This window comes from Malaya genurostris, chromosome 1, assembly GCF_030247185.1.
Source record: "Malaya genurostris strain Urasoe2022 chromosome 1, Malgen_1.1, whole genome shotgun sequence".
Lineage (NCBI taxonomy): Eukaryota > Metazoa > Arthropoda > Insecta > Diptera > Culicidae > Malaya > Malaya genurostris.
Genome location: NC_080570.1, coordinates 92676941 through 92742487, shown reverse-complemented (window position 1 = coordinate 92742487; position 65547 = coordinate 92676941). Strand labels below are relative to the sequence as shown.

Here is a 65547-nt window from a genome sequence, read left to right as displayed (position 1 = left end):
TAGCATCATTTTCTGAGCAGCACTTATAGAGGCCCTTACACGAGTCATTAAAACTGTCATTACTAAAAAATAATATCATTTTAATGAACATGTAATGGTGCACTAATGGCGAGATTTCTAACAAATTTGAAATACATCATTACTAAGTCATCATTTAAAATGACATTTTTAATGCTCGTTTTAGGGCCGCTTATCGAAACGAGGCATACGGGAGAGCAACATCGAAGACCTCACGTTTTTAGTTCTCAGTTCCAAATGCACCTACTGATTCCGTTCATGTGTAACATTCGTCGCGTACGGTCGAGTTTTGTTTTCTCTCCGCTGTGTTCATACGTTGTGTTCTGCTTGGGTTGTGCCCAGGGATGTCAGGTTCACAGATTTTGAGTTTTGTGCACAGATTTTAAAACTGACACAGATTTTCACAGATTCTTGAATAAATCACAGATTTTCACAGATTTTGGAAATCGAGTACAGTTTAGCACCAAAAAGTACAGAGCGTGTTGGTAGTGAGACCTTTTTTTTTTGCTTACTAAATTGAATTCGATCACCTGAAATGGTACGGAAAACGGGTGGTGAGACCTTTTTTTTTTGCTCACTAAATTTGATTTTGAACTGCTATTGGAGTACGGAAAACGATCACAGATTTTCACAGACAGGTTTTGGGTTCGATCACCGATTTTCGAAAAAATGACCTGGCATCTCAGGTTGTGCCAACTGTACGAATGTTTGCGTTGGGTTTTCGCCACCACCGGATTCTTTAAAGTTCAAGTGTTGTGTCGTGGAGAACTCTCGTAGCGGGCGATTGCTTTTCTCTTTGCTCTTTCATTGTTTTCGCCATCCGGACTACAGCTTGTACTCGGTCCTTACTTTCAAAGTACTAGAGATTTTCAGTAAGATAGCACTTTCGATCAGTTGAACGAAGCGGATAGCGATTGGAAAGGCACATAACTTCGCTGATAGCAGAATGACTAGAATTCTTTTACGTTTGTGTGTATTTTTTTCGTAAATACAGGAAGGTTTTCCACCTACCAAACTAGAAAAGATACTCGCGAGTATAAAATCCTTTTCGAGCGTAGTGCGCCATCTAGTGGGTAGTATCTATTGCCGTTTAATTTTTCGGTAACATGAGTTTGGTTGTACTGATGACAGAACGCGTTTTAAAATCGAGGTGTGAACAAGGTATTACATTAAATATATTGTTGTTGTTGCATTATATTATGAGTTATTAGAGTATTTTACATCATGTTATATTATATTATATTGCTTTCCAACATATTATATTTATTATACTATATTACATTATATTCCGCACTATATACAATACATGATAATCGCATCAGGGTATCATTGAAGTTACTACTGAACAATGAAGTAGAGTGCCAATCGGAGTCAAGGAGGAAAAGTGTTAGTCTTTCGATACTGATGCATTTCTCTCCAACAGTTGTAAAATATTTGACGCGCCCTTCTTCAACAAACCAAGAACAAGACCGCCCACCCCCTTTTGGCTCCATCACACAGTGGTATGTTGAATGTAGATTGGTAACGAATTTTGAAGTTACTGTCGAGTGGAACCGCATGCAGAGCAAGACTCCAGCTAGGATTATGGCTACCTACATACATACATACATGCAAGATATATCATACTTTTCTTATCACAGGCCTATTGTATCATTGATCAACCCAGCGAATTCTTGTTTTCTGCATTGGAAGATTATAATCGGTTGTGAACGATATGCCTACGCCAACCATATCAGTATCTCATCCACGGACAACAGGTCAATTTGGAAATAGATGACGGAAATCAGTGGCATGCATCGAAATTTCAACTCGTCACTCTCCAACACGAACGTCCTTTTCAGAACCACCATTAATTTAATTCGTAATTCATGTAGGCACCTACATCGTTTCAAATTTTACTATTCGAGAAGGAGAATGCTTGCACAATTCACATAATCGATCAACTATTATTATTTTTATTGTAAGTTTATTTTACCTCGTCTTTAACCATATTAGACAGCGCGGTGGTTGGCACTTTTAAAGTGGTGTGCATGGGTGATTCTGGTGTGGGTTGATCTCCAGGTTCGGACGAAGTTAAGTGTAGCTTTAGTGCGGTCTTCGGGTGGGACTGTTTTGGTACTATAGTGGTTGCTGGATCTGCATAAAGTGGCTTGCTGGTCGACTTCCTTGTTGCCTCGGATACCGGAGTGCCAGGGTATCCAACAGAGGATAGTGAATTCGTATGATAACCTGAAATTGACGATAATTGCTGAGAAATGCACTCATGTTGCCGGTGATTCCTTCTTTAAATGGAGTACGCAGTATGCCTTTGCGTCGCGGAAGTCAAAAAAATCAAAAAGTTAAAAGTAATTTACAATGAAAATCAGAGTGGTAAATTGGAGATTCTCTCAAAATCCTGCATGTTCGAGGTTTTCGAACAAAGGTAAACATTTTTGGGCTGACTGCTTTGCTCAAATTAAATTTAAACAATTCTGATTTTTAAACAAGTACTTTTGATATATTTTGTTATTGATATAGCAGTAGTAATATGTTAAGATACCTATATTAATTCTATAACACGACAATCAATAAGTCCCCGGTCTGACAGACAGATGGCGTCACGAATTAAAAATCTCTCTAACGTTCAATAGAGCCATCCTTCAGGCGCTGGTCTCATAAGCCAATTGTCGTATGTTTGAGCACCTACCTGGAAAGATTCTTAGTGTCAGTAGGATTGAAGCACCTGCACCTGGTTCTGTACGCTATGTATCGGCTGCAAAGTCTGTTGAAACAGAAGGTCAAGTTTTACCAAGGAAATGTAATACCAAGGCTTCGCTTTCAGATGTCATCTGTGAAAATTATCTGACATTCGGTTCATTAGTGCGATAGGCATTGTACTTTCCTTGGCGCTACTTTTAGAAAGTTAGATAATGAAACAATTGAGAAAAACCTGTAGGTGTGATGAAACATTGCTGATGTTCATAGCAAATACTAGATTAATACATGTGCCTACAAGCGTAGTTGTTTAAAAACATCTCTTTAGCAAAAACCAAACAAAAACATAACCGGTTCATTCAAAACAAATATTTTTATCCGGGTTCCCGTGTCAAGAAATACTTATTGAACCAAGTGAATTAAATAAAATCGACATTTCACATATTTGTTTATTTGTTTATTTTTTAGTTCATCTGACAATGTATGTCTTAATGAATAACAAATTTTAATGTAAAAGTAAAACTTAAAGTACATTATTACGGTAGACAACACGAAAACGGTCAAGTAATCTAAGATAAAAAACATTAGACGACACGTTGAAATTAAAATATTCGGCAAATTCATTGAATCGTAGGCAAACGGATCTGAATGGTTCATTTTGACCATATAGTGTGTTACGAGTTTCCAATAGCAGAAAAGGTCGTTGTCGAAGAGGCCTCTCAGGAGTATACAAATTCAGACGCTCGAGTAAAGCAGGGCAGTCTACACTACCCAAAAGCAGTTTCGCAGCAAATGATGCTTGAGCATATGCTCTTCTCAATTCCAGAGGTTCAAGATTTAGTAAACGGCAACGGTCCTCGTATGACGGTAGCTGCGTTGGATCAGACCAAGGTAAAAACCGCAATGCGTATCTCACGAATTTTCGTTGAATTGCCTCAATCCTGGTAATCCAATAAGAGTGGAACGGGCACCATACAATCGCATTAGATTCGAGCAATGACCGAACCAGCGAGCAATATAGGGATCTCAAACATAACGGATCACGGAACTCGGACGAAATCTTAAAGATGAAGCCCAGTTGTCGGTTTGCTTTACGAATGATGTTGTCATAGTGTAACTTGAAAGTAACTTCACGATCCAGAATCACGCCAAGAGCTTTAATGTGCTCTGTTCGGGCGAGGGAGCATCCTGAGATTTTGTAATCGAAAGCAACTGGAGCTTTTTTACGGTGGAAGGAAATAATCCTGCATTTTTCGACGCTTAAGTCCAAAAGGTTTCTAGAGCACCAATTTTGGAAAACATCCAGCATTTTTTGTAATTCGATGCAGTCCGAAAGGCACTTGATGATTTGAAAAATTTTAGTATCGTCTGCGTAAAATAATCGACAATCCAGTGGCAAAAGCAGAGACACATCGTTTATGTAGATCGAGAACAGCAGCGGGCCGAGTATGCTACCTTGTGGAACTCCAGAAAGGTTCGAAAACTCATCCGACATAGCTGAGCCAATTAAAACTCGCACACAGCGTTGCGATAAATAGGATCTGAACCAACAAACTGCACGAGTAGAAACGCCAAGTAACTCCAATTTCTTTAGAAGGATTCCATGATCTACCCGATCGAATGCCGCCTTAAGATCGATGTAAGCCGCATCAATTTGCAACCCGCAGTTCAAATTCCGTAAACAGTTTGAAGTGAACTGCATGAGATTTGTCGAAACCGACCGTTTTGGAAAGAAGCCATGTTGTTGAGAATCTATATAATTTTTGCAACACGAAAACAAAATGTCGTTCACGATGATTTCAAACAGCTTGGAGCAAGCACACAATGACGTTATTCCTCGATAGTTAGCAACATTACGCTTGTCGTCTTTTTTGTGGACCGGAAACATATGGGATGACTTCCAACGCAAGGGAAACTCACTTCGTTGAACCGAGAGATTAAATAGTATTGCTAACGGACGGATTAGGGCTTCAGAACAACGTTTTAGCACACAAGATGGGATTCCATCCGGACCGACAGCAAACGATAACTTTAGTCGAAGTAAGGCAGCTGTAACCATGTCATCTGTGATGTGAGGTATGTCGAAATTAAACACGTCACGTGGCATACCAACTGTGGATTCTTCTATCTGTCTCGATGTGGCGCAATGATCGTGGAAAACATGTTTGAAGTGTTGCGCAAACAAAATGCATTTCTCATTATCATTGCTGGCTGTTTCCTGTTCTAAGAACATAGAGCGCGGTAAGCCGGTTTCGTTTCGTTTCGAGTTAACAAACGACCAAAAACGTTTTGGATTTCGGCGAAGGTTCTCCTCGGTTCGTCTTACATATCGAGTATAGAGAAAGCGATTGTAGTGGCGGTATCTATTACTGTGAAAATTTAGCTGGCATTTAAAGTAAGCAGAACGGGAGTTGCAGTATTTTCGAAGAGCAGCAGATCGAGCACGCTTGAATGCACGTAACCGACTATTAGACCAAGGTGGCTTCTGTGTAGGTCGTTTAGGGGGAACAGCACAGGAAATAGCGAACTCAACTGCTTCGCTGAAATACTCTACAGCATCGTTAACATCGGAAATTGCATCAAGAGCGCGCCAATTTGTGTGAGAGAGTAACTCGTTCAAAACGTTGTAATCTGCTCGTCGAAAATCTGGGTAATGCAGTACAGCAGACTCTTCAAAGACGACTGGTGTCAGTATTCTGAGAGAAACTTCAATGGCGGGATGATCAGCGTCGAGGTCCGTAAGAGGTTCAATCGGCGATGAAACGGTGGTGATTGGTGTGGCAATATCATTGGCGAGAACAAGATCCAACAGGCGAGCATTTCGATTCAGCAGATCGTTGATTTGGTTGAACCCGTTTAGATTAAACCCGTCAAAAAGAGCGCTGCTGGCGGTTGACATATGCGAATGCAATAGATCAATGTACGGTAAGCCTTTCTCTGAGAAATGCCACTGAATACCGGATTGGTTGTAGTCGCCAAAAAGAAGTGCAGGAGTGTGAGGATCGAAACGTGATGAAATCGAGCTCAATGAGTCTACATGTGCACATATGCTCATAAAATCATTTTTCCGATCTGGTGGCAGGTAAATCACACCAATACTGACAGCAACTTGTGGCAGCTTAACGACAATCCAAAGCTGTTCAATGGTGTCAGAGATCGGTGAGGGATCGATGTAACAATTCAATTTTTTAGACACAGCTATCAAGACACCACCTCCGCGAGTTTTATGACTGTTAGCCGGGGACCGATCGGTACGAAAAACGGTATACTGATGTCCGAAAAGTTGAGTGGAGAAAATTTGATCGTCGAGCCAGGTCTCTGTCAGAACGATGACGTCATGTACTGCTTCCATTACAGACAAAAAGAATCCATCTATTTTTGTCCGTAATATACTATTAATAACCATTCCGAAAACACCCTTTCCACGTTAGACACATCCGACTCCCTGTCGATTATTCAAGGTCAACTTTTATTTTGTCGGGATTTTCTGAAACATTCTTTTGCAGTGTTTCGGGTAAAAGCGGGATTCGTTTTAAGCCTGAAACTTTACGTAGATCTTGAATAATATATCTACTTTGCATGTTATGGATCCAATCCATTGATACCTGTTATTATTGGCTTTGAAGTAAGTAATGTCCATTAGGGTGCCAATAAAAAGGGGTCATCTCTAATTTCGTAAAGCGGTAGTGCTTAAAATACCCCAAATAAGTCCCTATTCAAAATTTGGAGACTGAAATCACCCATGTGTATACTTACGAAGAACAAATGGAATAAATGGTGTTGCGGAGTTTGCGAGATAATGTTCAGGATGTAAGTATTCTAAAGAGATTATTTCTTTAATCCTTAATGATAGAACGTACACACTTTGATTCCTTTGTTCAGTAGCTTTCTTGATAAAAATTTTCAGTAATCAATAGGAACAACCGAGATTTCGGTACATGTTTACTTGTTTTAAGCAAGTTTTCATTACAGAATTTTGAAAATAAATATACAATTCATTGGTAAATTTGAATAGTCGCCGAGTACGATAAAAATCATACTGTCCGCATGATAAAATTATCTTTCAATAACCGAACTTCTGTATATACTGATTGTCGTGAAAACTAACTGTCAAACAGCTATTAAAATTTTCAGTAAGTGTGTTTTTATTAACCAAACGAAAAAAAACTTGAATGGTACGTCGAATAGATTGAGGTACAGGTGAATAAGTTTTTTAAACATTAGAACTAGCTTTTTTTACTTATAGGCAAGGAAAAATTTCGTATCACTTTCTGCCAACACGTATCGTTCGAGAGCAATTTCTGGTGCACTCGACGCATTTTGCAATGTTCTGGAAGCGCTTATAATTCCGGTCAACAATAAAACTATAGCAACGTCCGGTTCGAATTTCTTCATTTGTTTCTGTGAAAAAAATTCAAATCCGAAAAACCTTAGGATTAAGTTGAAAATGTTGTGTTGTTTTTTGAAATCCGAAAACCCATTCAAATCTAGCATTTTAACCAAAAGAAAACAAATACAAAAAAATACCGAACCATTCGCTAGATCCATTTGGTTTACAGTTTAAAGACTGTCCCAGAAAGTATGGACGCAACCAAAAACCGCTGCCATTTCGCGATGGTTCAGAATCTGTCAATTTTTATGGCTGCGTCCTGTTGTTTACACTCTTCTCTAACCACTTGTGCAGTTGTTTATTCGTTTTCATTAGTTTGTTTCGAAATGCGTGGACTTTCAGCAGAACAACGACGAAAAATTGTGTAAAAATGGTGCACAGAACGCGGACTGTCACTGAGAAAGATAGCAAAAATGGAAGGAGTAAATGAAAAAGCTTTGCGAAATGCAATCGGGAAGTTCGGTGAGGATAAAACCTTTGAGGATAAACCGAAAACGGGTCGAAAAAAGGTTCGAACCTATAAGAAGCAGAAACATTCAAAACGTAGTCCGAAACAAGAAGCATCGATCAGGCCGAGGGTTCGAAAGCTGTACAATACGATTCTTGCTGGAAATTTGAACTGCATAATCATGGACGAAACCTACTTGAAACTCGATTACAAATACTTGCAGGGACCACAATATTATACGGTGCGAGAAGGGCAGTTGTTAAACCAGTCCGAGACATCGATTGAAGTCGAAAAATTTGGTTAAAAGGCTATGGTCTGGCAAGCAATTTGTTGCTGCGGTAAGATTTCGAAACCCTTCATCACCACTGCTTCAATGAACAGCGAAATATACATCAAGGAATGTTTACGACTTCTACCCATGATTCGAAGCCACAAGGATCCTGTTGTCTTCTGGTCAGATCTTGCTTCTTGCCACTACTCGAAATCAACGGTAGAATGGTATACTACCAAAAATGTCACTTTCGTCCCAACAGACATGAATCACCAAATTGCCCACAACTTCGACCAATTGAGGAAATTTGGGCATTAACGAAGGCACATCTTGGGAAACATGTCTCGGCAGCCGAAATCATTCAACAGTTCGAAAAGATTGGAATAAAGTGTCAAAACTTGTCGCCAAGAAGTCTGTACGGAATTTAATGAGGAACGTTCGCAAGACGGTGAGCCAGCTAGTCTGGAATGGCTAAGTAGCAAATGTTGAGGATAATATTCTGTTGTTGTAGTCTAATATTATCAGTATATCGAATAATATTTGAATATCTAACACTTGTGAATTATTAACAGCGAAATCAAAGTGCGTCCATACTTTCTGGGACAGCCTTTACGGTAGTTGTTTGACAATTCAACAATAACGGAACGATCGGTAATCAATTGAATTATTAACTGCTGAAAAATCAGTATAACAAGTAAGAGCGTATCCATGGCAGCTTGCGATCGATAAGTAAAAGCAACTTAATTTTTTTCCTCGGTAGATATAAAATTGATTTCATTACACACAGTCTCACAGGTAAAATGAACTATGCAGTGGCGGCTAAATATATTAAAAATTCGGTATCGTTTGTCAAGAAGTTAGATTAACGATTTAAGGAGTCGATGACCTTCCAAATCATGATTCGATAGGCAAACGTGACAACGAATCGTGACTTTGTTTTCGTGCAATCCTGGCTCGTCCTTTCGCCAAGGACAAGCGAAATTGAAGCAAAAAGGTCTCGAGTTATTTCACGTCGCCATTCAGGAACATCTGCGCGTAAACTTTATACGACCTGATTGTCAACCCTCAACTTGAAGAACGAACAAAAACGTTGAAAAAAATCAACACTCTTATTCATGAAGACCGTCACCGAAATTATGATCAACTATGCAAGATGTCTGGATTGTCATAGAGTTCAATTCATATGATTTTATCCTAATCTTTTGCATCTACCCACACAGTGCTGTCCGTGAAGCGGTTTTTAATCAGCCTTAACGATTGTTCACTCCTCCTATTCATCGGACCATATTCCGTGACTCTTTTTGCCTTTCTCATATAGAAAGGCTATAAAATCACAGTAAAAATCATCTTTTGAACTGAGAAAATGTGTGTGCATGAGTGTGTGTATGTGTGTGAGACAAATATTGTCACTCAGTTTTCTCGGAGATGGCTGAACCGATTTTCACAAACTAAGATTCAAATGAAAGGTCTCATCGTCACATAGAAAGTTCCTGAATTTCATTTTGATCCGACTTCCGGTTCCGGAATTACAGGGTGATATGCGCCAAAATTATGAAAATAATGTCATTCACTTTTCTAGTAGATGGCTGAACCGACTTTTACGAACTTATATCTAATAAAAGGTCTTATGATCCCATACAAAGTTCCGGAATTTCATTTGGATCCGACTTCCGGTTTCGGAATTGCAGGGTGCTAGGCACCAAAATTGTGAAAATAAAGTCACTCACTTTTCTCGGAGATGGCTGAGCCGACTTTCACAAACTTATATTCGAATGAATAGTCTCATATAAAGTTCCGAAATTTCTCTTCCGGTTTCGGAATTGCAGGGTGCCATGCATAAAAAAGATGAAAATAATATCACTCACTCTTCTCGGAGATTTACACAAACTTAAATTTATAGCAAAGATATTTTGGTCTAATCAAAATTTGTAGTAAATTAATTCATGAATAAAACAGTTACAACACCATTCCCGTTACTGTTAGGTTTCCCCTCGTAACATTGAACATTAATATTGAGACAATAGAGTTTATGTAAAAAAGTGGAATACTTCAGTTGATGTGACGCCAACAATCATAATGAATGTTGTACTAATTTTTATCTATTGGGCAACTCCCTCTTACGCTCTCTTGCATGCATACGAATAAAAATTTGTATTTGTACAATCGATTCATATGTATTTGTACAATCGATTCATATGTAAACAACACTTCAATTTAATGTGCTTTTTCATTTCAATACATAACCAAAGCGATGTGTTTTATGATTTCATGTGCAAATTCACTAAGATGCAAGATGAGATTATTTTTCACTTAGCTTTGATGTGTTTTTCTTTTGGGTTTGATGTGTTTTGCTATTGAATCGAACTACATGTGTTAAACACTTCATTTTCAAGTGGAAAATAGTACAGCACAAATGTATGTGCAAACCACTTGATTCGGTCAACTGCGTTTCAATTTCATGCCGAAACGATCAACTGCAACAAACTTACTCTGCTACACTTCTTTTATAGTTCGATCTCTACAAGCACGCCTACAGTTTTATGCAATCTACACTGATTTCTCTGCAGCCTTTGACAAAATAAACCACCAAATAGCAGTAGCAAAACTCAATAGACTTGGTTTCAGTGGATCGTTGCTAAATTGGCTCAAGTCGTATTTAATTGTTCGCGAAATGTCTGTGAAGATCGGAGACTTCATTACAGTGCCTTTCGCTGTCAACTCTGGAGTCCCTCAAGGCAGTCACTTAGGTCCATTCTTATTTTTACTCTACCTCAATGATCTCAACTTCATATTGTAATGCCACAAACTATCCTTCGCAGACGACTTCAAGCTATTTTATTTAGTTAAATGTCAAGAAGACACTATATATTTGCAGTCACAGTTAGACTTATTCACAAACTGGTGTCAGGATAATAGAAAACTTCAAAAGTCACATCGATTTCGAATCTCGAAGGCCTTCAAGCTCTTGGGTTTCGTCTTTCGTGTTATCAAGAGCTTTACTAATGTATACTGTAAGGCATTATATTGTGCTCTTATCCGTTCGACGCTAGAATATGCAGCTGTTGTCTGGACACCTCACTATCAAATCGACATTGCACGCATCGAAACTATCCAGCGTAAATTTGTTAGATTCGCTCTGCGCAATTTACCTTGGAGGGATCCCACTAATCTTCCTAGCTACAAAGATCGTTGTAAGCTTACTGACCTGGATCTGCTATCTGTTCGTAGGAATGTCTCCAAAGCCGTTTTTATTGCTGATTTATTACAATCACGTATCGATTGTCCCGAACTTCTGCAATTGATTAATCTGGACATTTATCGACGTAATCTACGCTCTCATCGTTTCTTGAGTTTATCCATTGCACGAACAAATTATGGTTACAATGAACCATTTTCCAGTATGTGCAGGACATTCAATAGCTGCTCCAATGTTTTCGACTTTCATCTATCCCGAAATATGATCAAACGATTGTTTCATTGTCACTTGTCAGATTAACTTTGGATCAGGATTTGTCTGTAACCGTTTGTATTTTTTTTTCAACCTAGTGATGGTTCAATTTCTCCCATCACCGTTGGAAACTACTCAGATTCGCTCGATGATACTAACCCTATCGCTTTCCTTCTCATTTTCTTCGTCTTCTTTGTTTCTATTGGAAACTAATCAGATTCGCTTGCAAATACTAACCCGCTCGCACTTTCTTCTTTCCTCCGTCTTCCACCATCTTTTCGATCACTAATTTGATCTACATGCCGATTCTAACCCCGTTGTTCGACCACGCTTACCCCCTCCACCTACCTTCATCATCCAGTTATCTATCCCTTTTTCTCCGCCAGTTGAAGCAAGAACTCTATTGCTGCCCTGTAGTGCTTGGTGTCATCAACTACCCAAGTAGCAAACATTGTTCTAACATTGTTTTTCTTCACTCTTCTCGCAACGATTGTGCGATTGAAAAAGCGCAGTTTGCTTGTATGACGTGCAACAAGTTTCTTGTTTGATATGTTTCATATCAGTCATATTTGTTAAGCAAAAACCGAAAATGAAACTGCTCAAATAAACTTGTTATAGAATCAGTTAAATAAACCGATGTGGAACTTAATTCGTTTAGATTTTTGACTTGGTTTCACAAGCAGTAATATGAATGATTTTTACATTTGTTACTAAAACATGTAAAATCATTTGTCAAACATATCTGACATGAATAACCGTTCTGTAGCAATTGTGAAACATGCCAATTTTAACAAGTTTTAATTGCTACTTGGGTAGATATAGGGTTATAGGTTTAGATTTAATTATTAGTTTTTATTGTTAGTGTTAAGCCTTATTGTATCTGTTGGATCATTGTAATCTGTTGATACGAAAGATGAGGAGGTTTTATGCCTACTGGAGAGAGAGATTGCCAAATTTCATCTCCATTGGGCTTTTCCCTGCTCCCAAAAAATAAACAAAAATAAAATAAACAAAATTGAAATCTATGTGGAAAACAATGTGACGTTCATATGAAATTCATATAGAATTTAGAGGTAACGATATATCTTATCATTTTTATGTTCATTTCAGATAAATGTAACATGTTTCCAACTAAATATCAACAGGTTTTACACTCATTTTATGAGTTAAGTGTATGTTTTCACGAATTTCACGTGTTCTACAAGTAGTGATAGTTCAAATGCTTTTCACTTGATGCTAGCGTGCAAATTATTTTCAGTGCAGTTGCACAAAATCAAAAAAAATCACCTAGTGGTGTAATGATGAACTTCTCATACCCTCATAGATATTACTGTAGAATTATTTTAAAAATAGCTGTTCATTCAATAGACACAGGAAAGTATATTCGAAAGTAAACTATTAAGATCTACAAATCAAAACACCGTGTTGTTTCAAAACTTGAAGTAGTTTCTATAACAAATTCAGAAATTCCGTATAAAACCAAAAGTCTTTTCATTTGAAGTTTGCGAAAATCGATTTAGCCATTTTTGAGAAAAGTGAGTGAAATACTTTTTGTAGTTCTTGATTTCTAACCGAAGTTGGTTTGTATGGCTAACAAAATAAATAACGATCAAATTGGAACAGTTTTGAACCAAATTAAAAAGAATTTTTTCTTCTTATACTTCGTCGCCTTAAGTGACGCTATAAAAACGTTCACACTTTTTACTCTACACTACTAATGAGCAAGAGATAAAAGTTGAAAATGCATCAAACAGGAACTCTTTACTCGGTAATTCCGGAACCGAAAGTTGGGACCGGATGATATTCAGATTTTTTTGTGGGACCAAAGAACCTTTCATTTGAAACTAAGTTTGTAAAATTCGATTAAACCATCTATGAGCAAAGTAAGTAAGTTCCGTTTTGGGGTATATATACCATGTCTGAGATTTCTGCAGTCGTAAATCGGGAACCAGAATGGCCGGTGTACAATTTTTGACACTCTTCACCCTGTGATTACGAAACCGGAAGTCAAATCACGATGAATATCTTGTATGGGACCATAACACCTTTCATTTGAATGTAAGTTTGTGAAAATCGGAAAGCGAGTAAGTAATTAGAAATTGAAATTTTTACGCGGATTTTTCTATGGCTCAGGATTTTTCTATGTCTAATTTTGTATGGGACAGCAAGATCTTTCATTTTAATCTAAGTTTGTCAAAATCGGTTCTTTCATCTCCGAGCAGAGTGAGCCCAAAAATGTCACTTACACACATACACATAGACATTTTACGTACAAGACGAAGTGAGTCGAATGGTATATGACACTGAAACGTCGGTTTTCACAGTGATAGCTTAACCTTTCATCATGAAAAAGGCAAAAATGTATTCATATGGTCCAAACGATTCTATATATTTTGTAAGATTACATATTTTATTTCAAAAAAATCTACTACTATCTCCGATAATGCTGAACGAACGTTTTAAAAACTGTTTTGAAAAACGTTTGATAATCTTGATTATGCTGAAGATTAATAATATCTCCAATAAGATAATGCGTATTTCATTGAGGTAGGAATGCTATAACAATATAAATGGAAATTTTTTATTAATCTTCTCAGCTTTCACTTTAGTGTCAGATCACAAAAAATAGGATTGTGGACGGATATTGGTAAACAGAACTAGCTTTAATAAAAATTATGTTTATTATAATTTTGTTCTTCAGTGTATTTATGATATTTTGATTATACTTTTGAACGAAAGGTTCAAATTCAATTGCAAAAATGGTACTGAAAAAAAAACAAATGAAAATCAAAGCCAATCACACATAACTCGAATGCTGCATTGCAAGGAATGACTAAAAATACTTGTTGGAAACAGTGTCAGATGTTGAAGTACAATTTCATATTAAGTTTAGTTGAGATCACATGATCGCACGGACACAATAAAGTTCAGTTTACAATTTCAATAAAATTGTCAAAAGTATTCTATAGCGTGCCAAAGAGATAATTGTTCAAATGATCGTGATGTAACTTTCAATTTCGCCAAAGTTGGAGCGTACTACAGTACCGATTTTATTGATCACGTCGAACGCTTTGAATAAGCTCGATTTCAATTAATTCCTGACGCACAGTATGTAGCAATGACTAGTACTAACCGCGTGTTCGCATGTGAATGGTAAAACTCTTCGAGGAAGGATATTATTCAATCTAATTATTCAAATTGGTTCTACTGTGTCACGACTTACTTGCACTCAGACCGGACACCCAACTACATTATCTAACCCCTTCTCGAATCGATGATTTTTCTAGTTTCATTATAGAACATTGCAAAAAAGTCCAACATCTCCTCAAACCTGGTTCCGAAGCTGTGAACTTAAAGGCACACATATGATTAGCCTTGGTCAGTTTGTACTACTAAGGTGTAGCCAATGGCACCAAGCTATAAGCTTGTAGTGCAATAAACTTTTTAGCCTCTGTGGTATCTGGAAAACTCGCTTTTCTCCTTTCAAAGTTATTTAGACACATATGTCGCGCCGATTTGCTGTACTGTGTAAGTTTGCCTCACCATGGCCGTCCATTTATGGGTTAGTCCAATAGAAATTTAAAATCTGATTAGTCTATGAGTACAGTCCAGTAGTACTTGGATCTAAATTCATTTCATAGATCTTCGTGTTAGTGCACTAGAATTAAGTATGTAAGCGTGTATCGCTGTATAAAAAAGTAAAAATACTCGTGTAAAGCCATGAGTAAAATTCTTTTTATTTATGATGTAGCGGTCAACCAACTAATAACAATTAATAGAATTCACGATTAGAAAGTAAGATTCAAGAAGATAAAAAAAACCTTAACGTATAAAATCTTACAAATTCTTTCAATGTGGGAAAGATTTTTTTCTAATAGACGCATTTCGCGCAAACTTAAACAAATGTTACCTACACCCTCTCAGAATGTAGTTAAACTTTTCAGACATGAAGACATTTTAAACAAAAAGCCACCTTGCATACATTATTTTTCGAAAATTGATAGTATTCGACTCAACTTGACGGGATAGGAAAATGTCTGTGTGTTTAGGCGAGATCGTCCAGACCGCTAAATTTTCTCGGAGATAGCTACACCAATTTGAACAAGCTTAGGCCCGTTTGAAAGCCGCATTTACACCATTGATTAAATTCGAAGATAAAATGGAAGTCACTTCTGGTTTCGGAAATATAATGATATAAGTGACGTAACCGACAAAACGCGTCGTTTTCATACCTTTAAATTCAAATATGACTGAGCTGATTTCAACAAGACTAGGCTCGTTTGAAAGCTACTAATAAATTGTGGATCATGTTCGAAGATCAAATGGTTGGCATTTTCGGTAAGTATCATTACCGTCAAAACGCGTTGTTTTTGTCAATATTCTCGGAGATTGCTGGATCGATTTACACTAGCTTAGGTTCGTTCGAAAGCTACTATTGAAATGTGAATCAAATTCAAAGATCAAAAGGCTGTCACTCCTGGTTCCGAAGATACAATGGTATAAGGGACGTAGCCCACAAAACGCTTTGTTTTCTCACCGCTCAACTTTCTAACATGGTAGAGCCAATTTCTACAAGTCTAAGGTCGTTTGAAAGCTACTATTGAATTTCTAATGAAACTCGGAAATCAAATGGTTTTCACTCCCAGCTCTGAAGAAATAATAGTGTTTTTTAATGCAACAAAATCTCTCGGAAATAAAAGAATCGATTACCAAAGACTTAGACTCGTTTTAAAGCTTCTAGAAGGTTTTTCGATAAGCTCACAATACTAATGACCGACGACACAATCTTACAAATGTTTAGATGGAACTATTTAAATGACAAAAGCATGGTATTATTACACCACTAGGTGGATTAATAAGGGTCTTTTAAATGGCTGCAGTCGAAAAATGACAAATCCTACGAAAAATTGTTGTACTCTATTTTAACAAAATCAGTAAAATTTTTGTATATATGCACACATTGAAAACATTTCTAATCGCTCATACACGTGGAAACAACCGATTTTGAAAGTTTAACGTTTACAAGTTTAATGTTCACAAAAAATATTTATCGATATTTATCAATATTGGGACAGCATATATATACATTATATAAATTGTTTCAAAACAAACTTCTGCAGCGAAAAAAGACGAATCTGTTATACAATATAATGTAATATATCAAAATGATTATATACGAAACGAATAATCAACACACTTTTAATATTTAATCTAATAATTAATATATGTGGAAAAGATTTAAATGTCATTTTCAAATCTATTCCATGCATTTATTTTTTTCTATTCCATGTATTCAAATTGCGGTAATTGCATAGCAACCTTTATCACTACTTTCTGGCGTACCAGATACTCGAGTGATTCGCATTGATCAGATGCCTAAGCTCGACTCCTCTGATAGAAGGTAAAAGTTAAATTACTAGAAGATTTCTGCTTACTTAAATGACTTTCTGTCACGTTAGCTGAATGTCGTTAAAAAGAGAAAAAAATATACGTATTATTTTTACAATGTACACTTTTTTTACTTTAATAATTATCTAACTACAAAACAAACATGAGGACACAACATACGTGTTTCCGAGGAATTCAATTCACAATGTTTTCGTGTAGTAAGCGCACTTATACGTGATAAATGACGAAACACGTTTAATTCAGGTAACCAACAAACCAAATATTGGCGAAAAAAGGGTATAGGTTTTCTTATTCATTAATTAAAAATACCTCTGTTTTCCTCTAATATCTAAAAAAATAGTTAAACGTATTTTCTAAAATATCCATTCATCAAATATCTTAGGGTGAAAAACAAACTATTTTAAAAATAGATAATTTTTTGTATAATTGAAGCATGGTAGAATTTGCCACTGCACACTTATCTTTTATTCACTAAATCTCCGGACTAATTGCTGAGATTTACACCACTGAGTACTCGATAACCAATCGGCAAAATATAAAATTGCTGGGATCTCGTTAATCTCAAAATTGACAAACGTCAGTTCGTACAGAAATTGTCAGCAAAAAGTTTACTGCGGAAAAAGTAACATAAGATCCTAGTACGCTAAATTTTGTCTCATTTAAACTAGGCATGCACATTGAATTTAAAGAGAAGGCAATGGCATCTTCGACATGGCCCGTTGGCATCGTTTTCCGTGAATTCGAAGACAAATCCAATACCAGGAAGGTTTTTTGGAAACCAGAGATGTCAGCTACCGCCGGTCCTCCGATGACCATCAGTTAGACACTCAATCGCCCTGTACTTTTACGGCTCACGTTATCGCTCCTCAGTCATTAATCAATGTAAAGCATTGTGCGGTCAATCGGCCGCATACTCTTTCCTCGTATACTAATTGTCAAAATGTTACCCACCCTCCCGAGTACCTGACCGTTTACTATCAAAATGTTCGTGGGATGAGAACAAAGACGCAACACTTTTTGTTATCTCTCTCCTCCTGTGACTACGATGTTATTGTTTTGACCGAAACGTGGCTGCGAGAAGATATACTGAACTCTGAACTCTCGACCAATTATACAATATACCGATGCGATCGTAACTCGTCTTCTAGTCAACTGCTTCGTGGAGGAGGGGTACTCATCGCAATCAAGAATAACTTGACTGGGATCGCAATAAAAATGCACGGATTTGAACACCTAGAACAAACTACCGTACGTGTCTCGCTACCAAATCTATCGCTATACATCTGTTGTATATATTTAAGGCCTAATAGTGACCCAGATCTTTACAGTTCTCACGCCTCTGCAGTTCAGCAAGTTCTTGACATTGCGAATAGTATGGACCGTGTACTCGTTGTAGGTGATTATAATCTTCCTCATCTGCGATGGACTTTTGATCATGATCTAAAATCTTATCTACCTGAAAACGCTACATCTGAACAAGAAATATCGATTATGGAAACGATGGTAGCTGGAGGTCTTTATCAAATCTGCTCACTTTCGAATATGAATGGACGAACCCTGGATTTAGCATTTGTTAATAACACGGATTTTGTAGAATTATTTGAGGCTCCGACATCCATACTTAAAGTCGACCCCCACCATAAACCTTTTGTTTTAAGGTATGAAAAGCATCTGAATGAGAATATGGTTTTCTCTGAAACTTACGACGATCTCGACTTTGATTTTAATCGTTGCGATATGGATGATATATCAGCAGATATCGAAGCTGTCAATTGGCAAGCTATGCTTGGTGGTAACGATTTGGACCATACGGTTCCATTGTTTTATGGTACAATATATAGAATTTTACATAGCAGAGTTCCTAAAAAACGAGTTAGAAACAAAGTGGATTACAAGTTTCCATGGTGGAATGCAAGGCTTGGCCGTATGCGCAACGTGCTACGAAAACAACGCAAACACTATTACCGTTACAAGACTGAAGACAACAAAATTGTTCTTCGACAATTTGAACTGCAATATGAAACCGCTAGAAATAATGCCTTCCGTGATTATCTTAACCGTATCGAGAATAGTCTTCGAAATAATCCCTCAACTTTCTGGACATATGTAAAGAGCAGGAAACGTTCTGTTGGCATTCCCGTGAATGTTTTTCACAAAGATGTAAGCGCTAACTCTGCATCTGAGGCCGTTAATTTATTTGCCGATTATTTCCGTGGTGTATTCAACAGTTCCCCTGTCAATCCGTCGCAGGAATATATTGATAGTTTGCAATCGTACAGTGTTAACCTACCTCTCTTGAATATAAGTGAAACTGAAGTCATGGAAGCACTATCCAGTTTAGATTCAACGAAAGGTCCAGGACCGGATCGTCTACCGCCAGTGTTTTTAAAACGTTGTGCCCGATCATTAGCTGTACCAGTTAATATGATCTTCAACCGATCAATAATCGAACATACTTTTCCTAGTGCTTGGAAAGTCGCTGCTATAGTTCCAATACATAAGAATGGATACATTCATAATATTGAAAATTACAGAGGGATCTCGATTTTGAACTGTCTAGCTAAAGTACTGGAAAAATTTGTTTACGACGCGATGTACTCTAAAGCGTCTCAAATCATTGCTGATTGTCAACACGGGTTTGTGAAAAAACGATCAACAACGTCGAATTTGTTATCATACACAAACAGCTTGATTCCCACCATCGAGAAACACCAACAAATTGATGCGATATATTTCGACTTTTCTAAAGCATTCGATAAAGTACCACATAATGTTGTCATCCTAAAGTTGCAACGACTTGGATTCCCCCCATGGTTAACTAGATGGCTGGATTCATATCTTTCTGGTCGATCCGCTTTCGTCAAGATTGATACCATACTTTCAAATAAGCTCGAAATACCTACTGGTGTTCCTCAAGGAAGTCACCTGGGACCGCTAATATTTATTTTATTCATAAACGATCTTTGTAATCGCATAAAGTCTGGAAAACTGTTCTATGCTGATGATCTGAAGATTTTTCGCCCAATCGCCTCGAATCTCGACTGCGTAGTACTTCAAGAAGACATAGCAAATATCGAAAAATGGTGTTTGTTGAATGGTATGCTGCTTAACACTAGTAAATGTAAGATGATAAGCTTCAGACGTTCGCTAGTTTTGCGCTGCTTCGAATATACTCTTCGAGGGCATATCATCGAAAGAGTAGACTCTATTCGTGATTTAGGCGTAATATTCGGCAGCAAATGTTGGGTTTATTTACACTTGTTTGATGCGGAGTGCTTAACAGTGCTCTAAAATTGATATGTTGTGATGGATTTGCACCAAATGAATCATTTTACTCATGACTGGCGATACATATTTCAATAGAAAAATATCTCTTATAGCTTTGTTTGGGAAAATTTGGTGGCCAATTATCTGAACTTTTTCCTTTGTTGTTCACTTTTCGGTGAATTTTACTCGTATGCAAACGACTAGCAACTGAATGATTGTGTAATCGCCCTGAAGCGAAACTCGCACTGCAGTAAACTACAAAATTCCTAATACAATCAAAACCGCCATCAGTGTAAATTCACTTTTCTCATTCGTCCGGCAGAAAAACTGCTCACAATGCGAATTGATTCAAACCTGAAGCAATTTTGAGAAGGGCTTCCTTTTAAAGTGATTTCGTTTGCAGCTTTTCTGCAAAAGGTCGGTCCTAACAGCTGCAAAATAGTAACATACTAAATTCTGATAAAATAATTTCCGAATTGCATATTTCAACGAAACAAACTATCATAATGCTATATGGGATTTATTTCAGGCGTCCAGAAGGGTCGGATTGAGGATTTCTCAACGATATTCAACACTGTCCGGTGCATTTTTCTGTAGGGAAAAGCCGTTTATTGTTTGGTTGTTTGTTTGGTGCGAAGCTCACGCTACGTACGGTGCACTAATATGATGATTTTCACTGCCGATCCGTAAATTTTAACAGTTATTAATTCTCATAGTCATTTTGTAAACATTTATAGCTCTTAGAAGGTCTGATTGTGCAAATTTCACCATTTTGCGGTATATTTCGCTTCAATTCAAACGACTAGCAGCTGGATGATGTAATCGCTTTTGTTCGAACCAGCCACAGAAGAACCAGACTTATATTCGCCATTGACTGAAGCACCAGTTGAATAACGCCGGCTGTAGTTCCACTGTCTTAACGTGGATGGCGGTCTGCACACTTGATGTGTCTCCGTTCATGGATTATCATAGACCAAAGGTAGCAAACGTTCTCGCAAAGCCTGGTATTTCATTCTTTTTTGTGGAATTTTACCTTCAGTTTCAACAGACTTCACAGTCGATTCATAGAGTACAGAATTATTACATGACTAGTGCTACGACTCTACTGACACTACGAATCCTTCCTGGTCGGGCCTTAAGCATACGCCTTATGCATTGAACCGCCAACCCCAAAACGTTCAACAGGGTCGATTTATAGACTTGGTTGATTTTTAGTTTTTGTGTTTGGACGTGTTTTTTCTCTATTTAAACAACAAATTTGTTAATTACCTGAAATTAGTAAGTTATTTTCACTAAGACTAAAAAATCTTACAATTGCTAATTAAAATTTGTTGTTGTTTGTCTTCAACATGCTAAGACATTGGTTAATTTTTTAAAGCTTCAAATTAAATTCTGCAAATGGAGGAGAGTCGGCATCCTGGGGCCTTATTTTTTATTATTATAAATGAAAGGTAATCAAAAATTCTGCACTTCTGAATTTTAACATACCTCCTAAACTTCATTGTCATTTTTTGTAAACAGAATATCTTGTAATTTTGTAATCTTACGCCACAACTATCATCAATTATCATAATTGAATTTTTAATTGTTTCAATCGATCAAACTTTGAATAATACTGTGCCAAGTGAAGAAAAAAAATTATTAAGGTAGTGTTTGCTCACAAATTCACATTTTTACTAGAAGTAATGTAGTACATTATTATGTATAATATCATGCAAGAAAACGACACTTGACGTAATACATGAACTTAGCGTTTTTTACTGATTTTCTAGGTGTTTAGGGCTTCTTACGTTATGTATAATTTGAATTGTAATAAAATCTATAAACTCGTATTCTCTTATACTCAATTTTTTTATATGAATTTGATGAATTTATTTGAAACCAAAAATTCACATTGTCGGCGCAAAAATAAGGTTTTTTGCCTTTCTCATATAAAAAAGGTTATGCATTCACTGTGAAAGAAGAGTTTTTGAACCAAGGCCCGGAGGGCCGTGTTTCATATACCATTCGACTCAGTTCGTCGAGTACGTAAAATGTCTGTATGTGTGTATGTGTATGTATGTATGTATGTATGTATGTTTTTTTTTTACAAGGTGAAATACCTACTTATGTACTTTCCCAGTTCACGCGCTCAGTAGTTGTCAAGCTACCGCTATTGTGAACCAGCGAGTGGGACTGGCTGAACCTTACCCACTAAAACACCTCGGACATCTTGCCTTGATCCCCTCGGAACTAAGCTAAGCTCAATACTTCGGGGGAGGCTGTACTCTTGCACTTCTTCGTTTGGGAGAAAATGAGCTCCTGCTCTCTATATACATCTCGGCTGTGCTCATGCACTTCTTCGTTCTTTCGGGAGAAAATGAGCTCCTGAGTTTCTATCTTTATCCCTCTCGATCCACCTTTGGCGCCTCGACAACCCAATGCCGCTACGTCGCGCCGCACTACTCAACTGATCCCCGACGATGGATCTAGCCTACACCGACTGAGAGTTTCCCCTTTTACGCCACGCGGGACACCCGAAGGAGTGCCGAGGTCTGCTCTGCGATTCCGGTTGGAGCATGGCGTCCGGTTCGCTGATGCCCCGACGACTCGAATCGGTGTTGTGGCGTCTGCTCGACTAGTCCCCGGTGATGGATCTAGCCTACACCGACAGAGAGTTCCCCGACGATGGAAGTTCTCCCGAAACCGACGTTTTCGATACCCGTCTACGGCCCGACCGTAAGGATGCCTGGGTCGATCCAATGATGCCGGTTGGAGGATGGCTTCCGGTTCACTGGTGCCCCGACTATCTTAACGGTGCTACGCCACGATCTACTCGTCTAATCCCCGATGAAAGATCTAGACTACACCGACGGAGAGTTCCCCGGCGAAAGAGGCTCTCCCGACACCGAGTCCCCTGTTGCACCGCTCGGGACACACGAGAGAGTGCCGAGGTCGGTCCGGCGATTCCAGTTGGAGCATAGCTTCTGGTTGGCTGGCGCCCCGACGACACAAGTCGGTGTTGTGGTGGCTACTCGACTAGTCCCCGCCGAAGGATCTAGCCTACCGCGACAGAGAGTTCCCCGACGCTGGGAGTTCTCTCGAAACCGACGTTTTCGATACTTGTATCCTTACGATGCTATGACGTGGTCTACTCATCTTGTCCCCGACGACGGATCAAGACTACACCGACGAAGGAAGTTCTCTCGATCCGACGCTTACTCGCTGATCCCTTCTCCATATTCGCTGCAACTCCGAGAGTATCTGTGTTACCACTTTGTTTACTGCATTCCAAGTGCCTTCTTCACGACACATTTCCTCAGATATATTATCCACCCTTAGAGCAGGCATTTCTCTACGTACTTCCGCAAACCGGGGACAATCGAATATCACATGTTCTGGCGTTTCTTCAACATACTCACACTCCGGACAAAATGGAGACGCGGCGTGACCACACCGATGCAGATACTTCCGGAAACAACCATGGCCAGATAGAAACTGCGTTAGGTAGAAGTTTACCTCTCCGTGTTGTCTATTCATCCACGGCGACAGATGTGGAATGAGCCGGTGAGTCCATCTACCTTTCTCCGTACTGTCCCACTCCTGCTGCCACTTCGCCATCGAATCGATTCGAACCATCGTTCGCACGTTTCTGGTGGTTCTACGCTGATAACACTCGATATGTATGTATGTATGTATGTATGTATGTATGTATGTATGTATGTATGTATGTATGTATGTATGTATGTAACATGTTTTTGCACTCACTTTTCTCGGAGATGGCAAAATCGATTTTCATGAACTTCGATTCAAGTAAAAGCTCCAACTTCCGGCACCAGAATTACAGGGTGATTAGTGTAAAAATTCCTCTTCAAATTATTTTCCCAATTTTCTCAGAGATGGCGTGACTGATTTCAAAATTTTAATTTTTAAAACTTAAAAATTTAAAGGTCTCATGGTCCCATACAAAACTTCCAAATTTCATCCGGACCCGACTTCCGGTTCCGGATGTATAAGATAAAGTGTGTTAAAAATTTTATACAGTCACTTAAAGCGACGAAAAAAAACGTAAATAAATTTCTTAGTTGGCTTCGAAACTAATCCAATCGGTAGCCATTATCAGTAGACAACTAAACAAACCGATTCCGGCTATCCAGGTTTCCGATTTCTGATTTCGGATGCACCGGAAATAGCTGTCATATATTCCAAAATGAATGTTAGTCACTTGACTTGACCGATTATCTCAAACTTTAGTTCAAATGGAAGATCTATTTTGAATTCCTGAATTTCATCCAGATCCGACATCCGGTTCTGGAATTACAGGGTGAGGAATTTTAAAAATAATGTTTATTATATATCATTCATTTATATCCGACTTTAACCAACTAACGGTCCTTCGTCGGGTAAAATAATTTCTAAACTTGACTCAAAACTATTCCAATCGGTAGTCATTGGTAGTACACGACCAAAAAATTAATTTCAGCTTTCCTGATTTCCGGTTTTCGATTAACGACCTGAGATTGTAGCCATACACTCAAAAATGGATCCCTTTTCTAGAACCAACTTGGATTATACCGTTTCCCGAATTCCGGTTTTGTATGTACCTGCAATAGTGTATACTCACTTTGTTTTCCCAGAGATGGCCCAACCGACCTGAGTACTGTTTCACTCTGTAGTCTATACTAGTTTATAGACAAACCTTTTTGTTTTTCAAGAATCAAAGAAAATTATCACACATTTATATGAGTATATGAAAGATATGAGAACTGCATCATTACACCACTAGGTAGATTAAAACAGGTTTTTCTCTTTAGAAGGAATCAAATATTTTTGATGGAATTTTTATGGTAGTCACAGAAATTGCTCACTTTACTTACAAAATAATATTCAAAGAAATCCTTCCACAGTTTTCGATAAAGCACAAGTTGCCCAAGGCATGCGCTGACATAAAGGCTGCCGACTATCCTCTGTACATTCTGTTATGTTCCAGCGGAAACTAACTCCACATTCTGTGGACTTATTTTGAAGTTGAATCAGTTGCTAGAAATAAATATTTGCTGTTGATTTCAACATAAAATAAAAGAATCCAGTGATATTATTGCTAATTGCAATTAATTGTAGTTAATGGTATTAATTTTAATCATAGTGTACATAGAATTTGGGTTGATTTAAACTATTGAGGTTTCCTTATTCGTAGTGTTCAGGGCATATACTAAAAACTGTTTTCATCCACCTAAGGGTGTAACGATATCTTTCTAATATTACTTATACCTTCATAAATATTACTGCGAAATTCTTAAAAAACTGGAAAGCTTGTTCAGACGTAAATTACCAAAAACTGCAAATCCTGGTGGTGGTGGGCTCAGTTCGTCCGCATTCCTTGTTATTTTTTTTTCAAATAGCGATTCGTCAGCAAATTCGATCATCAGTTGCATATTTTATGTCGTATGTACGTGAGATTGATGACATTGTAAAGGAACACTGGGTGACACCATCGAACACACACATTTACTTAATAAATTTACAATACTAAATCAATTTGAGCGAGAGCACCAGGACATCAGTTCATCTGAGGAACTTATGGATTGGCACTGCACAGTGGTCCGAAACGAGAAATTAGCGTGACAAAAATATTTTCACTATTAAATATTAGTTTTTTGTGTAGTTGGTGTCTTTACAAAAGTTGTTTGTAATCAAATGGCGCTCCTTTTGATGGAAAAAGTTACTAGGGTGGTCCTTATTTAGATTGAAATCTGAAATCTAACTTTCTTAATTCAACTCAAAAATGATTTCGTTGTGCAATAAAGTTGCAGAAAATTTTATTTTGAGCAACTTTGTTGAAAAAAGCACCTCTCTAGCTCTTCATTTGATCGAGTTACATTATTTTCCCGAGTAAATGTAGGGTCACTTCTCACTTTTTCTGTTCTAACTTTTTTGTGAAACTTTCCATCGAAGAGTTGTCTTCAGAAGAGTTGTTGGACTAATCATTGCGCACAATTTGGCTCAAACAAGCTTTTTCATATGAGCTACCAGTAAAAAGTTATGATTGGTTTTTCATCAAAATCTAGTCAAGCTTCAAATATCAATATTCATTAGATGCCAGATCGATATAAATGTATCCTATGCGGTTCCTAAAAGGTCATAATATAAGTAAAAACTTAAGAGAAAATTGGAAGGGTGTTATTTTTTTAACTCATTTGAATTAGTTTTAAAAATACCTTCAAAAAACTCAAAAATATTGTATAACTCTTAAACGCCTTAACGTATCAACATACTTTTTTCAGCAAAATAATGGTATCAAATTAGTTATACAAATATTCCATAGATTGTCCGTTCGAGAAGTGAGACACACTAAAACTACAGCCGAAAATAGATTGCAGAACAATTTTAATTCATTTATTACCAAAATAACTAGTCCAATTGAGTTTGAGCAACTGAGGAATAAAGATACTGTGTAATATGGTTATTCCGAACTAGTTTGCCATGATAAATTTATGAACAGAAATTTTCATGATCTCGACAACAATTCCAACAAGTTGGTGCAACTTAGTAAAATGCAAATATTTTTGTCCACATCGTGCCGAGATGCATATGATCTTCTTTTTCATCCACTCGTGTAGGCTATTCGGTACACAAGTGGATGAAAAAGAAGGGACAGTGTCATATGCGTTTCGACACGTTGTGGATAAAAATATTTGCATTTTACTAAGTTGCACCAACTTAGTAAAATCTGGAAAACGACGCACAATGAGTTTTGGTTCGAATGAATACGTTCTACTCTTTTTAACAAACTAATGATTTTTTGGGTTTCAGGAAGTGCTTTGACTTACAAAAAATCTATTCTCGGCTGTAGTTATTGTGTGTCTCATTTCTAAAAAGAACAATGTATGGAACATTTGTAGAACTAATTTGATACTATTATTTTGCTCAATAAAGTATGTGGATACGTTAAGTAGTTTAAGAGTTATGCAATGTTTTTGATTTTTTTGAGGGTATTTTTAAAACTAACTTTTTACTGGTAGCTCATATGAAAAAGCTTGTTTGAGCCAAATTGTGCGCAATGATTAGTTCAACAACTCTTCTAAAGACAACTTTCCGATGGAACGTTTCACAAAAAAGTTAGAACAAAAAAAGTGATTTTTTGGGAGCCACTCTACTTTTACTCGGGAAAATTGATGTAACTCGATCAAATAGTGCTTTTTTCAACAAAGTTGCTCGCAATAAAATTTCCCACAACTTTATTGTACAACAAAATCGTTTTTGAGTTGAATTGAGAAAGATAGATTTCAGATTTCAATCTAAATGAGGACCACCCTAGTAACTTTTTCCATCATTTGATTACAATTAACTTTTGTGAAGACACCAACTACAAAAAACTAATATTTAATAGTGAAAATATTTTTGTCACGCTAATTTCCCGTTTCGGACCATAGTGTGAACTGTAATGATTTATGTTATCGCACATTATATTGTGTTACATGAGATTATACTATACTATATTTCATATTATATTATATTATATTATATTACATTATATTATATTATATTATATTATATTATATTATATTATATTATATTATATTATATTATATTATATTATATTATATTATATTATATTATATTATATTATATTATATTATATTATATTATATTATATTATATCAGGCCCGTTCCCAGGATTTCGTTGCGGGAGGGGCCCTCAGATAAAAAATAATGTCAATGTGACTGTGCGCCTAACAGAAACTTTAATCTTATTTAAACTTATTAAGTGTTTAAATAAAATTTGTGACTGTGAACGAGAAATGGTTATTGTATTACATTTCTTAACGTTTACTGTGATGCTATTTTAGTCTCACATGTCTAAAACCTTCTAAATGTCCAACTTCCTTTTATACAACTTTTACGTAAACAACATTGATAAATGTATCAACACATCTTGCACGTTAAGACAACTTGCCGACGACAGCGTTATGTCTATTATAGGACCTAAAACTACCGATCTCCAAGGACCATTGTAAGATACCCTCGACAACTTGTCGACATGGGCTTTCAAATGTGTGACCTTCCGTTCACTTTTCTTTTTTTTTATATTTTTCGTCAAGCAAATGTAGACTACATATAAATTGTTTACAATGTTCACTTACATACTACGCAATATTTCTACGACAAAGCTGAGATTTGATTTGATTTTTTGACATAGTAAGGTCAAGATGTTCACAGTATTGATTGTAACGGCGCATTATTCGATTGACTGGACTGTATTTTGCATAATTTGTTCTAGCTTGTTTTTCTAAAAATAATTTCCTGGAACGTAACTGACGGCTAGGTATATAAAAATTTAATTGCGATAATAATGGAGCTGATTGAATGCGTTGAGAAATAATGTCGCTGATAAAATAAAGCATTGCAAAGTCGCGGCGTTCTTTAAGTGTTTGTATATTGATGAGCATGCAGCGTGCTTCATATGATGGTAGAGGAAATGCTGTCCAGTTTAATTTACGAAGTGCATATAAAAGAAATTGTTTTTGAATAGATTCGATGCGTTCTTCGTGAATAATATTGTATGGATTCCATACTAGGCTGCAATATTCCAAAATAGGTCTCACATATGTAGTGTATAATAATTTAATTGTGTATGGGTCCTGAAAGTTATGACTGAAGCGTTTAATAAAGCCCAGCATGCTATTAGCTTTATTGATTATGGTATTATAGTGTTCCACAAAAGTGAGCTTGGAGTCTAAGATTACGCCTAAATCTCTTACAATTTTATATTTTTCTGCAAGTTGATTTCCTAGATGTATGTTTGTAGATATAGTTTCATTTTTCCTACTGAAAGTTATTGAGTTACATTTTTTTACATTGAATTGGAGTAGACTTTTGCAGCACCAAATGTGGAATAGATTGATTTCGTTCTGGAATATTACAGCGGCGTTGATATTTTTAATTTCCATGAAGAGTTTCATGTCGTCTGCATATATAAGCACTTTCAGATTTTTGAGTATGAAGGAAATGTCGTTTATATGTAAAATGAAAAGGAGAGGCCCTAAGTGAGAACCTTGAGGTACGCCAGAAGTTACATTAATTGGTTCAGACAGAATGTTTTGGAAGCGGACTACCTGTACACGATTCGTTAAGTATGATTTGAGCCATTCAAGAAGAGTGTGTTTTATGCCATATTTTTGTAGTTTGTGTAGAAGTAAAAGTATGTCAATACGGTCGAAGGCTTTGCTAAAGTCAGTGTAAAGAGTTTCTACGTAGTTGCCGGCGTCCATTGCATTCAGAGTGAATGTCATAAATTCTAAGAGATTTGTTGTAGTTGAGCGGCCTTTAAAAAAACCATGTTGTTTGTTTGTTATTACATTTTTAAGTTGATGAAAAAGTTTTTCGTTTACAATTTTTTCAAATAATTTTGGAATGCATGAGATAATGGCTATTCCACGGTAGTTCCGAATGTTAGATTTTGCACCAGATTTAAATATTGGTACAAGAAAGGAAGATTTCCATGCTTTAGGAAAAGTACATTTATTAAGTGATAAGTTAAAAAGTAGTTGTAGTGGTAGTGTGAGTTCTTCAGCAAGATTTTTTAAAAATATTGGTGGTATACTGTCAGGTCCAGGCCCTTTTGAGGCGTCTAAGTTTTTCAGTGCTGTCTAAATGTCATGTTCTGATAGATAGTTTACAGAGATGGAGTTGGAAAATGCAGGTATGAAAGAGAAGTATTCACGGTCACGGTCAGTTTCTGAATAAGATGTATATACTTCTTGGAAAAAATTTGCAAAGTGATTGCAGATTTCTGTACTATTTTTCCCTACATGTTCGTCGAGGTGCATTTGAGATGGAAAATTGTTGCTTTTTAGTTTAGTTTTTGTGTAGTTAAAAAAGTTCTTAGGGCAAGTCTTTATTTCGTTTTCAATTTTGCGGTTATATTCTTCATGTGCTGTGTTAATGGCTATTTTGAGTTGTTTTGTGTGCTTTTTGTTTCCTATTTTTCAAATGTTTTAGTTGTGAATTGAACCATACAGGTAATTTGCTGTTATGATTTTTTCTTCTTCTTTTCATGGGCAAAGTTTCGGCTAATATTTTGTTTATAATGTGATAGAATTTGTTTACTTCGACGTCGACATTTCCTTCTGTACTCAGTATGTTCCGCCAATTTATTATACTTAGTCTACACTTGACTTCTTCAAAGTCAATTTTATTGTATTCCGGCACTTCCTCATATTCCAAGTCGTAGGGAAGGGATGCATTGTGTGTAAATAATGAATATTCAATTGCGGTGTGCGGTGTGGTTCGCCTGTACATACTTCTTTATCTTAGTCTCAGGAAATATTATATAAATATGGGGTAAAATCACTTTATAAAAAAACAGCTAGAAAGGATATATGGAAATTATATTTAATTATGATTAAATCGTTAAAACCCTTAAAATGAAATATAAACGTTCTCAATTAGATTAAAATAAAATATATTTATTTACAAGTATAATAAGCTAGCTAGACGGCGCAACGAACATTTTAAAATAAAATAATCTCTACACACGTTAGGCATTATATTCAGTTTGAACAACTCTACACGCCACAACCACCTACAGACCCCAGTCATTCGACTTCCACTGAACTGAAATTGGTAACGGGGGACGGGTATAGCGTGATGGGTAAGTCGATGCCTTTCACGCAGCCCGCCTGGGTTCGATTCCCAACCCCGCACATAGGGTCAGAAAGTTTTTCTGGCCCGAAGAGGCGAATGACATTAATGTTAAAGCCTCTATAATTGAAACAAAAAAAAATTGGTAACGGTAACGACAATCGTACGAAGGCGAACTCGGTATCAAGGTTCCGGGGAACTCGGGTACAGGGAAAGACTTCACTTGGTCTTACAACAGCGAATAGAGCGAATGTGTTTTTTTTTACAACGGCCAAATGATAACGTTCAAGCAACCATTGAACTATTGATCAATTATTGGAGACTCTATCGGAGTGGAACCATCAAAACCATTCGGTTTGGCCGTGCTGGAAGCAATCATCAAGAAACGGGAAAGTTGTCATCGTGTGAGCAACGGATCGGTGGCTAACCCAAAACTCACATCAACCAACACGTGTCCAGCGTTTCTTCGGAGACCCGTAAGCCATTTCGATCCAGTGAGACGAACTGTCGGAAGCACCCGAGTTCCCGGTTCATCCAGTGCAACTATACGGCGACGACAAGTGGGGAGCATCCGAGTTCCAGAACACCGCAACCGTACGATCCAGGACCGAATCTGATAGCAGCCGGAGGTGCGCAACGGGCCCTACATTCGACACATTTTCATTTAACACGTAAGTGTATCAAATAAATTGTAAATTAGTAGGGTATTAGGGACGCTAGGGACCATAAGGACAAAGCGTCGAATAAACGATTGTTAGGAGTAAAAAAAAAGTGATTTTCCTCCTTTCATACTGAGAAACCTCGGCGAGGATTGTGCCGACCCTGGGACTGGGCAGAGTATTGTGTGACTGAGCGGGCGGTAACGAGAGGAAGTTACAACTGGGTATCGAGTTCTCCACGAAGAAAACTGAGCTGGTTGTATTTTCAAGGAAGCGAGAACCAGCACAATTACAGCTTCAACTAGGGGGTGAAACCATAGCTCAGGTCTTTACATTTAAATATCTCGGGGTGTGGTTTGACTCCAAAGGCACCTGGGGATGTCACATTAGATATCTGAAACAAATATGCCAGCAGAGAATCAATTTTCTTCGCACAATAACCGGAACTTGGTGGGGTACCCACCCAGGAGACCTGATTAGGCTGTACCAAACAACGATATTGTTCGTAATGGAATATGGATGCTTCTGCTTCCGATCCGCCGCAAACACCCATTTCATTAAACTGGAATCAATTCAGTATCGTTGTTTGCGTATTGCTTCAGGTTGCATGCAGTCGACTCATACGACGAGTCCCGAAGTGCTCGCGGGCGTCTTACCGTTGAAAAACCGATTCTGGGATCTCTCATATCGATTGCTAATCCAATGCGACATCTTGAATCCGATGGTGATTGAAAACTTTGAAAGGCTTGTCGAGCTCAATTCTCAGACCCGTTTTTTGTCCTTGTATTTTAAATACATGGCTCAAAGAATTAATCTTTCTTGGTTTGTTTCCACCTGTGCTCATTTCTTGGATTCTTCTGATTCTACTGTGTTTTTCGACACATCCACGAGAAGAGAGATTCGTGGAATTCCAGATCACAAACACCCTCAAGTGGCCCCTAATATCTTTTATAATAAACTTAGAACAGTTAACTGTGAACATCAACGAGTCCACTGGCTTCGGTATCTTAGGCTTTAGTTTACGTCACAGAAATCGCTGCCATTAAGTATACCCTTGAGATAATTGAAATCTTGCCCAAAGACCATTACTTCATTGTCACGGACAGCCTAAGTTCAATAGAAGCTCTCCGGGCAATGAAGCCAGGAAAGTATCCCCCATATTTTCTGGGTAAAATACGTGAACCCTTCATCTTCGGCGTATTGGGCTCGTGGAGAGCAATCTCTGCACCTGTGGCGACGGTTATCAGGACATCGAGCATGTCGTGTGGTTGTGCGTAGAGTATCGCGGCAACTGGAATCACCGAGGTAGACCGTTTGAGGTTCCGGTTCGGGATGTGTTGGCGAGTCGGGATAGTTTATACATGCTTCCCATATACCAATTCCTTAAACACATTCATAAACAAGTGTAATCTGCATTTGCATTGCAGTAGTCCTTCAAAAGTATACTATGTTATGACAATTCCAGAAAACCGGCATCATGACCTTTCCGACTCATTAAGCCTCCCTTCCAGGCACACGTGCCGCTTCGAAGCAAGACTTCAGTCCATTGTCGTCATAATCATTATGTTCTCTGACGTATTATAATGGATCCAGCCAAACATGTACTCGACGTTCGCTTGCGTTCGTCTTTTCAGTTCTAAATAAGTATGTGTAAGATCCAGCGGCAGGTTATCTTTCTCATCTGCACAAAAAAGCCAAAAGCAAAAGCCCAACAGCTCGCGCACTTTCTGTTTCCGGTCATAATTTTAGTGTCTTATTATTATTGTGGTTTATTTTGTCCCCGATTAAACTTCCTTATATTTAGTTTTGACAATGTTCGCTTTGTATCAAACGGATTTTTTGTTTCTGTTTCTGATTTCGGGAGGGTTTTTTTATGTTTAAGCTTCACGTGGCTATTTGATGAGAGTCAAGAGCTTAACTATTCTCTCAATTCGTGCACAATCATGTTTTTAATTCAGTAATTTTCTATCGCGTTGTACGCATGGTATTATGCAAGCTGTCAAATTGAGCAAGCGATTTGATGTAAGACTTTTAAAATGTGTTGACTACGACGAATCCAACCATAATAGCAATTAGTTTTAAACTTAAATCTGTAGAACAATGCAGTGGCATAATAATAAGTCATTAAATCCTAAATATCAATAAAACTCAACCTTAGATTTCTGTTGAAACAGAAAAAATGTTATTGCAGAATCTGGTCATGCTAGCGGTAAGTCTATACTTCGTCCTCTTTATCGTTACGCGTATCTACTAGCAATACTAACAGCAACAAGTAAAATTTTCCATACGTGCATACGCTTTAAATCCATGTGCAAGTCTAGATATACGCGTGTTAGGTGTACACTATCATACGCCATGGCACTCAGGTCTGCGACAAATCACTTGCTGCAAATCGCCAGGCTACACAACCAGAATGGGTGAGAATATGTAGCGACTATAAAAACAAATTTACAAAAATCTCGATCAGTCAGTTACGGCGAATCGACTGCGGTGATAGCATACATCCAGCTTGATCAGTATTGTTTTGCATGTTTTTTTTTAAAGTCTCAGCTATGGATAACACCAACTAATCATATCGAAGATTCGAAGTGTAGTGAATAGGATAATTGAATAAAATTTTAACGGTGGTGTATTTTGATCGAAAAAAAATTTGACGACCAGTGATTTAACAATTGGAAAATGTCAGCTTCGGTGGCACCAGCAGATCAGTTAACGGCGAATGCTAATATTGCTTCGCCGATGAATGTGTTTTATTTTCTATTAGTTCCGGCTTTGTTACTTTGGCTGATTTACTGGCGTTTGTCCCGGCGGCATATGTTGCAACTCGCCGAAAAAATACCAGGACCACCGGGACTACCAATCGTTGGAAATGCATTGGAATTAATCGGAAGTTCACATTGTGAGTATCCAAAAACTTCCAATCCGTTCGATTCATGACAGTGTAGCAATGAGCTGGTATTATTACATTGAAAAACAGTTTGTAGTGTTTTTGAAATATGAATTCAGTGATGTTTTGAGTTTATTATAAAATAAGAAGAGACTGGCATAATTTGGACTGTAAGATTTTCGGATAAAATCTGAAATGTTATGAAACAGAAGTCGTAATTGGACATACAGTAGTTAAAGTAGTCCAAGTTCCTTTACGTGCCTCCACAAAAAAATCTTCATCGCTGAAATGCCTGTGTGTATACTTCTAAGTGTTACGATTTGAAGGAAAGCATAGATAATACACATTAGAACAAATTGCTCTCAACTGCATCATAACCAAATTATGTGCAACCCACACAATGTACTTCAATTATGATATTTACTGTTCCCGCTTTCAGAACTGATTGAACATGAAGTACGTTTTACTACATCCGTACATAAAATTTATAGTAAGTCAATATTTTTCAAGAATTCTTAAACATGAGTATATTAGTCTTATGTAGTAGAACTTGAAAATTCCTCAGAAAAAAATCTAATTTAAAATATAAATTTCGTAATACATATAGAATTTCGTACCCCACGTATGAACGTAGAACTTTTTAAGTCGTTTTCCTCTAATGCCTATGAAGTGCTAAACTACTGTTACAATAAATATCATTTCAAAAAAACCATGCGAATCAAATGTGAATCAAAATAGAATTTAATGGTGACTAACTAAATGTATTTATTTTGTTTTGTTTAGGATGTATTGTGTTATACATTCATTTTACAGTTCTAAAATTTTAGTTTGGTTTCATGTGACTTTTCAGCATTATAATATACATGATTGGGTTACCATTAGTACATCATTTTCTTCCAAACTTTTAATTTTTGAAGTTAAAAGGATACCTGATGAGGAACTTGTAAACTAACTTATTAACTAATGGATTCTTCCTATGTAATCCTTGAATGTAGGAATTTTATCGTACGTCAAATCCAACCAATTCAATGTGTTAATGTAATTATTGTTTGGCGTAAGGAAAGTAATTCCGGGCTTACGAGGAGAGAAACTCTTGACTTATTAGGAAAGATAATTTAAGTACTCATAAACAGCCCAAAGAGTACGATCAGTTAAATAATTTCGAATCATGTGGATCAAATAGATTGGATATTTGCTATTAAACCAATGAACCAATCACTGTCTTGACATTGTCTAGGATAGTAACTATAGCGGATGAACCAACAGATTTTGTTGCTTTTATAGTGTTTATCATGGTCTGAGACCTCATTCTTACTCAAATAATGTCTTCGAGAGTGTTTCTGCTGGACTATCACAGGATTTTCACTATTTGATTTCCTTCATTAATAACTGATATTAGTTTCTAAAGTTTCTTAGGAACTTTTGAAACTTTATGGAAAGGTTCAGATACGATTTGATTTGTTCAATTTGTTTAGCGTAGCTGTCATTTCGCAAAGGAAAAAATGTATGGTATATTTCCTTTGGTAGATCATTAACTATGGATTTCATAGCAAGGCCACAAAAACGTTGATATTGCCGTCGACGAACATTCTTCAAACGGATGCGCAGTTGAAGATTGCACACGATGAGAATTGAATTTAGTTTTATTTATGTAATGGTTTGAACGACTTATTGCTGTATCGATATCAGTAGAATATTCCAAAACTATTTCATAAATTTGCTAAAACTATTTCATTATTCACATTGTTTTTCAGTGTGTGTGCGTCTTTACCCTAACCAATTAACTCTCTAGTAGTTTCATAAAAACTGATTGGATTAATTGTTGATCTTTTCAAAATTCTGAATATTATTGGTATATGATCTAAATCGAATTCCGTTTGCTAAATAAACATTTATTCATTCAAAGTAGGTTCGAGTAATAATATTGTCCCGGGTTGGCGGTTCAATACATAGGACGCTGGTCTTACAAGCCAGCTGTCGTATGTTCGAGCCCCGACCTGGAAGGATTCTTAGTGTCAGTAGGATCCATAGTACTAGCCATGCAATGATTCTGTACGCTAAGAATCGGCTGCGAAGTCTGTTGAAACAGAAAGACCAAATTCCACGAAAGGAATGTAATGCCAAGACTTTGCTAGATTCGAGTAATCTATTTAAAAAATGCGACTCTGAATAATTAGAATCAGATCAATTGTATAAGGATTTCTTACAGAAAAGAAACCATGCACTGCAGTGAGGTTGTTTGGAAAAAAACTGAATAGGAACCAGCAGAGAGTTGATTATGAAGTAGTCGACCGTTTCGATTACTTTGCTTAGTATTCAGTGAGGTATGCTTAGCATGCATGATGCAGATACCCTATTACGAAAAATTCAGATCAGATCAGAATTTCGTAAATCACAAGCTTTCAATAACTGTAGTATTGGATAAGGGTAAAATTCGATGTTGGATTCAACGTTAGACAAAAATTGTCATTCCACCACTAATTTCAGTAAACCTGTCCAATCTATGAACACCATAAATAGGTTTACATTTTATTTTGTTTTGTGGTTTTAGAAACGTTTCGATTACAAAAGTAATTCGAATTTTTAAAACATGTTTCAATTCCCCAGGTGGTGCAATGATGCCTTTCTCATATCATTCAATTCAGCAAAAAATCATCGAAATACTATAATTCAAAAAAAGTTTAGGAAAGAGTTTTGAAGATGTCTGTTGCATAATGTTACTACTATAAACTACATTTGAATTTAGGTTAGTAAAAATCTATTCAATCATATGTGAGCAAGTGAAGTGAGCTCCATTTTACCACATTTGATTACTATTGTCAGTACTCTCGGAACCGAAAGCTGGATATAGGCATAGTGAAATTCGGTTCATTCAACCATACACTAATAAGACCTAAAATTTTTCATACGGTTCTCTATAACGATTTGAATTTTGGAGAAAGAAAATATACTGGTAGTCGAACTTCAATAAAATTCAACAAATCATTTATGAGACTATCAATGGTTTATTTAGTTACAGACCCTTAAGGTCAGCAAAGTAAAAAAATTAATTAGCCAATATAAAAAGGTAGCTCAAGAAAAAAAGTCTTGAAATTTACAATTTTACACTAAGCACCCTATCTCTGGAACCAGGAGTTTGATCCGAATGAAAATTGGAATATTCTTATGGCTTCTTAAGACCTTTCTTTTGCATCCAAGAAGTTAAAAATCGGTTCAGCCATCTTTGAGAAAAGTGAGTAACAAAATTTTACCATTTTCACATCCATGTCACCCTGTAATTCCGGAACTGAAAGTCCGATTCAAATGATTCAAATAGATCATTTATTTGATCCAAGTTTGTGGAAATCGGTTCAGCCATCTCCGAGAAAAGTGAGTGACAATATTTGTCACAAACACACACAACATTTGCTCAGTTTTCACAGTGATTGTATAGCCTTTCCACATAATAAAGGCAAATGTAGCAATCCACATCAAATCAGTCTTAAAAAAAATTCCATCTAACTATTCCATTCTTCGGTTGAGAATTCAAAAATGATCGATGTTTTTTTTTATATCAATTTCAAGTTCCGTGGTCACAAAAAAAACTAATTTTTAACAGCCTCTACTGAAAAATGTAATAAGAATACAAAAATTCGCCCAAGACATGAAGTGTGCGTATTTTCCTCAGCTTTTAAATAAGCGATTCCAAAAAAACAGCCTTATTGTTTATTTCATTAAATAAGTTAAAAGTCCATAAACAAATAAAAAAACCTTTCAAACTTGAGCCTAATTAAATTTTTCTTTTTGCCTTTTCAATATAGAAAGGCTAAAACCGATTTTTAAACCGAGACCCGGAGAGCCATATACCATTCGACTCAGTTCGTCGAAAACGCAACATGTCTCTCTCTCTCTCTCTTTGTGTGTGTGTTTGTGTGTGTGCACATGTAACGTTCTTTTGCACTAACTTTTCTCGGAGATGGCCGGACCGACTTTCACAAACTTTTGGTCCTATACAAACTATTTGAATAGTATTTGGATCCGACTTCCAGTTCCGGGATTATGTGGTAAAATGTGCAAAAAAATGAAAAAATAAGCACCAACTTTTATCGGAAATTTAAATGAAAGATCTTATAGTCCCAGACAAAATTCCTGAATTTTGTTTAAATCCAATTTCCGGTTCCGGAATAACTTTCTTCGGAGAAGACTGAATCGATTTTCACAAAATCAGATTCAAATAAGTGGTCTTAAAGTCCCATAGAAAATTCCTGAATTTGATTTTGATCCAACTTCCGGAAATACAGAGTGATTACAAAAAAAATCCTATTTCAAATTACTTACTCAATTTTCTCAGATATGGCGTGACTGATTTTCATAAACTAATATTCAAATGAATGGCCTTATGGTTCTATACAAAACATCCGAATTTCATCTGGATCCGAATTTCATCTGGATCCGACTTTCGATTCCGACATTATAGGATAAATGGTGTTGAAAATGGTATACCACCACTTAAAGGGGCGAAACAATTTACTTAATTACTTAACAAAATTTCTTAACTGGCCTCAAATCAACTCCTGTTGATAGTCATTATCAGTAGACGGCCAAAAAAACGATTCCGGCTGTCCTAGTTGCCGATTTCGTGGTCCGGTTTCCGAATTCGTAGGCATCGGCAAAAGTAATCATATTTTCCAATTTTTCTCAGCGATAGCGTGACCAATTTTGACAAACTTCGAATAAAATGTCTTGTGGAACCATACGAAATTACTGAATTTCATCCGATTCCGGAATTATAGGCTAAAGTGCGTTTCTACCATTGCATAAAGGAGCGAAACAAAAAAAGCAACGTAAAAAAATCTAAACCGGCCTCAAAAATTATTTAATCGGTAGTGAATTACATGTAATTCTGTGAAAATATGTATGTAACTTCTTTGAAATCAAAATTGAAATAAAAATCTGATAATATGTTCAGTATATTTGTTTCATTTAGGAAATTTTGTTTTCTTATACCAATTCCTTTTCAGTCTCTTTTCTAACTGTTCTTTTCAATCAAAACTAATAAATTGTGTATTACGCATGTAAAAAAATGTGCGATACAAAAATATTGATTCAAATATATTTTAATTCGTATTTTCCTAAATTATCATGCAAATCTTACTTTATATCGTTATCCTAATCGCAACACGTAGTTTTATATTAATAGATAATATCCTACGTAATCAATCAGTTCTGGTATATGGATTTTTAATTATTATTTTGAATTATTTCATAACATATACCTAAAAATATTTATAGTTTTCTGAAGGATCTGGGGATGGTTCATATCGATTTCCAATTAAGGCTCTATTTACAATTGTAGGAAAACAGCTATGGTTGAAAAACAAAAACGCAGTTTTCTCTGCAATGGCTAGATCAATCATGAGAAGAACATGAGAGAAACATCACTTTATTCAGAAAAATGATCTAAACAACTGATACTTCTGTTGAATGAGCTGACTTTCAGTTCAACGAGACCGGAGAAAAAAACTTTTGCGTTTTGCAACAATGGTTGTTTTTCTGGTATTGTAAGTTTAGTTTTTTTTTCAGATCGTTTATTTGATACGGCACATAGTTTTAGCTCAGAGTTGCCAAAGTCTTTATTGTACGTTTTTGTACAACATAATTACAACTGTTATTTGACATGTATACATACACATCTTACAAGCCTTACAGTCTTACAAGCCAGTTGTCGTATGTTCGAGCCCCGACCTGGAAGGATTTTTAGTGTCAGTAGGATCCATAATACTAGCCATGCAATGATTCTGTACGCTATATGAATCGGCTGCGAAGTCTGTTGAAACAGAAAGGCCAAATTCCACAAAAGGAATGTAATGCCAAGACTTTGCTTTTTACATCCACATACAAAATTGGTGGGAGAGTTAAAGAGTAGGGAATACAATAATGTTTAAACTATAGAAAATTTGAGGCTAGTTTTAAAAAAGGGAGCCGAGCTACTGGCAGTTACCCCAGGTTAGTATGAAAAAAAAAACAAATTGTTACATACACACTCAGACAATATACAATAACACAATATAATAATAATAATGTAATAACTTCAAAGTTTTCGTGTAATCTGCGTTTCATTTTGGCTAAAAATTTCCGATGTGTGGTTACCAAAAACCAATCAACACGTCACAAGATGGCATTTTGGGGAAAGGTGAGCTGTGAACGCATTTTGGCATTTCATTCAATATTACACAGTAAATCTATGAATAATTGAAATAATTATGATTTGCTACTTTTTACAATTCAAAATGTATAAACAAACTAGAAAATCGTGAGAAGGTACTGTATATTGAATGATTCAAACATAATATTTCGGCACAAGTCACAAGTGATGCTGGTTGCTCTGAACGGTAGAACGGTGCATATGTAAACTGCTATTTACCACCAGTCATATGTAGTAACTTACGTACCAAAGAAATGAGCCCTTTGAATAAATTGCATGTCACTTTGCATCATAGCAGGTCACTACAGTAATATGCTTTCTCAAGACTTATGCCATAAATCAAGTAAACCTAGATTTCCCACTTCACGGAGACACTGACAGCGCTTCTAGTGAGAAACGGGTGTACATTTTTGTTTCGTGGAATTTCAGGCCAAGTAATTTTCAAATCTTACATCTTATAACATGCACACGAATGGAGCATCGCAGTTCACGCAAATTTACTTTCAAGAGCCTGAAAATTGAGCGATTTGAAAATTACTTCGTTTGAAATTCAATTAATTAAATTTAAAAATGTGGCAGAGGCTGCAATTTGAACCTAGAAGTATTAGATCATCACGTACGTGCGTAAAATGGCTCAGCCACATACAGATACATATTTGTGAATTTACATCTTTTTCCATGTACATAGTTGGAGCATGAAGTTTAAAATAAAGTTACTTCACTGCTTTGCTTTTATAGCAAAACTAAGCGTTATTTTGAAAATACAGTCTTAATAATTGAAAAATCAACGCATTCCAATATAGTTGTACATCGATGATGGTTTTCATTATACTGTTAGTTTGATTGTCGTGTAAATTTCATTATTTTTTTTGTACAGAAGCGCATACCATCTTGGTAGATAAAAAGTACATATATATATATACACTTGCAGTTGATAATCAAGTACGAATCACAGCCAAAACCTGTAAATTCATTCAAATCCGACAGATAATTGTCTGGAACTTATTCATCGATCAGAAAAGGCTTTCGATACGATAGAATTATTACTAATAATCTGATTAAGAGCTACCTATCGGAATTGAGACAATTTGTGATAGTAAATGGCATCCGCAGCTCTTTGAAGTCGATCGATATAGGTGTCCCTCAAGGAAGTAACATTAGTCCCTTTTTGTTTCTTATATCTATCAATGATCTAGGAAAATTATGGCTCAATTGAGTTCCGAGACTTTTCGCGGATGTTACCTCAATATTCTATTCCCATTACAATGTTTAGACAATAGTTATGTACATGGAAGCTGACCTCGCAAGCCACATTGAATATTTCAAAGGGAATCTCATTAAATCTTGCGTTTCGAGCACCCCAGTAATCTATTATGGGCACTTGCGTTCGAGCTTTCATACAATAGTAAATCATGCGTGCAAAATCGTGCGAAATGGTGATTTTTAACGGATTTTTACTTGAATACTTTAAACAGCTTTTTTGAAAAAAAATGTACTAGTTGGATGTCTGTTTTCTGTTCTCTGTGGCTATCATTTTGACTTTGCATGCCGAGAATACCAAATCAAAATTTATCAAAAAATCAGATATTAAAGAACAGGTGTATCAAAGTTATTTTCAATTTGCCTTTCCTATTCTCGTCATCTTCACTTTACAATAGTGTACACCTTAAATTTTACAGTTATAGGTCTAAGGGATTCCCAAGCAATTACATTTGTGCATAATTTTGTACATAATCCTACATTTTATTAAAACAACAAATTTTCTGCTAGGCAAAGTTTTCTAAACACAAGAAAAGCAAGCAGCAGAACATGCACGTACTTAGGTCTAGTATGCATGTCAAATCATTGAACAATAGAATATAACCATAGAGAACAGACAACCAAGTAGAGATTTTAATGTGTGTAAAAAAATTAACGGTTGTAAGACAAAGTGTTCACAAAGTAACACTTCTCCTATAGAGATGCTTCGCTATCGCTTATGGGCTCTTGCGTTCGAATTTTCGTACAATGGTAATTCATGAGTTCAAAGTCGTACGGAGATTTTTAATAGATTTTCACTTGTATGCTTTACACAGCTTTTTTGAAAAACTTCGTACTAGCTTGGATGCCTGTTCTGATATAACTCGCTTTCTAATGACTCAAAAGGAATCACAAACATTCTCAACAAAAGCGAGCTGAAGCAACGTATAATGAGAAACGTTAATGAATATATTGTTCAAACTTATTATAACCAGTTCTACAGTATTTCTACATTGATACCTTCAACGAATAAAATAGAACAAAATGCTGTTGTAGGGCTATTGTACCAATAGTCTTCTCATTAGTAGAGCCGCAATATTATTTCGTCTATTACTCGACTTTGAATCAACGAGTTGTGATAAAACCGGATACAATATCTTTGCTTCAGTTATAAGAAGAAATATCGCAGAGAAAAAGGTTCGAAAATTGTTCAATTCTGCTGTTATAGCGACGCGAAAACTCGAGGGGAATGAAACTTTTTTCATCTCAACTAAAATATATAAAACATAGCGGTTCTGTTACGTTCCAAACATCTCCCATTTAACATAATACGCTACATCAAAGAAATGAATGACAATTAACTATTCACTGAACATCATTGGCATAAAATTGGGACCATCACGTGTACCCCAAAACATGGTTTTTGAACGCATCACCAGATTCTCCAGGAGTTTTGAATCGCTTAATCGCAGTTTATTCGGTTGTTTGAGTCGATGTGTGAGAGCTTGCATAATCGTGATGAAGAATGATTTCGCGTCTTGCGTTTGTTTTTTTCTATTTCACGAAAAACGTTTGACGAACAAATGGTGGTATACCAATCAGGATTGACGGTCTTATGATCCTCTAAAGCTATGTTCTTTTATACCGAAAAAACAAGCCACTATTTTTGCCTTTCTCATATAGAAAGGTTATGCAATCACTGTGAAATCCGACTTTTGAAGCGAGTGTCATATACAATTCGACTCAGTTCGTCGAGTACGCAAAATGTTTGTGTGGGTATATATATATATATATATATATATATATATATATATATATATATATATATATATATATATATATATATATATATATATATATATATATATATATATGTGTGTGTGTGTGTTTGTGTGTGTGTGTATGTGTGTATGTAACGTTTTTTGCACTAACTTTTCTCTGAGTTGGTTGAACCGATTTTCACACACTTAGATTCAAATGAAAGATCTTTAGGACCCATACTAAATTCCTGAATTTCATTTGAATCTGACTTCCGGTTCCGGAGTTATGAGGCAAAATGTTCAAAAAAATTTAAATATGTGTCCTAGCTTTTCTCATAGATGGCGCGACCGATTTTGACAAACTTACTTTCAAATGAAAGGTCCTGTGGTCCCATACGAAATTCCTGAGTTTCATCTGGATATGGAAATACAGGGTAAAATGTGATAAAAATTTTATACCATCACTGAAAAGGGCGAAAAATCGTAATTTTTTTTTAAATCGACCTCAAATCTTCTCCAATTGATAGTTTTTATCAGTAGATGGTCAAACAAACCGATTTCGGTTATTCTTTCAAGAATCGAAGAAAATTATTTTGAAGAAAACCACAATTATATATGATAGTATGGTTGATATGAGAAAGGCTGGTGCATTAAAACAGTTTTTTATAAGTGCTTCAAGCGCGAACAACTTCTGATATATTTGTTTTTCCTTGGAACAATTTTTTTCACGACTAAAGGTTCACGCAAAACAGCATAATAAGGTTTTCACACTAATACCCAAGGCTGCTTCCATTTCACGGTTCGTCACATGGCACATGGCGATCTTCCATTATCAGATTTTTCACAGCATCGATGTTTTCTGGCAAAGCGACTGATTTTAGATGACCTTCTTTGAATTCATCGGTAGACGAATAAAGACCGCGATTGAACTCGTTATACCAATTCTTTACAGTCGATAGGATGGTGCCACACTGCCAAAAGTCGAACTAAGTTAATTGAAGCGCTCTTGTCTTGATAATCCGCGACAAAAATCGTAATAAATCATTGCACGAAAATGTTCACGTCAAACTTTTTTGATGGAAACGTCAAATCCACCGGGCAACACTTAATGTTGCCAAGGCTAAATACATAAGTAACAACATACGTATTACATTACTGTTACACTCGCGTCTCTAGGTATATTTTTTATGGTAGCACAAACCATCTGTAATCTGTTGAAACCGACTTGATCGGTCACCAGTCAGCCCAGACCCAGTTAGCCCAAATATACGAACTCGCTCTTCGAATTACACCTTCCAAAACAATATTAAACAACCCATGTTGCAAATGTAACTTATTGAAATTTCAAGAGGTTCTACAATTGTTTTAGAATTGTTTTTCATGTAAGATATGTTCAGAAATATTTTTGAATAAATTAAAATCGGTTGTGCAACTTATACCCGTTAAGTTTTACGATAATACCGAAAAAAAATCACTATAGAACAATTTTAAGTAGGGTAACAGAGGTATTTTGGCCACTTCATATATTTTGGCCCACCTAACAAACTTTATGGAGTTAATCGATGTTAAGTAACCCATGTTGCATCAATTTGAAGCTAATCACTTTAAATTACCTATTACGAAGGGTTTTTCAAAGATATTACAACATTTGGTGGATATTTGGGCCAACATAAAATCAATCCTAAAGTGGACCAAAATACCTCTGTTACCCTATATCTAAAACAATTGTGCAGCAAATCACCAACTTGCCCACGTTGCTAACTACTAGTGCTACTAGAAGCTCTGCCAAAATTTTCACATCGTCATGTAAAAACGAAGTAACTAAAACAATTGTTCAACTTATCAAAAATTTTCCAAACGGCGGTCGTAATTGTATCGGACTCAATATATGCCGAAATGGCTGTATGTCTTTTGTGGAACTGATAAGCCGAATTGAAAAACTCGCAGTAAAAACTATTTTGCTGCCGAGTCCGCATTGTCTTGACTGCCTCATGAAATTTTAGGTCAGTGTGTGCAGTTTTAGAAAAACAATTCGAAACTTGCAAATAAGTTGTACCAGATTTATCTGCTTGAAATGAACGTAAAACTTGCCGACATGAGTATATTATCATAAAAATTGCGGAAATATAGCATTACATACGCAATGAAAACAAAAGTCAATCAAATAATTTTGTATTCGGTTTTTATATCGCGAAAAAAAATGAGCAGACCAGACATCACTTTTTAAACAGGTATCAAACGAAAAGTTAATTTCATCATAGTTACTCTCATAGTTATATATTACCGCTTGAGCAACTTGTTTTTACAACTTAAGCACAACACGTTCATTTAAAGGCGCTTGGAAATTTCAGGCGTACGAAGACATGTTTCACCATAAAAATGAAGTTCGTTGTCGATTTTCTATTTACTAAAACATAAAAGATCAATTCTACAATATGTAGTATTACCATTTATTTATGTGCAGAACAATTTTAAAATTCCATGTTTGTGTAACGGGCAGTTGTATTGAAAATCTAATGTAAAACTCATTCATTAGAAATTATGTTTGCTATGTTTTAGTAAACATCAATTCAATTCTTGTTTACATTACGTAGTAGTTCCCATGAGTTTCACAATTGTTTTTTCACTGATTTAATTGCTACATTTGTAATGGGATCGATGCATGAGTTTTTGTATCAGAACATAAAGATATGTTGCACAACACAGAAAAATTGCGCTTTTTCCATAACACAACAGTTACTACAAAAGTAATATGAACTAACTAGCTGACCCGTCGAACTTCGTCTCTCCCAAAAATCATTTGTTCGAATTTATGTTTTCGGACAACAGAATTGTTAAACGACTAAGTAGTTAACGTTTATCTCTATTATTTTTCTGATACTTATCCCACAATCAACGGAATTCGACATACATTCGCTTTAGCTGAAAAAAGCAATATCACCAAAAATTAATGTGAAAATGTGAAATATTTCTGTTACCAAAAAATTGAGCAAATGCACAGATTGTCATCCCATCCTTTGAGTCAATAAAGAATATCTCTCTAATGGCTTCAACAAAATTGATATAAGGTGTCACGCTTTCTCTTCCAGATATGATTCTTGCTTTCGGTAATGGATAAAAAAGCTCACTAACCAGAATTTTGTGTTGATAAACTTAACACAAACATACAAAGCATACAAATCATTCTGAACAGTCCGTTTTAAGAAAGTTTTCTCAGAACTTGTTCTGTATATTCAAGTTGCCAAAAAGTGCCACACGTACTTTAGGGCACTAATGAAGTGGATATTGTTCAGGTACCAGCCCCGTGCAAAGGCAGGGGAGGTGGTAGGGTTTTAACAACTGCATCCCCCCCCCCCCCCTCTCCACCCAATGGTAGGTTTTTTAACATTAGGTTCCATGAACAATAGAGTACCTATTATATAAAAGTGCAAATAACTTGACTTTTCCTTCAAATTTGTGCGTCTTCCCACCCTTGAATCTTAACCCTCCTTGAACCACCCCCCTCTTGAACACCTGTCCCCATCTTTTGAACCCTCCCTTGAACCCTCTCTTGGAACCCCTCACGGGCCTGTCAGGAACTGTGGAACTTTTGGTTGCTTAGAGAGACGTCGCTTAAATTTTACTTTGATATTGATCTTCCCAATTTGAACATTCTTCTCGGAATATGAATTAGAAAATGTCAGTATAAATCCATTATGATAATCATATTGAACATTGATAACTAATGGCCACTTATTATGTGCGCTAAATCATTAGAGAGCAAGGAAAATGTATTAGTTTGACATTAGCGCTTCTACAGAACAATCTTTTCATTGATTCAATCAAAAATTTTCTGATTTGGTTAACTCGCGCTCACGATGACCAATATTATTTATCTAACTCCATTACATACAATCTATCAACTGGTAAACGATATCAGAACTTTTTCGCCTACCTACAGCGATTTTCTAGAACAGTCATATGTATTCCGTTATTGAGTCATTTGGCAAGCAATAATTGTGATATTCAATTAAGCATGTGACTCGAAATGACAAATAACATGAATCAAGTATGCATGTGATATCTCCACGCCAAACATCTCGTTGCGCGCCAAACAATTTGTTCAACGATCTAGTATTCTTTCCTACGACGGCCTAACACTTATGCAACTCGTTGCCCGCCAAACATCAATCGTAGATCTAACAATCATTGGCGACTTTTTCAGTGGAAAATTCCATTGTCCATACAAAACAACTTTATGGATTTTTCCCACTTTCCCGGCAAATTTTCCTAATGTTTTTGATATACGAACCCGGTGAGGGTAAAAACTGATCAAACAAAAAAAGAATCATGTAAATCCGTCCATCCGTTCTTACGTGATGCGATTACAAAGAATGATCTCTGCGTTTTTATATATATTAGATTTGATAAATTGCACAATCTGTAGAAAAATACAAAACGGCAACTTAACGTGCTACTTGGAAAGAGAGTCTCGGATGTAGCACATTACTTTATCCATCGTTGCTTTGACCAATCGCATCAGTTTATCCGGGAAACCGTATTCATGCATAATATGCCGTAGCTGAATCGATTTAAAATCAATGAAGATCACGAACATGTGATCCGTATCAATAGGTAAGGAATCCGTACGACGCGACGAATTGCTTAGCTATTGGTGATAGACGATGATAAAGCATTTGAGAGAGTACCTTGTAAGCGGCGTTCAGCAATGTGATTGTTCGGTAGTTGCAACAGTCAAGCCAACTTCGACCAACTGCTGACATTCTGATTTCTCTGAAGGTAATATAGAGGTACACACTAAGAAAAATTTACATCTTTATAGATACACATAAATGGAGCGTCGCGATTCACCTACATTCACAATTCAAAGCATGTAAAGATAAGTCATATCAGTAACTTCACAGTTATTGTACCTTAAGCCTACATCGATACAGACTCAAACTTTATTTTTACATGTTAATAGATGTAATTTTGTGTCATCACCGAAGATATTACGTCAAGCGTAAATTTCATTTTTTCTAAGAGTGTAGTGATTTTTAAATTGTAATAAGCAATGTGGTCAAATTGTCTAAAGGTCAACACTAGGCCAATCCGATCGATTCGAGCTTAAAGGGATAATAAACTTTGTTTCCCCTTAGGGCACTGGTCTTACAAACCAGTTGCCGTATGTTCGAGCCCCGACCTGAAAGGATTCGTAGTGTCAGTAGAATCGTAGCACTAGCCATGCAATGGTTCTGTACACTCTGAATCGGCTGCGAAGTCTGTTGAAACAGAAGATCAAATTCCACTACAGGAACGTAATACCAAGGTTTTGCTTTTCCCCTTCAAAGATACTTGTTATAATTACTTGCCCTCAAGTATCTTCACTCCCTCAATCATAGAGTACTTGAAATGGTCAATTTCACTGCAAAATTCAATTTAATATTTTGATATATAGAACGTCTAAGCTGCAGATCGTTTGCGTTGATGAAATAATAATTTAAAGACACTCGTAGATGAGTCTGTAATTACCATTGTACTTTTTATTATAATAATTTTATTTTGTATGAAGAAATCACCAGTTATCGTCGCTATATGGGCAAAACACATAGCTTTTGTTATCGTCAATTTTCTCAACTGCGCTCAAACATAACATTCGCCGTGATTTGGAAATGTTCGCTGGCAATATAGAAACTCTAACAAGTCCGAAAACTCATAAAAAACGTCGGAACACTTTGATATACATAATTTGTCCAAAAACTGCAGCAAAAAAGATCATTAACGCAACCCCGTTAATTAAGTCGCAGGGCTTCCTCTTCAACATGAGAATCCGAAAACTGCTGATAAGTTGCACTTCAATTGAATATATATTTTATTGTCTCGATTTTCAGGAAACATTCTTTAAATCTACTACTACTTCTCAGCTACAGTAATACAGTTTATGAAAAAAAATCAGTTCTTTCTAGTACATTCTAGTACAGTTGTACCCATAACAATATTCACTATCGATTCCTGAAGCATAATAGTGAAAGATGAATCGGCGAGTAATCATTAGTATGCATGCCTGTAGCGGTAATCGCGATTCTCGATTCGTCAGGTCAAATTTGGTTTGTTACTAACCACAATGATTCCAATATACTTTGTCTAAAACTGACGTAACGATATTAGAACAATGGATCGTTTTGTTCGCATTGCTGCGGCTTCATATGTTTGTCTACTAAGTCGTCTTAACATATGCAAACATATAAAAATGAAAGACACTCACTCTAAACGGGAAGACATTATTTACTCCAATGCTATTAAATCAGATATAATAGGGGAAAGAAAAAGTTGATTGACCTCTCACTCTTTGTCAAGTTATTCTATGTCAACATTATATCCATTGATACACTTGTCGCACGTATCGTTGCATCATAGCATACGCGCTTTTCAGACAATTCTGTAGCAACAACATTCGTTTGACCATATAAGCTAAAAAGATAATTGCAGCTCGTTGTCGTTGTTAGTATACTCTGCTACACCAGTACATACCTTTGAAGTTGAAAACTTTATTTTAAGTAAAGGATATTTTCTCTTTTTTCAGCTGTGTTCCGAAATGTCATTGAAAAAGGCAAAGATTTCAACCAGGTTATTAAAATCTGGATTGGACCAAAGTTAATCGTTTTCTTAGTGGATCCAAGAGACGTCGAGCTCTTACTCAGCAGTCATGTATACATTGATAAATCACCTGAATATCGTTTCTTCAAACCATGGCTCGGCAATGGATTATTGATCAGCACAGGTAAGTATATGCTTAGCGTGTACCAAAATCTACTAACAGACAGTCCAAATTTCCAATGACTCTAAATACATGGACTAATTTACATACGCGCACGATTTCCATATCTAGCCACTATTGTTGATTTGTTAAGCGATTCATTATTTCCTCGCGGCTTGCAGTAGCTGTTATGCATTAATTCAGAATTAATTTTTGTCGTGCTATCATTATCACTTGATTCGCTGATTGACAGTGCATGCCCTATTGACTTCCGGTTTTTAGCACTTTCTTAGAACAGAACCAGTTTTGAACTTTTAACATTAACGGCAAATTGTTACTCGACGAGAATATAGAAGCTTTGGAGGAGAAAGTTTTCTTGAGTTTTCTGAAACGCTTCAAGTGCAATTTAAATTTAAATATGCTTTTTCATTTTGCATAGGGCACAAATGGCGTCAACATCGTAAACTGATTGCACCTACGTTCCATCTAAATGTGCTTAAAAGTTTCATTGATTTGTTCAACGAAAATTCTCGTTTAGTGGTGGACAAGATGCGTAAAGAAGCCGGTAAAACATTCGATTGCCACGACTACATGAGTGAATGCACAGTAGAAATACTGTTGGGTAAGTATTGTTTAAAATTGTAATTTAGAATCTAGGCCTAGGTAAAAAATTATTACTGTTAAATGATTCTTAGACTAATCTATAATTCACCCACTTTGTGACAGAATGTGGCATATTAGGGCTATTGTACCAATAGTCATCCGATTAGTAGAGGCACCATGTTATTTTGCCGATTACTCGACTTTCACTCAATGAATAATGAAAAAATCAGATACATTGGGCCGTATGAATAAAACATAGCATGCTTGAATTTCGGTAGTAAATGCTACGTGTGGATCACGTTCCTGTCAAAACATGCTTCAAACTGTAGTATTTACTACAAGTTTTCGGTAGGTAGCTCTAGAGGTTGCTACTCGTGTGTTTGCAGATAAAGTTAAGTACAGAAATTAAAAGTGGCATTTTTACAAATGTAAGTACGTTTCTTGCTTTATGCATGCTTATGCCAGCTTTTCCGGCTTTGTGTCGATACGGTATTCAGTAAATGGTTAAATTCGGAAGTAGCATTAACTACATGTTCGAACTTGTTTTTTATTCATACCAAACCGCGTTATACTCTGTGGACTTTGTTTTTGAGATGATACTACAAACAACAGACTTTACTACATTTTATTCATACGGCCCAATATCTTTGCTTCTACTCTAAGAAGCGATACCGAAAAAAATTCGAACATTATGCAGTACTGCTGTTAGAGCGACGCGAAAACTCGAGGCGAATGCTCCTATTTTCATCTTAACCTTAAAGTCAATTTATCGAACAGAGACAGCAGATCTCACTCTAACTATTGGTTTTTATTAGAATAGTGATAGCCCTACCATCATATTGAAGTTTCGTTGCGAGGAAGCATTTCTTATATTGATTAAAAATAAAGGTTGATAGCCACAAACAGTTTTGATTAGTTTATTGCTTCATCGTGTAAATACTGAATGAAGTTAAAATTGCATAAGGAAAAACCTTTCACACACAGCACTGTCGGCTTAGATCAGCCGGCCGCAAGAAAACCTGTCCTCAAATGCATTGATCATATATCTGTGCGAAAGATTAGCAAAACAACTTTTCAAATGCTCTGCGAGCAGCTGATTGCAAAAGTACAAGAGAACATGGAAACCAGTTCGTTTGTTTTTGGACTTTGCAAGTGTTTGTATTCATCGAATACAATTCTATAGGTAGTAGAACGCACTATATTGAACCTAGTTTCACCGTGGAACGAAGTGATTTCATCCATTTTTTGACACCACAGCAGACGTACTTAAAAAATTAATTGTTCCCTATTGCAAAAATTTAACATACTAACTTTGATTACAAAACTATCTCTCACGAAATATTAGTAGAGTAATTTGTTACGACACTGATTTGCTTGGAGCTAGTCTATGGAATGAAATATGGTATGCTATTATAAATAAATTCACCATGACATGGTACGTAATTTGAGAAAAAAAATATAACGTTATGGTTGATCAGAACGATGTTCATGAAAGTTTGATTTGATTTGCATTTGATCGATTCGAAATACGTTTACAGGTCAGAGTACGAGAGTAAAAATTATTGGGTCAAGTAGTACGATTCACAAATTTTTTTGGAGACTTTCCTTGCTATGGCTTTTCATTATTTTACTGACGGAAAGGAAAGGATAAAAGTGGTATGTAAACAATGTTAGGGCCCGTAAACTTAAGAATAAAAAATATTATTCACTGAGTCCATTTAAAGCAGGGGATCCCAAAGTATTTTGAGTCATGGACCCCTTTACTAAAATTAACTTAGGCCTGAGACCCTCATAAAGAAATTCCTTTGAAAATTCAATTTCTTGCTTTTTAATATTGATGTAAAATACTTACGAATTTCTGCGGATGGTGAAATAAACACAACTTTTTTAGCGTAAATATTTCAAATAACAACTTATATCAAACATCAGGGGGTTGATTTCTAGACCTCGTCGACCCCCATAGTCAGTTTTCGTTTACGCCGACCCCCGTAAAAAGGATATAGACCCCAAGGGGACCTCTTTGGGAACCCCTGATTTAAAGGATTGTATACAAAGTAAACGGGAATTTTGAGCTAAGTTGGTGATTTTATGAGGGTTATGTGTAAATTACATTCGAAAAAGTAAAAAACAATTTGCTGACAGAACTATCGAAACAAAAACCAAATCTTTGGTCGCTTACGTCACTTATACTATCATATCTCCAGAACCAGAAGTGACAGCCATTTCATCTTCGAACTTGATCCACGATGCAATATTAGCTTCAAACGAGCTAGGCTTGTTGGGATCAGCTCGGCTAACTCTTTTGATATCGTGAATTTTCTCAACTGTACATCGCTTTTGATATCGTTAATTTTCTCAACTGTTCCCAAACATGGCATTAGCCGTGATTTAGAAATTTTCGCAGGCGATATAGAAACTCTTACAAGTCCGAAAACTCATAAAAAACGCCGGAACACTTTTTGATATACATAATTTGTCCAAATAGTACAAGCCTCGGTTCAGCTATCTCTGAGAAAATTGAATTTTGAAAAATCTACGCGTTTTGTCGGTTGCGTCACTTATGCCACTTTATCTCCGGTACCAGAAGACACAATCATTTGATCTTCGAATTTGATCCAAAATTTATTAGTGGCTTTCCATCGAGTCTAAGCTTGTTGGGAGCGGTTGAGCCATCTCTGAAAAAATCGAGCAGTAAAAAAATCTAAATCTAAAAATTCATACACACAGACATTTTCCGATCTTGTCGAACTAAGTCGAATGGTATATAACACTATGGGTCTCCGAGACTACGTTCAAAAGTCTGTTTTACAGCAATTCTATTTAACCTAACGCCGCCATCGTCGATAATTTTGACGGTATGAGTAAAATACACATTACTCTGGAACATTTTTCGCAAAAAATGTCAGGCTTCATTTGATCTCGATTACTGTGAATTTCACACAGCGAAACGTGCAAAAATCTAACCAAACTGTTCTTGATTTGCACTAAACTGAGGATATTTCCTTTCGATTTGCGAACAACAAATCCTAATAGTTCTTTAGAAAACTTTTAGAGCCATTAGAACGGCTGATTTTGTGTAATGCTCTCCACCGTTGTTTTTTCACCAATGTTAATGACTGGCAGCTGTGACGTAGTCGCTCTTGTCGAAAGCGAAACTAGTTGTGCAGACGACACAAAACACATCTGCTCGCAGTGGCGATAGAATCTAAACTGATTAAATTTTTGTGGAGAGGCTTGTTTTTACCTGATTTCGTTTGTAGCTTTTTCACTAATGGGCGGTCCTATCGGCTATAAAAACAGCCACATACAGAACTTTAATGTCGATTATTTCATTTCGGATTTGCATAATTTATAAAGAAGCTGTAGGGATTCGTTTCTAGCATTCAGAAGGGTCAAATTGCGTAGTTCTCTCCGACAATAAACTCTGGAACATTTTTCATTCAACATTTGTTGTACAGTAGCATATATTTTGTTCTCTTCCTCAGAACGCGTTCTGATTGGCTGGTGTTGACATGGGTCAAATGAGGCAGGTTTTTCAATAGTGTACTATTGAAATACTTCAATGCTTTTGCTATACACGTTTAAGTTGGAAAATTCTATTGGTAGTTAGATTATATAAATCCCTTCACAGATCACTGAGCTATGAGCTTTAAAAATTCGAGAAAAGCAAACGCGCCTTTTGAATTAGCCTCTTTGATACTCGTTTATACCAAACATTTCAGAAAAGTTTAATTTTGAATTATTTGAGATTATGTTACACAACTGAAAATTTTATCATAAAATTGTGATCATATTCCCGATGGCATCTAGCAAAAATTATCTCGATTCGTTAGATACAACAAGAGATATTCACGATCAAAAAATTATCACTCTCTCAGAGGGTAAATTTTGAAAAGTCTCCCCATAGTAAAGTAAGTCGTATTCACGACAAAATCGTCGCACCTTTACGGTGACAGTGTAAATACGATACTAATGAGAATAATTCTACTATTAGGTGTAAAAGTTACTGCTAACCTCAATTTATTTGACAATTCAGCCGTACTGTTTACATGCTCGCAAGGCAACTTGGTTTAACATAAGACATAAGGCAAATTTCATGGAGACAGTACTGCTGAACTGACAAGCAGTGACGTCTCGTGACAAAACTTACGGGTTGTGCACTGCTTATGTAGTATGTTGTCAGATGTAACAGTTCGTTGTAAGTGAAAACAAAAGATTGAGTAATGGATATACACTTGTGTTATTCAATACAATGAAATAACGATATACTTTTGGAAGGGACTTTTTTATTAAACATTTCATATCCAGATAAAATAGAAGATTTCGGTCATCTACACGTCGAGCAAATTTGTCAATAACTTTATCAATAAAACCGCTTCTAAGTTGCTACTGAGACAGCAATTTGTTTTCAACTACCATAAGCATAAGCCACTGCGGTCTCTCCTAACGGTGTGCATAGAAATTCTCACAGAGCCAAACATGACAGAGAGAACAACGAATCTCAGAGCTGGGCTGAGTAATTCGTGCTCTTCTTTAATCAATTTTAAATTGGATGATATGAGCTCTGTGTAAATAGGCTATCAAGGATGAACGCTTGTTCATTTTTGACGTCACGATAAAAACCCTTCTTAATCCACGTAGTGGTGTGATAATGCCTTACTATTCTTTCATAACAGTCTCATGAAAATATGTTTCATACTTTTATTAAATAACTTTGATACTAATTTTGACACCAATTGATTCAGATTGATTCGAGTAGTTCACAAAAGCATGTTTCAGTGTTTATGTCACACAGTCAGCATCATTTTTCCAAACTAGTGCTTGACATTTGCGTTACTTATTTGTATGAGAACAGTGATGCTAATTTAAAAAACCCTTCTTTATCCACCTAGTGGTGTGATAATGCCTTTCTCTTCTTTCATAATAGTCTCATGAAATATGTTGCATACTTTTATTAAATAATTTTGGATACTAATTTTGACACCAATTGATTCAGATTGATTCGAGTAGTTCACAAAAGCATGTTTCAGTGTTTATGTCACACAGTCAGTATCATTTTTCCAAACTAGTGCTTGACATTTGGGTTACTTATTTGTATGAGAACAGTGATGCTAATCTAAAAAAGCCTTCTCAGTCCACTTAGTGGAATTTTCATATATCTTGAAAAATCACCAATTTTCGAAATCGAAAAAGAAATTTTTGATGCCAAAAGGCTTAGAATTGCATGAAACGTCGAGATTTAGTGTTATCTCGAAAAAAAAATTTTTTGTAAAAATCGACTTTTTGGGACTTAAAAAATAAGTCCCAGAAAGTTGATATTTTTAAAAAAATGTATTTGAGATGACACTAAATTTCGATGTTTCATGCAGTTTTAAGAGTTTCGGTATCAATAAAAATTTTCGATTTTGAAAAAATTTCATGTACTTTCCCCTATGGTGCATTTTCAAGATCGAAAATTTATATATATATATATATATATATATATATATATATATATATATATATATATATATATATATATATATATATATATATATATATTTATATATATATATATAAGAGCGGTAAAAATCAACGTGTTTTGTCGGTTACGTCACTTATACAATCATATCTCCGGAACCAAAAGTCAAAGTCATATGGTCTTCGAACTTGATCAATACTCCGATAGTAGCTTTCAAACGAACCTAAGTTTGTTAAATTCGGTTGAGCCATCTCCGAGAATTTTGCGCGGTGGAAACACAACGCGTTTCGTCAGTTACGTCACTTATAAAATCATATCCCCGGAACCAAAAGTCATAGCTATTTGATCTTCGAACTTGATCAATGGCCCGACAGTAGCTTTCAAACGAGCCTCAAACGAGTTAAAATCGGTTCAGCCATCTCTGAGAAAATTGAGCGTTAAAAATAGCTTCGAAAAGTGCACACACATACACACACACAGACATTTTCCGATCTCGTCGAACTGAGTCGAATGGTATATAACACTATGGGTCTCCGAGGCTCCGTTCGAAAGTCGGGTTTTCCAGCAATTCTAATACCTTTCTATAGAGAAAGGCAAAAACTCGCTTCTGGATGGAACCAGCGCACTGCGAACGGCTGTCATTAAATCTAATACGCCATGAATGAAATTTTACTTTGGCTAAACTGCCGCAACTTCTTCTTTCTGCAAAAACACAAGACATCTATATGCTAAAGTCTAAGAATAGTTCCGATGTCAAATTTCGATGAATGAAATGTAGTAGAGTCTAATGATTGTAAGAATTTACAAAACACACAATACATTGTTGGTACGTTCGTAGTGGAAATTTAAAATCAATTTGTTAATGAAAATTATCAATAATCTACTCGTATGTATGGGCGATCAGTGTAAAATTCTCAATTTCAAGAGTGTTTGTTTAGAACTGCAATTGCTTTGAAACTTGTTCATTAATTTCTCTAGTTTGTAGATCTTTTTAGCAGATGACCACTCACTTTAGTTATACCGGTTGTTAATTTCCTGTTCTGGAAGTACTTGAAATAGGGATTTAAATAACACCTAATACCATCATATTTTAATCTTTTAATAATAACTAATACCATCATAATTTAATCTGCATCATATTTCAATAAAACTGTAGAACAATACAGGAATATTTCATGATAATTGAAAATGAAATTAAACAAAGAGAAACTGTTCTTTGCACTAAACACCTGTTCTAATGTTCATCGAGAAATAATATAAATAAATCTTCAAACCACCTAGTTAAAAGCGTTCAAAGTTATGGTAATTATGAGCCTGATCATCGAGATTCAACAACCACGTGGTTTGAAAACATTTAACTCAAACAAGCATAGCAAAAGCATTTGCTATTTACAATAAGTACTTATACTAAATTGGATTGAATTGACTTTGAACGTTTGAACGTGTCAATCAGAGCAAGTCAACCAGCTTGATGAGTGGATGTCAATGATCATTGTTGTCGATACTGTTTAAAATTTCTACCACCCTTCAGTTTTTAACTCCAAGGCAATAAATAATCAGCATCTCTAAGTTCCATTAGCATGTAGCCAAACGGCGTTATTCCAAACGGTATTATGTCAAATGTGGTAGCCCCATGAGAAAGGCATAATCACACAATTAGCTGGATTGAAACTGCTATAACTTAATTCTTTGTTTTAAAGTCTCTTTAATTTTATTAAAATCAAATAAATTTTGTTGTCCTACAAAATGCTATGATATATGCAAGTTGCACATCATTTACTAATTCGTAATACGTATTAACAAAACCAACATTGAAACCATACACATATTTCTAAGACTTTTGCTTCCGCACAGTACAATTGTGCCATTGCGAAATCGCCATTATATCGCCATCAACCATAAATTACGCATCATCCATACGCAAATTATATCGGAAGGTTACTCGCAGTGCACTTCATGGAACCTGTTTCCGTTAAGATCTATGCAGTGGAATTCTCTTGGCATATTTCAAATTGATTAGCATTCAATTTTCTAGCCAGATTCGTTGTCAGCTAGACGAACAACTATTATAGACCAGTCCTTGACAAACAACAATCAAGAAGCGTGTTAATCTAGCAATCGAATCAATCCTTGGAAAAGACGTAAGTCTATTAAAACAATTTTATTGGCAGTAAATTCATCATATTTATAGTACTTCTTATAAATATTAGGAATGCTGTTGGAAGATCAGAGTCCAGAAAATTTCCCTTGTCGCCCATAGTAATAATAATAAAGTGCTTGTGTTGTAAGTTTAATAAATCAACATTATCAATTTTTTATTAAATGACTATTTAAATTTCCAGTAACTTCAGTAGTCATTCATCTCAGCTCTAGTAATTTAAGTAAAGTCCTTCTGTGGAATTTTACCATCCGTTTCAACAGACTTTTGACAGGAAACCTCAAAAACCAACTCCTGCTCCCAAAGAAGGATATCAAATACTTCTCACAAATGGCGAAAACGCCCAAAAAATTCCTCAGCAATTTGAGAGTCATATATAAATGGGAATTCTAAATTTTTAACAGAACAGTTTGGATTTCGTCTTGAACATTGAATTACTCATCAACTTGTTAGAGCAAGGAACATGTACGCGCAGGTATTCATCAAGGTTCGACTGTAGCTCCAATCTTGTATAATATTTTCATTTCTGATCCCCCATACCTATCCGTTGGTTGCCAGAAATCTCAATTCTGTAACGATACAAGTTTGTTAGTCACATCTACGAGTGATCTTTAGGAGCCAACAAAAAAACTAAAATATTTTTAATAATTAGTTGTCAAAATGAAAAATTTCACCGAATGCGGTAAAAACGCAATTAATTATCTTTCCTCATAAGCTTCTTTTCTCAAAACAAACCATAATCACGTTATCCAATTGAATGGCTTGGAATTGACATGAATATACAAATATTTAGTTTAAACGTATGACAAAAAACCCACTTTTAGGGATCGGTAGAAAAAATCCAAGCAAAGTGTTAAAATATATGTTCCTCTTAAAAACAGAAATTCTAAGCTCTGTGCTAAGAAAAAATTATTAATTTATAAACAAATTTTCAGTCCAGTCATGCGTTTTGCAGTAACAAGTTGTTATTCCACCAGGAAGAAAACGCTTCAAAGGATTCAGAAAAAAAATTAGGAAATGATTTTGCAGCGTCCTCCCTGGTTTAGTACAGATGAGTTACACAGACTCACAAACATAGAACCATTAGGTGAAATGTCACATAATATTATAAGCAAATTCTTACAAAAATTGATACAATCTTTAATTGAATCGATTCGCTTTTTGTAATAGTTAGTAAGTTAGTATAAAAGTTCCTTTCGTCCACTACGTATTACAAGAAGGTTTACAATTTCGTTCGTAAGTTCGAGCCCCGACCGGGAAGGATTCGTAGTGTATCAAGCATACGTCTCCACATAACTCGGTCCATGGCTGCTCGTCGCCAGCCACTCAAGACACGGATGCTTCGTAGATGGCACATGAGCAAGGTCCTATTTTGGCACACTCTCTCCAACATATCGGCCAGTATTTCTAATCAAGGATGGATTTTATCGTATCAAAGAACGTTCGCTGGCAACTCTTCAACGATTGAATCAGTGCCATCAAAGAGAGTTAGAAATCATCGCAACAACAAAAACCCGCCATGGCTCATTTAACATAAAATCGATACCAGTGCGAGAGCGAATTTCTCTCGATGACATTTCTGAGAATCAAAGGTTGGCACGCCGCTTTGGGGATCTTCTCTGAAGCAACAAACGGTCGCTTATTCTCGTTTCGCGATCCGATTCTATACAGGCAGTTGATAATTGCGATAGAATCATTTTACTATTGCCGCTTATTCTAACTATGTGCATATAATCTTTGTATAAGTTGTGTCTATGAAAATGTATGTGAATGCTCCACACAAGGGTTTTGAAATATTGCAACCTAGTATGAGAATCATCAAGTTGAATCATCGACTCGATTTTCTGCGATAATTGTCAACTTGCGATTCTCTCTTGGGAAATTCCACACAGCAACTATCATTATCAGACTGTAATTTTTTTAAGGGCCGAGAAATACTCAGAGTATGAAGTGGAGCGAAGGAATGTAGAACATTAACAACAATTAACAGGGCGAGGAAAGGAATTTCTCCATTGGGCGAAGTTTTGCCGGATTTCCCTTCTACGACACAAAAACAACATCTTTGGCTTCGTACCACTCCATCGTCGGTTTTGAGTAATGGCACGATGCCAGATCCAGCCAAAACTGAGGGTCACTTTCGTGGAACTGGAGAAAGCACAGCAGGCTCTTGGTCGTTAATGATACCGGTCGATACGTACGGTTTGCTGAATTCAACGCATCCATAGATCGCCTGCCACACCAAGCAGTTTTAGGAAAATTTGTCGACATTCTTCTTCCGAAATATCCAGGTGGGACGTGCAGACTAAAAACTCCGGTGATCTTCTTGATGTCCATCTCATCGTCCAGTACGATGCATTTCGGCAGCTCCGCGGTTCAGTTTGCTGGAGTGAGATTTAGCAGCTATTTGAATATCAGTGTAGTTACGTACGATTAAAAACAAATATTTTTGGTTACGACTTTTATTTGACCCAAAAATCATTCAATAGCATTCTGACATATTTTTGGGAGTTGAAGCATGTACTCATCTGATTTAAAAGTAGTGTATGTTCGACACATATGTAAATCATTATTGTACAATTCAGTCATTTTACGAATTACGTTCTTATAATTTGAGTCATATGCGGATTTACGTCACCGGTAAATTTCATTATTTTTTGCTGTATGTAAAAATTCATACAGTCGTACTAGCCGTGAAATCGGTAATTAAAAATTACGTGCTAAATAGTCTACCTTGTATACGCAAGGAATTTATTAGTTGAGAGCTGACATCACGATACTCCACGCATGTCCAAACGACATGATCAATATCGCGATAACCTTCGCCACAAGCACAATGATTAGTCTTAGAAAGTCCAATTCGAAAAAGATGTGCATCTAGCGTGTAGTGATTTGACATGAGTCTGGACATCACACGAATGAAATCCCTACTCACATCCAGTCCGCTGAACCATGCCTTTGTCGATACTTTAGGAATAATTGAGTGCATCCACCGACCCAGCCTTGGGCTCGTTGATAGTTGCTGTAGATGCGCCTTGTTGTACATTGGTTGCAGTTGCTGGTTGGTTGGAAGGTAAGTTGTTAACCGCAGCTGGTGTACTTTGTCCTATAGGGGATACTGATGGTTTCGTTGAAGGGGATGCTTCATTGTTGTTGGCGGCTGTCACAGGTGTACTGGGGTTGCTTGGGATTGGTGTAAAGGAAGCACTGTTGTCCTTTGGTGTAGTTGTGTCCTTGTCCAGTTTATCACATGGCTTACCATAGTGAACAGCTTTTTGGCAATATTGACATGTGACCATCTGATTGTCATAGGTAACAAGTGATTTGCACGGGATTTTTGTAACCAGACCGAAAATCACATAAGAAGCCTCTTCAAGCGCATGCGTAACAAACGTGGCGTAGAATACCGGGGAAAACGTTCTTCCACTTTTCTTTTTCGATAGAGAGAATCTCTCCTTATTGGGACATAGTTTTGCGAATATAAGGATCGATGACGCTTCCCTCATGCACACGCACTTCTATAGCACTATCTTCCATATATACTGGAATGTTCTACTTAATGTTATCGTGCTCCACATAGTGCACATTGTTATTGTCTTTTGTAAAACTGGATGTAAACAACATTATTTGTCTTATTGAATTGAAGTAAATGTACACGTTTAATGTCAAGATGCATTTGCTCCTTAAGCAAACCTTCAAGTTCTCGTATCGAAGGTCGAATTTTGCACTGCCTGAAGTCAACAACAACTGTATTCTTTCGTGACGGCGGTAGCTTTTGTTCGTTTGGTTCACTCATTTCGAGGTCGTTCTATTGTTCACTACACAATACTGTACTTGGTTTCTTCCGTCCCGAACGTAAGCAGTTTTGTTTTATCGACAGACTTGGATGAGATGTGAAAGCGAACTGATGTACTGCGGTTCGTTTTCGTTTCTCGTTCGTTCAAGATCACTACCAAAGAAACCAGACCTGAATTATGTGGAGAAATTTATATCGAATTTAGTTATAATAATCCAAACAATGTATTGCTTATTGTGTTACTAACTCCTATTTTTGTTTTATTCTAGAAACTGCTATGGGTGTTTCGAAAAAGACACAGGACCAATCTGGATTCGACTATGCAATGGCCGTCATGAAAATGTGTGATATTCTACATCTACGTCATCGAAAAATGTGGCTTTACCCGGACCTTTTCTTTAATATGTCACAGTATGCTAAACGACAAGTTAAATTACTCGATACCATTCACAGTCTGACGCGTAAAGTCATTCGAAACAAGAAAGCTGCTTTCGAAACAGGATCACGTGGCTCGTTGGCTACAACGTCGATTAAAACGGAAGATTACGAGAAGCCAAAAAATACCGTAAATTTCAATACTATTGAAGGGCTTTCCTTTGGACAGTCTGCTAATTTAAAGGATGATTTAGACGTCGAAGAAAATGACGTAGGAGAGAAAAAAAGGTTAGCGTTCCTTGATCTACTTCTAGAAAGTGCTGAAAATGGAGCATTGATTTCAGATGAAGAGATCAAAAATCAAGTTGATACTATTATGTTTGAAGGACACGATACTACAGCTGCTGGTAGCAGCTTCTTCCTTTCGATGATGGGCATTCATCAGCACATTCAGGATAAGGTAATCCAAGAATTGGATGCTATATTTGGTGACTCAGATCGTCCAGCTACTTTCCAAGATACATTGGAAATGAAATATCTTGAACGTTGCTTGATGGAAACATTACGAATGTATCCTCCGGTCCCAATTATTGCTCGGTCTCTCAAACAAGATCTTAAGCTGGCCTCCAACGGTTTAGTGGTCCCATCAGGAGCAACTATCGTTGTAGCTACCTATAAATTACACAGATTAGAATCAATCTATCCGAACCCAAACACGTTTGATCCAGACAATTTCCTGCCAGAAAGACAAGCTAATCGCCACTACTACGCATTTGTTCCATTTTCTGCTGGCCCAAGAAGTTGTGTTGGTAAGTTATTTATATTTCACTTGTTATACAAGAGTTCACTTCCTTTGATATTTTTTATCTAGGTCGAAAATATGCTATGTTGAAGTTGAAGGTAATTCTCTCGACTATTCTCCGTAATTTCCGTGTCATCTCTGACTTGAAAGAAGAAGATTTCAAACTGCAAGCGGATATCATCTTGAAACGAGAAGAAGGATTCCAAGTCCGTTTGCAGCCACGTGAACGCAAGCAGAAAACTACACTAGCCTGATGAAGCCATGAAGAAAAAGTGCAGCCTAAAAGTGAACTTAAAATTCAGGATTACACCTGGAATATTTATAGTTACGAATATATAAAAAATCTCAGAAGAATCTGAATAAAAAACCAATACAATATTTAAGAACTCGAATTATGTGCAAAGCATAGTTTTAAAAGTAAGGGGAATACAACTTAGACTTTTGCATAAAATTTGTATGTGTGTGATGAAATACCAATGGATATAATAAATTAACAAACCGGTTGATTACACATTGTTGTGTATACATGTTTGTATTTCATTTATTATGAATAGCAATGTTGATGCACGATCATCAGATATATATTATTTATATAATAACAGTTTAGTTTTGAACTATTAAGATTTAAGATGGGTAATCCTGCTTCTCATGTGAATTATAGAATAGATATTACTCAAAATTATATAAATGTTTATCGAACATTAATGCAATGCAGAATCAGAGCATAATGGCAAAGATGGCATGCTCTACATGTTTATCGGAGATTTGTGCCTTTCCTTAATTTGAAAAAAAGCTCTGGGCATGTACGGAAAGGTAATCAATTGAGTTATTGTTGTTTTTTTTCTAATTTTGTCGTGAGATCACATCAAGCTTCCGTGTAAGCAACTTCAAATCACATTAATTTTCGACCTATACTTCACTTTGTTATAACTGGATAAGTATTTTCAGGTAAGTTATTTACAGTTAAAAAAAATCATTATAGTTTCAGGTTCCTCTTAGGCAATAAGAGGTAAGTATTAAACATTCCAAACATATTATTCAGTTTTGTGAACAACCTGCACACTACCAAAGACATCATGTTATCCAGCTCTCCCATTTCCCGAACAAATCATTGGCAACATCCTTTTTTGGGAACATGGCGCCCTCAGACGAGTCTCGTACATAGAAGTAGTGGAGAGAAATGTCAAATTCGTGCGCACCCATACAATTGACATGATACGTTGAATGTGATGCCGTGCGATGGCGTTGCTGAACTGAAATTTGATTTCGCTTCAAGCTGACAGGAGCTGACACTACGGTAAACCTTGCATCGAAACTATGGAAAGGGCATCTTCAACCAAAGACAAGACTAGGACAACCGTTCAACAACGGTAACTAGCGAAGTCAGTACTTCTGCTTCAAAAACGCATCAAGCTACTTTCGTGGCAAAACTGATCAACAGTGATATCGAAGATTTTGCCACAACTCGATTTTCGTGTTAGAATTGTTAGAATTGAGGTTTCGTGATGAAGGTTTCTCATTAGAGAACTACCGTTCTCGAAAAAAAGATTGAACGAGCAAAAAAAAGGTCCCACGACTTTGAAATGAAGAACTATCGTTCTCGGAAAAAGAACTATTGCTCATTCATTCTTTCTAAAGAACTAATTCTTTTGAACCATTCGCGAAGGAATTGCCCATCTCTAGTTTATTTCAGCCGAGATTTCATCGAACGACGCACGGTGGTCCAAAACTGGAAAAACGTTCAAAAGTCTGTTCTGACTTTCACTGATTTTTAAGAGCTAACGTGTCTTCGAAGAAGTTTAACAAGATTATAAAATGCTTCTTTTAAAAGTGGCACCTTTATTTCTGTTAAGGGGGTAGTACCAATTTCGAAAAAAAATAATTTTTTCCACGAAAAAAAATTGTTCTATCTTATTTTGAAGATAAAAAACATTTGCAGTACTTTTGTGAAAGATATAAATAATGTAAAAAAAATGTTTTTTGAGATATATTTGCTTAATTTTAAAAACAGTTCTTTTGGATTTATCTACGTAGAATCTTCCGCTATTACCGAAGTATCTACTACAAAGTTTTAGATAGCATTTAAATGAGTAACTTTTTCCAATTCTTTTCACAACCGAATCAATCAAAGCAAAGCAAAGTCTTGGCATTACATTCCTTTTTGTGGAATTTGGCCTTTCTGTTTCAACAGACTTCGCAGCCGATTCTTAGTGTACAGAATCATTGCATGGCTAGTAATCAATCTAATCAATCAATGTTACCTAATAAATCATTACAATATGTCACTTAGTCGTATTGCTTTCGATCAATCAGTCCGAGTTT

General features: G+C 36.3%; 2 protein-coding genes across 2 annotated transcripts; both read left to right on the top strand.

Annotated features, from left to right (window-relative positions):
• The first annotated feature begins 6486 nt into the window (after positions 1 to 6486).
• Positions 6487 to 31256, top strand: LOC131426828 (uncharacterized). Its single transcript, XM_058589630.1, has 3 exons — positions 6487 to 6522; positions 17441 to 19314; positions 31028 to 31256. Exons 1-3 carry the CDS (start codon positions 6487 to 6489, stop codon positions 31254 to 31256), a joined length of 2139 nt encoding a protein of 712 aa, XP_058445613.1.
• A 2429-nt stretch (positions 31257 to 33685) lies between these two features.
• Positions 33686 to 63750, top strand: LOC131440738 (cytochrome P450 4g15). Its single transcript, XM_058612269.1, has 5 exons — positions 33686 to 34126; positions 49860 to 50057; positions 50473 to 50655; positions 62318 to 63232; positions 63295 to 63750. The coding sequence occupies exons 1-5, from the start codon at positions 33907 to 33909 to the stop codon at positions 63477 to 63479; spliced, it is 1701 nt and encodes a 566-aa protein (XP_058468252.1). The 5' UTR covers positions 33686 to 33906; the 3' UTR covers positions 63480 to 63750.
• Positions 63751 to 65547: the final 1797 nt, after the last annotated feature.

Excerpts from the sequence above, each read along its gene's own strand:
- LOC131440738 (XM_058612269.1), top strand. The coding sequence starts at position 33,907 with ATGTCAGCTTCGGTGGCACCAGCAGATCAGTTAACGGCGAATGCTAAT. Across the intron at positions 34,127-49,859 it reads ATTAATCGGAAGTTCACATT|CTGTGTTCCGAAATGTCATT; the intron begins GTGAGTATCCAA and ends CTCTTTTTTCAG. Across the intron at positions 63,233-63,294 it reads TGGCCCAAGAAGTTGTGTTG|GTCGAAAATATGCTATGTTG; the intron begins GTAAGTTATTTA and ends TTTTTTATCTAG.
- LOC131426828 (XM_058589630.1), top strand. The coding sequence starts at position 6,487 with ATGGTGTTGCGGAGTTTGCGAGATAATGTTCAGGAT. Across the intron at positions 6,523-17,440 it reads TGCGAGATAATGTTCAGGAT|GAAGGTTTTTTGGAAACCAG; the intron begins GTAAGTATTCTA and ends ATCCAATACCAG. Across the intron at positions 19,315-31,027 it reads ATTGCTGATTGTCAACACGG|CGTTTCTTCGGAGACCCGTA; the intron begins GTTTGTGAAAAA and ends ACACGTGTCCAG.